Source organism: Rhinolophus sinicus, chromosome 13, assembly GCF_057876585.1.
Source record: "Rhinolophus sinicus isolate RSI-liver-muscle chromosome 13, RSI-T2T, whole genome shotgun sequence".
Classification (NCBI taxonomy): Eukaryota; Metazoa; Chordata; class Mammalia; order Chiroptera; family Rhinolophidae; genus Rhinolophus; species Rhinolophus sinicus.
In genome coordinates, this window is record NC_142513.1 from 5638677 (window position 1) to 5710765 (window position 72089).

Below are 72089 nucleotides of genomic sequence, written 5' to 3' on the forward strand. Positions count from 1 at the left end.
GAATGCCAGAGATCGAAGTGGTTTATAAGGATCACTCACCAATCCTTTTTTTTTTTTTTTTTTTTTTTTGTAAGATCTCAGAAATCAAATTCTAGCTCAGTTGAGTGGTAAGTCCTCAGTCCTCAATGCAGAACTTACAAATACACGCCTGTGTCTCCATCTCTGTGCTCAGCTCCATCCACACTCACTGTCATTATCAGGTCTGGAGCATCCACCAGCTTCTACCACCTGAACACACTGTGGGGTTTCAGCCTTTGCCGCTGGTACCTGGACTTCACGCCTTCCCCTTTCAACTGCTTAAGAAGCTCTCATGCATCACCAAGCCTCCTGAACTATTACCTTCTGCGACACCTTTCCTAATCTCCATCGTTTCTGTCCTGATCCCAGCCTTCCCAAACGCACACTTTTCTGTATGCCTAAACTCACCATATACACTACCATTGAAGCGCGTACCGTCTCAGAGTGGAATTTTCACTAGTGTGGTACTCTTTCTTCACAAAGGATGGACTACCACTGCCTCCAATATTCTCCTCGAAACCTTTTCAGACTGGGCTCTTTCTCGTCATTCAGATCAAGCAACATGTCTTCAGGATGCCTTCTTTGGCCACCACATTAAAAGTGGCACTCCGCAGCACTCCATCCTGTTGCCCGTCTCAGTATCTTGAAGCATTTATTACTTTCTGGAAAGTATTCCCTAACTTATATATCAACCTCCCACAGACTTCATGGGAACAAAAAGTGTGTTTGCGTTGCTCACTGTGTCATCCCCAGGATCAAGAATAATTCCTACCAAATAGTAAAAACTCAGTGATATTCATGAATAATTATATGAATTTTATAATCATCTTTTTATTCATGTCGATAGGATAGAGAAAAATTATTGGTATTTGAATAATTGACTGAAGGGATGGATGAATGGCTAGTGTGAAGATATATTAAAAAAAAGCAACAGGACTCAGAACTAGATAGGATACATTAATAATGGGGATTTCGGGGTCAAAAGTTTGCCTTTGGTGATGATAAAAAAAAAAAAAAAAAAGCCTGGTAAATTAGTCAGGGAGGCATACATCCCATGAATCATGCATTTCCTCTCTCAGGCATTCCTGCAAACCAATGGTCTTTTAAAATCCATTATTGAGCAACTGTCAATGTCTCCAGCATGTGCTTTTAAATCCCTGCGACAGAATTTAGAGTGAATTTGTATCTGGCATCAGAAAATAAAATAGAGTATGCTGTTAAGGAAATTGACATTTCTATCATTGATTTTTTGTTGTTGTTGTTAGATGTGTTTAGTTTAAGGCCCTCTGCAAATTCTATTAAATCTAACAGTTTTATCTTTTCTTAGGTATTTATTTGTTCTCCAACTAAGATTGAGGTAGAATACAAACTGAGCCCCGGTGAGAACAGCGCTGATCTCCCCACGAGACATCAATTTCCCCTCCTTCGTACTTTGGATACAGTTTATTTATTTTTTTTTTGCTATGACATTTATCATACTCTTTTCTGAGATAGAGTCATTGACTTAGCCTTTCTGCCAAAGCACAGTTCTTCATTCTTCGTAGAAAAAAACGGGACACAGATTTTCCCAGCCCTTCCTTCCCTGTGCGACCTGCATCTTGCCTAAATAAGGTGTTCAGAAGTTTCTGAAAGGAAAGTACATGCAGCCACTGACTAGGTCGGGATGACACAACAGTGAAGCTGACCTTGAAAAGACCCTAAGAAGAAAACTCACTGGTTGACTAACAAGTTTAGATTAAAGAGGTTGGATGTAGTTTGTAAATGGAGTGATCCTGAAATAAAATAAATTCAGCAGAAATAATCTCACTGTGGCCTCACTAAATTCATTCATTATAAACAACAACAACTTAATGTCTGCCTTCTTTTTTTTTTTTTTTCTTTTTCTTTTTTCAGCCACTCTAGTAAGCAGTGGGGTCCATCTGAGGAGGGCACTGGGGTGGAATGAAAAAGCAGTCCAGTGAGGTTTCTCCCTGTCCAAGAAGGGAGGAACAGACATAGGAGGAGGAAAAGCTGGAAAGAACTTTTTGTTGTTGGATTGGAATTGGAGGCAATGATGTGACTTCTCCACCCTGAGATGCTACTAAGATCACTAGCACTGCAGTCGCAATGAGCACGACTCCTGTCCAGTCCTTGTTTTCTAAATACCATTTCTCTGTTGAAAGGAACTAGGTCTCATCAGGCAAATGGCAGGTTCCCAGGTCTAAGTCAGAAAAATAATAAGGTAGCTTGGAGAACTTCGTTGTATCAAAAAGTCATAAGATGTGCCAAGGCCATGTGAAAAGGATGCACAAAGAGCTTGAAGAGGCTCCCACTGGCTAAAATCAGGGGTGATTGGAGCCTCAAAGTAGAGAGATAGCAAGAGATTATAAGTCACTAAATTAAACTGGAACCCACAAGTCCATACTAATATAAACAAATAAATGTTTGAATAAATTGGGGGGGGGTTTCTACAAACTAGTAACTGTAAAAGAAATAAAATGCAAACTAGTAACTGTAAAAGAAATGAAATAATGAGGAAATCTCCACTTCGTACTAATCATTATACTAATAATTGATTCAGACAAGACATATGAGTAGTGCTAAAACCAGTGGCAAAACTGAAAGGAAGATGGGGTCGGCCGGGTGGCTCAGGTGGTTAGAGCTCCGTGCTCCTAACTCTGAAGGCTGCCAGTTCGATTCCCACATGGGCCAGTGGGCCCTCAACCACAAGGTTGCCAGTTCAACTCCTCAAGTCCCGCAAGGGATGGTGGGCAGCGCCCCCTGCAACTAAGGTTGAACACGGCACCTTGAGCTGAGCTGCCGCTGAGCTCCCAGATGGCTCAGTTGGTTGGAGCACATCCTCTCAACCACAAGGTTGCCGGTTCGACTCCCGCAAGGGATGGTGGGCTGTGCCCCCTGCAACTAGGAACGGCAACTGGACCTGGAGCTGAGCAGCACCCTCCACAACTAAGACTGAAAGGACAACAACTTGACTTGGAAAAAAGGCCTGGAAGAACACACTGTTCCCCAATAAAGTCCTGTTCCCCTTCCCCAATAAAATCTAAAAAAAAAAAAAAAGGAATAATGGGGTTTTATTGAGTCTTGAATTATCTCTCCACGAGATATTATGAATTACAAGGAGGGTACTTTGTAGGGGCAACAGTACCAGGCAGACTCCATCTTCATCAAGTGGTCAGAGTCAGCACCAGTGATGAAACAAATGTGCATCAGAAGCCACGGGGAAGGATGCAGGCAGAAGAACAAAATCGTCATGTCTGTGATAATCTCGACCCCCCCAAAACCTGGTCTCAGCATGAAGAAATATTGGAGAAATCCCATTCCATAAAATAACTGGCCTGCCAGCTTTGAATGTGAATGTCAAGGGAAGATGAGGGGCCTGTCCAGATTGGAGGAGATCAGAGAGCTGACAACTGGTACCATGACTCATCTGGACTGTGTTCTTTTTCTTCAAAGGATATCAATGGGATGATTAGAGAAACTGGAAAGAGGCCTCTAGACAAAGGATGTATGGGAGCTCTGTACACTCTTCTTTCAACTTATCTGTAAATTTCAAATTGTTTCTGTATCTTTTACAGTTGTATGTATCTATTTTCTCCTGTTGTTCTGATCCATTATACAACAGTTACTGGATATATTATAGTCAACCATTAATATCATAGTTGCAATCTAAATAAACACAAATTTGTTACCATGTTTTAAGGCATACCTTATCTGGACAACCTCCCTTTCTGCCATCTTGTTTTATTAAACTCTATCCATCTTGTCTCATTCCCAGACCACCATTCACTTAACAGGGTCTTCACAAATACTATTCTTTTAGCCTGGAACATTCTTTCCCTGTCTTTTCACATGGCTGTCTCGTCCCCATATTTTGATTCCTTTAGTTCTAAGATCACATGTTACCTTTTATGAGGTCTTCTCTAACTACGTCGTCTATTGGAAATCACTTTCTATCTCATCATCCCATGTAGGACTCACAGAAATTGACTGATTTTGTTTTTCAGTTGATCAGGTGTTAGTTTTCTGTCTCACCATCCCTTAAATGCTATAAAGGTAGTGCTTCTGTCTTCCTTGTTTATCATGCCCTAATTATCAAGCCTAGTATGATGCTTGATAATCAGGAGACGCTCAATAAATATTTGCTAAATTAATCAAGTCTGCACCAGCGTGTTTGAGATACGATGTTCCTTCTTTGCATTTCTTTCATTCAGCTCTACACCTCTAGCACCTAATCTCATGTTCAGTGAATATTTGTTAAATGAATAAATGAATGAATGAACAGAAAAATGAAAGAAACTGGACCTGGAATGAAGAGGCAGTGTTTATGCCAAAGAAATCATTGCCAGTGGTTATAATTTCAAGCAATTAAAAATTCTAGATATTTTGAGAGAAATTTTAGGGCCTGTGCTGCCCCTTATTTTTCTCAAATTATCCCATGTGAGTGATAAACAACTCTCTATGGAAGGAGAAAGGATGCAGAGAAAATGTTCCTCATCTTTCAGTTACCTTCAACTTCCAACAACAAAAATGTCATGACTTTCAAGTTCTGAAAACTTCAATGTTTTCACTTTAAAATGAGGCCAGGATGTCTAAAGTAACTGATTGGAAAGGCTGAGAATGTATTTTTTATTTTGTTCGGTACTTCTACAGTGAAGAATAAATTCCCAGGGCTTAACAGAACATATTTCACCAAAAGAAAGAAAAGCAATTTTGTGAAGTATTAAAAAAAATCTAGATAGACATCTTATCCAGATTTGAAATATTCATGCTCTTTATAAAATATGTCAGAAGACAAGCATAGTAGATTAAACCATCTCTCACTAATTATTCATTGAGAACGTACTAAGTTGAAGACATCATGTAGGCACTTCAGCCACGGTGGAGGCACGTGGGAGAGACATGACAGTATGCGTTTAGTTCCTGGATCCACCCCCTGGGTTTCCCAATTACATGATGTGTATGTGTGTGTGTGTGTGTGTGTGCACGCACACACACACACACACACATTTAGCTTGTTTAAAATGGGTTTCTGTCACTGACTAGTTTGAAGACATCAAGACAGCCTTGGTAATTTTCATGGCTGGCTTGGGGCATCGAGTATCATCCTGCGATAGATAAAATATCCTAACATTTTCCATCAAGTGTTTTCCTAGAAGCTAAGGTTCATGACCACAGGGTGACAGGGTCTTAAGCTCAATATCACAGAGGGAAACTTGGTCACCTGAGCTGGTGTTTGGAGATCTCAGCACCGAGGGTGGGATCATTATACACAGAGCATTACGGCCACCTCTTATCTCTATAGCTCTTTAGCTCTTAATCTTTTGCAATTTTCACAACCTTTATGGAGGGGAGGCAGGATGGAAAGGGACGTCAGAAAGGTCAAGGATGGTACTCAAGTGTGCCCGTTGTGTAAGGGCTATTTCCAGAATTCTGACTCAAGCTGATCAGCGTACATACAGGTTTGGTTCTGATACCACATTGCCCTCTGATTCAGTGACACAATCCAGATAATCTCGGCGTAGTAAAATGCTGACAGTATGGGGATCAACCTTGCTATCATTCTCTGAATGTTGGCCATGACTCTGAGAAGCCAGCCAGGTCCTGGAAGTCAGACAGAAGGTTACACACACTGGGGAGATATAGTGGCATGTGCTCCACTAGCAAAGACAACTGCAATTACTGAATTTAAAAAAAAAAGAAAAAGAAAGAAAAAAGGCAGGTGCTTGGGTCCCATCCTACATCCACACTATACCCACCATAGGTGTGGACTTTCGAAAACTCTACAGCTAATTCCACACCAGCACCTCAGTGTGAGGACATGTGGTTAGAGTTTGCTGCATCGTAAAAATACCTGCTTGCTTAGAAAGGGGAGCACTGGGCTCATTAAAAATGTATAGTCCTGTGATTCTCTCTAGACTTGCTAAATCCAAACTCCTAAGGCCAGACCTGAACCCCTATTTTCATAGGCATTCTCAGGCGATTCTTAGGAGTGGGCAAGTCCTAAGCATTAAATCATCAAAATGAAAAGAGGATGAACTCGGGAGTCAGACCTGGGCTCAGTCAGAATGACAGACAGGATGAGACAGCGCTTCCGGCGGGCCAGGAGGGTTCCAAGCACTTTGCGAGCATTCACTCATTAAATGTACTTCTCATAACAACCCTGTGAGCTCCATTTCAGAGATGAGGGGCCTGAGGTCGGAAGAGATGGAGAACTTGCTCCAAGTCACACAGCCAGTAAAGAGCGGCTCTGGGACCTGATTCCAGACCATTCGGTTACAAATTCCGAGCTTTCACTCATGATCCTGTGTTACTGATCAGAGCTGCGGCTCCAGACAACTCATTACAGAGTTTTGGGCTTTTGTTTCTTTCATTCACACCCACCTTGCAGATGTTTTTGAGTGTTAAAAGTGAAGATGATTAGTACACACAAATGAAAACGGTAGCTAAAATATTGCTTGCAACAGCCAGAAATCTCTTGGCATTCTTATGTATTTCCTCCTTAATACAACTCCATGAAGGAGATGCTACTACACTCTCATTTTAAGCATTAGGGAATGGAGGCTCAGAGAGGTCAGCACGGCCAAGGTTACACAGTTAGAAAGCAGCGGAACTGGGTTGGCAGGTGCCCAGTGACTGTGGAAAGAACTGTATAAATTATTGAAGCAACTTTTTAACATCAAATCCACAGAGTCTAGGGCTCAGGTTCTCACTGTTTGTTGCCAGCTATGTTTTCTAACAACTTGGACAGTGAAGCAGCAGCTCACTTCACTTCCAGGCTGTCCCCGAGTGTACAGACAGGCTGCCCCCACTATTTGTATGGGCCTCTCTTCATCTGCTGTCACGTCTAACTTTCCACACATATTACGTAACCTTCACAAAGTCAAAAGCATAAGCATGGCTCTTGCTAGTGGAAGGTGGTTGGATGAGGTTAACAAGAAGACGCTATGCTTCATTTTGGACTTGGAGGGTTGCCTGAGCCTGCAGGTAGCAGCCACCAGCAACGTCTGCCTGAGATGGCTTCATTTTGGGTGAAATCACTCTCTTCACACCACCAACAGGGATATTCTTGGTGTGTGGATTCTGTGTGTTCAGTCAAGGGGGGAAATGAAGCTGACTTGCAAGGGCGCTGTGCAGTGATCACACAGTGAGGACACATCTCTTTTGTTTCACCCCAAGTTAGAGAGCCTGGTGCTCCTTACTGAGAGGCTGGGGGCGTGGGGTCAGCACTTCGGAGCAGAAGTCAGGGGTCTGGCCCTGCTCACCTGCAGGGACCCTCACAGGTCTCTGTGGCCTAGCTTATGAGTTTCCTCATCTGTAAATGAGTGATTTGGGCTCTTGTTCCCTGAGTCCTATTTGCGGGTGTGGCGAACGTCTCGACTCACCTGTGATCACAAATACACTTATGTGTCCAACTTCGTGTGTGCTTCTAATTTTCATTACAACTGCTGCATTACTATTTTCAAAAATAGATTTCTGAAATTTATGAAGAACTACGTAGTTTTTCACTTATATTAAATTATACACATTTGCAAATACTATATATTAAATTAAATCCACAAATATCATGTAATATATATATATATATATATATATATATATATATATATATTAGAATAGTTTGTGAATTTAATTGTGATTGTTGTTGCAATGATTTTATCAAAGGCGGTTCCGGGAACTTTTGTTTGTACTAGCATTGCCCAGCATCAAGTCACACGTTGCTTTATATATCTTAAAATAAATTGTTTCTACTCCTGAATAGATATAGTATTAATGAGAACTTTACTAGAAATTCACTTCCTTGATGAACGATTTTTACCTTTCTCTTGTGAGTTATTTTTCTACATGTGTTTGTAACATGGTTATGGCCTTTGTTCAATTGGAGGAATTTAATGATTAAGAGTAGCTTTACAAAGTGGAAGGTGAGGTAGTTTTCACCCAGAAAAAGCTCCGGCTTAATATGCAGACTGATAATCTGTTAAGTGATCAACCCATGTCTGTTTTCATTTTAGTTGTTTCCTTCCTTTTCATGCCAACTCCCTGACGAAGACAGTGCCAAAGCAATATGCACATTGATAATTTCCACGCACTGGAGCCTCTGAGATTGAAAACCGTGGACAACCACAAAATCTCTGAACCTAGTTGCCTTGAACTTGTACTAGAAAGTTATTAAAGAGGTAGCCTTCTAAAAATAGGGCGCGATGAAAGCGCCACAGCCACTCTTCTGAGAAGCAGATAAGCTTTAGCTTTTTAGAACTTCAGATTCAAACGTTTTGTCCTGATCCTTTTTATCTAACTAAGGTGGGCAAAGATGGAAACCATACCTTCAAAAGGGGTTGAGGAGGTAGAATTGGGATCACGTTTGTCTGGAGAATGAGCTTTACCTTTGTTAAAATGGTCTTTTCAGATTTGAAGACTTGGGAAACCTTTGCATACATATAGACCCCTTTACAAGACTCGCTGAAAGGTAATACCACCAGGAGTGCCCAGGTAACCACAGTGTGGGCTAACGGCACCTCTGTCTTCAGTCTTTTGGTGCCCAGTGACAGTGTATCAGTCAGGATTCAACCCGAGAAGCTGAACTCTAAGGTGAACATATATATGTGGATTTACCGTGTTTCCCCGAAAGTAAGACCTAGCTGGACCATAGCTCTACTGCATCTTTTAGAGCAAACATTTATACAAGACAGGTATTATATTATATTATATTACATTACATTATATTATACCTGGTCTTATATTATAGTAAAATAAGACTGGGTCTTATATTAATTTTTGCTTCAAAAGATGCATCAGAGCTGATGGTCTAAGCCCGCTAGGTCTTATTTTCGGGGAAACACGTTATTACAGCTGTGGCCTTATGTATTTGTGGAGGCTGGGTATGTAGCCTCTCTAAGGCTGAGGTCTGCATTTCTGATGCTGGAGCTGATAACTTCTGGACAGGAAGTTGGGGTTAGGAGCGGAAGACTGATGTAAAGTGGGAAAGAACAAGCTGGAACTCACGAGGATGGAGGGAAACCCGCGTCAACTCTTCCTGCCTCTGACCATGACGAGTAGGGTATAGTACAGAAGCTGGACCCTCCATTAAGGAGCTGAACACACACCTGGCCCAGGAAACGGAGAAGGTGAGGGGGAATCCAGGGAAAACGGACCATTAGCTGAGCCAGCTACTGCCTCAGGCAAGCGAGGTGAGCCAGTAGATGAGCCACAAAAAAGTGCTGTGGCTTCGCGTCCCCCTCCACGTCTCACACAAGAATCTCTCCAGTGACTCTCCCAGACCACACTCCCCTAGAGAAGGGGATTCTGGGAATTGTAGTTCAGCCCCGGCACATGGGCACATCCAAAGCCAACACGGGCATCCTACTGCCTAAGTTTTGTATCAGAAAATTTCCAAGAAGTTCAAACTTTAAACCAACTTGAGGGAAGTCATAAATGTCCTTGAATATAAGTCAATTTTGTTTCCTCCAATCTCGAGAATAGTACAACTATCTATGCTCAGATCACCCAATGATAATAAAACAACTGAAGTCTTCCTAAATTATATCACTGGGTGGTGTCAGCTGTCTAGATTAAGTTATGCAGTAGGGACATCGTTTACTTACAGACTCAGATTAATGCCTCTGAGCCTCACCTCACTGACTTGGAGAACCGCACTTTGTTTCCTGAGGTCTCATGCCCACGATTTGGCAGCTTTCGCGTGCTAAAGGTGCTCACAGAAAGGAAGGTGAGACCATTCTCCGTGGCCGTGGGGCTGCTACTGCCTCCGTGTCATTGTTCCCCAATCGGAAGGCCAGCAGTCTGGCACAAGATGTAAAACAGATCACACATGGGACGTCTTTTCTCCCAACCACACTCATGGTTCCTGAGTAACAGGGACAGGAAGGGAACAAGCATAATTCACTCCTTACATGTCCTGACATGAAAACTACTGGGTTGGGGTTTTGTCTGGGACTAGCCCTGATTCCTCTTTGCATGATAGTTAGCTCTCTTTAGGAAACTGTGTTTTATCTCCTGCCAGCAGGTCTCAGTCATAGCTTCAGGTCCTTCAGACATGGTTTAAAAACATGGAAACTTAAAGGGAAAGAGTCTGGATTGTTATACTTTCACACCCAGACAGCTCTGGGGCTCCATATGCAAAGTTTTCCACACCACCCCAAACTGTAAGGTGGGAGAAAAATTTCACCCCAAGATAAATGGATGTTACTATCTCTAGAAATGAAACAAGCAAGTAATTTTTAAGTGCAACTTTCCTTATTTAAATACACACATACATATATACCAACAAATTAAAGTTCTACCTCATTGGGCATCGAGCCTCAAATAATACCAGGAAAAGAAAAAAGGCATCACTCGAAAGGTTATTTTGTAAGTAATTTCAGCTGAGAGCTTTGTAGCTAAGGTTTACTGCAAGCAAGAAAGATTGCAGTGGGATGAAAATTACCCACTGCATGCAGGAATTATAAAAGACCTTTCTGTTAGCACATACAGAACATACCCTCACCTATGATTATCGAATCTGGGCACTGCCAGAGGTATCCAAATTTAACATGACAAACAACACATGGAAAGAAACATCACCCCACATAGGCTCTCCTTGTGTGAACCATGATTCATTAAGGGAAAATTAGGGGTCATAAACAATTATTAGCATATTACTAGGCTGTGCTAAAGATCGGAAGGAAGGAAGGAAGGAAGGAAGGAAGGAAGGAAGGAAGGAAGGAAGGAAGGAAGGTTACTAGATCACCAATGTATTGTCATACGAAAGACACAAAGGACTTTTGTAGAATTAGAGTTCAGATGACATGGAGGAGGGTAGATACTGAATAAAGAAAATTGAAATAAGATTTCTCCTTGGAAAATTCTTACTCATTTTGGGGCCTAATTTTAGCACATAAAGGATTAACGTGGCCTCTCAGGGACAGTAGAGAAGAATGGAAAAACTTATTTGTTATTTCAGATCTTTTATTGTTAAGTATGTCCATTCAATGGACAGAAAACCAGGAGGTATGATCAGAAAAGTTACTATATTCTTCCCTTACCACTTATTTTTCCAGGCGGCATGGAGAGTGTAGGGCAATCTTTCTTGCATTTAAATTTTTCCTATTCTTGATCAAATCACATTTTGTAACAGTTTATATCTAATTCTACTCTTTTCATTTTTCTCATTTCAGCAAAAAAATACTTGTAGCAACTTAGTATCTTGGACATACACTCCGACAATGTTACTATAACTCAGAAGTATTTATGGTACTTTTTTAGCAGTTGAATTCACTACCTTGGGAACACTGAAGAAGAATTGTCCCTGGACTTTCCAGTATAATGTAAGACAGTGTTGGGATCACCACTGGCAACTCAAGAAGAAAGAAATGATTCAGGCAAACATTAAACGTCCTTTTATTACATACTAGAGGCATAACCAAATGATTATGACTGTTTTTTACACGTATCTGTGGAAATTTCTTTGAAACTGCAAATGAATTTAAGAGGAATCTAACAAGTTTCTCCTGTTTATTTAAATCAAACCACTATCACTGATAAATCACAGCTCTTCACATTATAGCCCTTCACTAATCTTTGAGTCTTGAGACTGTAATAATCTACATTATAATGGTTATGAGATAACAGTAATTTTATTAAGTTTGGGAAAATCAATCATCAGAATGATTCACCAGCGAGGAGGAGAGAAAAATCAAATTAAAATTATGACTACGGCTCGTTTCCCACTGAGGAGTCCAGGAACATGCAGCATAAAGTAACAAGTTGTTGGAATGAGTAGGGGAGACATCCCCCCTTCACCCCCCAAACCACCAACTTTAGTATTAAGGGATTTTTCACGTGTATTTTCCACTAGAAACTGGATGTGGTAAGGAACATATCTGGCGGTGAACGTGTGCAGTCAACAAAATGCACAGAGTGTGTCCACTTAACAAAGTCAATAAATATTTATTAAGAACTTAACTCTGTACCAGATACTATGTAAAAGAAATAGCAGGAAGACAGCTGCCCTTGTGGTGCTCACACATTTCGTGGTGAAGACTGGCCTGTACACGGTCACAGAGTTCTGTGAAAATGGGTGAGGAGGGATCAACTATGGGATGTCGTAACATCCCTGAGGAAGGGAACCGAACCCAGGCGAGGAGTCCAAGAGATGCTTCCAGGAGGAAGGAATACCTATCCTGAGACACTGAAGAAGAGGGAAGGGAGAAGGGAAGGAAAGTCTGTTCCAGACATAAGGAATTTCCAGAGACAAAAGAAAGTGTGATGCATTGGAAGAACTGAAAGAATTTTATGGCCAGAGCTCACACAGTGAGGGTGGGAAACATTGAAAATTTCAGCAGGGAAGCATTTGTGGTCAGACCACAAGGAAACTGGTAAGCCCTGTGAGGAAGTCTGGGCTTCACTGAGGGGTTTAAGCAATAATGAGAAAAAAATAAGTACAACTAATATTTATATAGTGCTTTTCGTGTGTTAACTCACTTAATCTCATAATAACCCCATGAGGTAGGTATTGTTCTTATTATCCCTGTTTTACGGAAAAATAAATGGATGTATAGAGAGGCTGAGTAACTTTCCCAAGGTCATAAAGGATAGAGCCAGGACCACAGCCAGGCCGTCTGGCTCCACAGTCGGTGCCTAAATCCTACATGAATGGGCATGGCATGCTCGGATTTTCATTTTTGAATGCTCACTACCTTTTACAGCATGAGGTCTGGACTGGAGGAGGGAACAAGAGAAAAACAGAAACCCTTTTGGAAAGTTAGTGGATTGGATCCTGAGAACAGGTGCCAGACACTGTCCTACATTAGGGGCCAAGCAATAGGGAAAAGGATGAAGATTTGAGAAATATATACAATGTGAAGTCAGTGGGTGTGATTAAACGGCTGTATGAAATGAGAAGTAGTTGGAGGTGGTGTTGGGGTGTCTGGTTGGCCACTAGCTGCCTCGTGGTGGCCTTCATTCAAAAGTGGAAAACAGAAAGTGAAACTGGCCCTCCCTCACTCCCTCCCTTCCTCTCTATTTCCTTTCCTTTCCTTTCCTTTCCTTTCCTTTCCTTTCCTTTCCTTTCCTTTCCTTTCCTTTCCTTTCCTTTCCTTCCTCTCTCCATCTTTCCTTATTTCCTTATTTTATTTTCATACTTTCTTCATCAAATGTGTAATATTTATTTTGCATAGAGGTGAATGAGTTCAGCTTTGGATTTGCTGAATTCTAGATGCCAGTGAAATTTCTAAATGAAGAAGAAATAGATGGACTCAAGGATTTGGAGGACAAAGAGGACAAGTGGGCTGGGGAGTGAGACTTGAAAACAAGCATTTTATATATATATGTAATTTAGTCCATGGACAGGAACGACATCACCCAGAGAAAGCAGATCGAGGGAAAATAGAAACTAGACTGGAATCTTGATGTTCAACAATCCAGTGCGAAAAACTAAAGTATAATGTTGAATTCCATTCTTAACAGCTCTATTTTATCGGTGGGATTTTTCAACTCATTGAATGGAAGTTGAGAAGACAAAGCTTTGGAGAAAACCTCACAGGGCTAACGAGACCCAACATCTTGGGCTCTTTGGTGTGCGTTTTACTCTCCTTTCCATGTTTAAGAAAAACATCGTGTGAGGAAGAATAAAAGGTCAACATGTGAATATCCAGTAATTCTTAGGCTTATGGGGGAACAGGAACAAGTGAGTTTTGATGAAATACATCAAATGGCTAAACATGCACACACATAGGTTATGCGGTGAAAATGACTTTCGTTAAAATCCCAGTTTGAGTGACTCTGTGCAGATAATGTCACCTCATTGAGTCAGTTATCTGTGGACTGAGATGGTAATTCCTACTCCCAATACCAATGGATGAAGGAGGTAATGCTTGTAAAACGCTCAGTGATTAACGATTGTTTACCGTCTTCTTTTTCTTCCTTTCTTTTTTGTTTTAGTGCTACCAGTATTTAACGAATTCGGCCTGCTCTGGGATTTCAGAATAAGAATTTCCCTGTCATCATTTGAGGAAAACATAGGGGTCTAGCCTCTCAGGAATGCCATAAGAAGTTGTTTAAGATTGTAATTTGAACCCAGAAAACCAATACACTTGTGATTGCTTGACTTTATAAAAACAACAACACCTCATCTTTATCATTTTAGGTGTTGAATTCAGATGAAACAATGGCTTAAAGGACGGAAGCATGAGGGAAAGGGCCAGTCCATCACTAAGATTATTCACCTAGCAAACAATGACCTTCTCTACCGTTAGACTTAGGTGTTGACATTTAAATGAGGGTAAAAAGCACTAAGGAACTTTTATGTAACATCTTTCAATAATTTGATTTTGAGTATTAAATGTGCTAGTCTATTGAAGGTTCAAGAGGGTGAAACAAAGGAATGTGGCACTGTAGGAAAGTTTTTGTGACAATGATACAGCATTTGTTAAGTTTCTTATTTAGAGAGGAGAAACAAACAGACCCTACTGGATTTATGAAACCTTCTGTTTCTCAGAGTCAAGAACACATCCCTCCTTCATTCCACGCCCACAGGCCTTGGAAAACAGCAATCTATGTATATTTCAAACACTCCTAAATTTGATGAGCTCATTTGGCTTGGAGTAACCACTTAGGTATGTAAGCAGGCTGTGAGAACTAGCTCTAAGCCATGGATTCCCTCCCTCTCCAGCTTAGTGGTTGCGGGCCTCAGTTTGTTCATTTCCAGAATGAGGGGGGGTGGCTCACACTGCAAACCCCTAGGATTAGTGACCAATGAAGTGCTGAAGTTATCACATGGCACTGAGCATGAGTATTATAAATACAATAAACAAAAACACATGTTTTGGCACATGTAAGGGTAAATTTTATGTTATCCTAAAAATTTATTTAGGTGAAAAAATTCACATGTATGTAATCTTGTGAGTAAATATTTACTTAAAATATTTTGTTAAGGTGTATCTATTAATATTTCTAGCAAATCCATCATTGTTATAAATATTTATATTTCGCCTACCATAGAGAACACAGTAATATAGAATAAATGGAATGTACTCCCACAGCAGGTTGCTGTATATTTTCCAGCCAGAGACAAACAGGAATAATAACTAGCCTTGGGTGTAGAGTTTGCCTTTTTAACAGAATACATGAATTCTAAAGACATCTGAAATCCAGGATTAACAATAAAATATAAGCATAATTCTCATCCTCTCTATGGACAAAACACTACTGAATTTCAGAAGTGTCTATAAAATGTTCTATTTGGAATCAAATAATAACATCTTCAGTATATTTTCCCATCCATTTTTAGATGCAAATCTACAGGGTAAAATGCACAAATCTTAAGTGTTAGTTCTAAGGCGTTCTGAACTCAACTGCAATGTGGGGGGTGGGGGTAGGGAGGCTTCCCCTCACCTCCAACAACCCCTTGGACACCCACTGGATGTCCTACAATTCAACGCAATTCTGACACCTTATACCCCGACACAGCATCAGATCGTAGATTAAGGGCTCCGTCTTGTAAGACTGGCCCCACCAGTTTCAAACACCAGTCGCAAGCTCAGGTTGTCACCTGAGCTTCTGACCGACCAGCTGTACATTGGAGGTTCCAACGCCCCCTTACCATTAATTTGCTAGAGCGGCTCACAGCACTCAGAGAAACATTTTACTTACTAGATCTCCAGTTTATTATGAAAGTCTAAAACTCAGGAATGGCCAGATGGAAGAGATGAATAGGACCAGGTAAGGGGAGAGGATTTGGTGTTTCAATGCTTTCTCATGGAGCAGCCCACTCTCCCCAAATCTTTATGTGTTTGCCAACCTGGAATCTCTCCAAACCCTATCCTCTTGGGTTTTTATGGGGGCTTTATTACAGAGTCGTGATTGATGAACTCATGGGCCATTGGTGACTGATTAAAGCTCCAGCCCCTCTCCCTTTCCTGGAGGTCAGGGGGTGGGATTGAAAGTTCCAGCCCTCAAATCACATGGTTGGTTCTATTAAGTGGAGGGGGGGGTATAAGTCTGAGATATGTTACTCATTATTCTGTTACGGTTGATATGGAAATCCCTTATCTACTCTTCTGTGTGGAATATAACGTTTATAACTGAATTGGTGAACACTTAATAATAGAAATAACAACAGGAGAACTAACAAGTAATGTATAATATATGGAACATTTACTATGTGCTTAGACACATTCGCTAATGCAATACTGATAGTAGCCCCACAAGGCAAGGCTTGTTAAATTCTTTGTGGAGATGTGAACCCTGAGACTTCAGTGAGAGAGACTAAATATATTGCTTAAGGAAACGTATCTTGGAAATGGAATAGTCTCAATTGAACTACTGTATTTCCCCGAAAATAAGACCTAGCCAGACAATTAGCTCTAATGTATCTTTTGGAGCAAAAATTAATATAAGACCCAGTCTTATTTTACTATAATATAAGACAGGGTCTTGTAATATAATATAATGTCATTAATATAATATAATATTATACCAGGTCTTATATTAATTTTTGCTCCAAAAGACGCATTAGAGCTGATTGTCCGGCTAGGTCTTATTCTCGGGGAAACACGGTATCTTATCCTCCAAACATACTTGCTTTAACACTATATAATACTATTGTTTATTATCGTTGTCACCGAAGTTCTTTGCATTTCTCTACAGCTAATCTCCATAGTCAGGATTATTCAGCCGACGTTAAGGAATGCCTACTGTGTGTAAGACAGTGTTGACTGACGGCCTTTCTTTCCAAAGATAGCTTTGGATTCTTGCTGTCTCCTTCACTCTGGGTACATTAATTCTCTTCATAGACAGATTTTGTATCAAAATGTCGGCCCAAATTCTGAGTTTGACAGTTCAACCTTCATTTTTCATTTCTAAGCCTTGACTTATAGATAACATGAAATATGTATGGTTCTTTTACTCAGCTCAGCTATGGCTCTGGATAACTAGATGTATTCTACAAAAATATAGTGTTTCACGCAGATGGATACAAAATCTATACATGACAAGCTATAGCCTCCCTTTCACCCTAAGGCTTCTCATTTGTAAAATGTTCAACTGTAATGCAAAAAAAAAAAAAAAGTCATGGATTAATTCAAAGGGCCTTTAAAAGACTGCCATCTAATCGAGAATAAATATGAAAGGGCATTTCACAGATCACTGGAAATCAGCAGGTAAATAAATGGTTCAGCTAAATAATGCATTAAATACTTACTGAGCACCTGTTTTTCCCTCTCCTTAATTTAACAAATATTTATCAATTGCCTACTATGTGCAAAGCACTTGGTCCAGCATTGGGAAAACAGTGATAAAAAGTTCAATACAGTCCCGACGTTCCCCAAATAACTTAGATCTTGCAATTCCTATGTGCAAAGCTCTCTGTCCTGACAGATTCTAATAGGTTGACGATGGTGGTGGTGGTGGTATTACAAAAATTACCACCATGTAATGTGATTATTAGGTTCAAAGTTCTGAGTTAACGGCCTGTCCTAGGAAAGCCTCATATTAGAGACTGGGACAGTAACACTTAAATTTAAGTAACTTGCCCGAGACCATGCTCCTTTGCCTGGCAGAGCTGAGGTTAACAAGGGTCATCAGATTTCCTCATCGGATCCTGTCCTCTTAACCACCCTGCTTTACAACCTCCACAAACGACGCATGTCAGAGCCATGCAGGCAACTGAACTGTTTGAAAATGTTTTATTTATAACAATTTATAAGCTTAAATCTCTGCAGAAAGGAGTCCTCTCCTAGAAAACCTGGTATTTTGTGTGTGTGTGTCTCCTCAGGCTCTCTTCTTCTTTCCTCCACCTTAAAACCATCCAAATGCCTTTCCTTCCACGAAGAGTCAAATTCAACCTCTGTCAAATGACTTCCCAGGTCTTTCATAACCTGACTCCTCACTAACTCTGAATTCATCCTATGCTGCGCTGCCCTGTGCTCTCTGCAGTCACGATGGCCTTCCATCTGTCTTCCTAAGTGCCACAGTCCCTTTCCCTCCTGGCACTCGCTGTTCCCCCTGCCTGGTACCCTTGGCCTCCTGATTGCACATGGCAGGTTCCTCCTCCTCAGGTCTCAGTTCAAAAGTCACCTGTTCAGAGGCTTAGGATGTTAACGTACCTTCTTAGTGGAACACAGCTCAACTCAAGCACACGCATTCCCCAGCCCTATCTTACAAATGAGAAAACAGAATTGGATAGAGTAACTTTTCTAAAAATGTATACCCAGCAAACAGGGGGAGCCTAACTTCCAACCAGGGATATGGTCTGAACAAAACAAACTCCCTGCCGATTTGACTGAAGAGTCTACTTTCCCCCAATGGGGCTCATAACTTGTATAGAAATCATGTGACTTTGGGTAGGGAGTGGAGGGAACACACAGCCAATCCAAAACATCAGAAGACAGATTGTAGAGCCCGGACAGTTCTCATCTGGGGCAGTACCACCCTCTGGAGGGCACTTGGTTCCTTATTATAAGGGCTGGGTGTTACTCGGCATCAGAGGGCAACAGAATAAATGGGTAAAAATCACTGGGGCCCAGTGTTTTCAGGAGGCCTTTTGGCCTGTGTACAATTGCCTTTGCTTAGAATGGGTGCTTCTGTCATTTGGTGCTAGGGGCCAAAGGTACAAAGATCTGTGCTAATGCGTGGAAAGTTCCTACTTGACAAAGAATTGTCCCTCCTGTGATGCCAGGTGCATTTCTATTGGTCCTTACACCTCTGTTCTGGCACCTTCACCTTCGATGCCTTCCACCTGCACTCACCTTTATCTATAGTGTCTGAGTTTCACCCCCTTGGGATGCCCTTTCCCATCCTCCTTTTAACTGAGTCTTACTCTTGCTTGATCATTCAACTCAAATCACAGCTTCTCCAATGGACCACGGCCCTGATACCCCTCCTCCATGAAATCCTAAAGCAGGATTCACCGCTCACTCTTACACATCTCATCATATATGGTTTCATCTTGCGTTGGTGGTATCCTGTGAACAGGCCTCATTTTCCCCATTAGACTTGAAACTTGCAAGAACTAGGATTCTGAACTTTTTTAATAGATCTCCGTGATACCCAGGATAATACTGGGCACACAGATAGTAGTGATTTTTAGAAACACAGGCATTATCTAAAGCAGCTTTCTCAGAGAGTAGTGAATTCCCCTCGGGTCAGAAATCTAGCGTGTTTGGAGCTCCTTGTTATGTAGAATTTAAAATTAGGAGAGGACTTTCTCTGGTGTGTGTGGCCAACTCTGTTCTTTATTATGTCTTCTGCAAACTAAGAACCAAACTTCGCGTAATAGAAATATTAGACATAATAAAGTATAATTAAGTATAAGAAGGAAAGAAAAATAGTCTGCAATCCTGCCACCTAGTACAGCTACAATTTTTGCATATATTTCAAGATATATATTTTTTCATACCACAGAACGGGAATAAATTAGACATACTTTTTGTAATTGGCGTTTAACTTAATATTTCATGAGCATCTAACCATATTAATAGATACAATAAACATATGAAAATTCTCACTTTTGAACAGCTGAATGTTCTATTTTATGAATGGAGCATCATTTGGGTTGGACGTGTCGATTATTTATTCATCCCACAAATATTTACCAATTACTTGCTATATGGCAGGCACTGTTCTACGTGCCAGGAATGTGGTCTGAACAAAAGAGACAAACTCCCTGCCACCAGATGCTATGTCCTAGTGAGGAAGCGCTTTCGGTCCATGTTTCTTCTGAATGCTACTTGAGTGATTCTCAACTGTGGTGATTTGCAAATACACTCACCATATAGTCTCCCTGTGCAGGTCTCTATATGCTTAGTCACTTTGCTAAGAACTCTGATTCCCATTAGAGCCTTTGTCAGCCATTTGGAGTCCAGAGGCTGTCACTCAGAACCTACACTTTAAACGAAAACAAGGCTATTAAATTATAAAATTGGAGGCACCAAAGGATACCTGAGGGAAGGGGCGTGGGCAGAGAGATGTGAGAAGACTCCAGTTCCCTTAGTATCCATTGTTTGGTTTAGTAGCCTGCACTTGATTCTGAGCATGGAGACTTTCCTGGAAGATTATGGTGGGCCAAGCATAGTTTCATTGCAGGAAACCTAACTCAAATCTTCTTTCTCCATACTGCTGTGACTTTTTAAAAATTTTCTTCAGAAAAAAGCAACTATTGACCTGAATGTAAAAAATCAATGATTTAACTTTATATTTTATGAAGAAAAGTATGTTCTTTCCTACATACTTTGAAAATATATTTTGTTTGACCTAGAAAGGGGATGGATAATTTACAGAGGACATGGTGAAAATTGCACAAGTGCCCATCTAACTGCCCATCTATCTTATGAACACAGATTTGGTACCAGAAGTAATACTATGTGACCATGTTAATGTATGGCTTGGTAGACATTTGCACTCAAGCTCCACCCTAAAAATCCATTTTTTTTGAGGGAAAAGGAGGAAGGGTAGGAAGAAAACAGTGATAAAACCAAAACAAATTTAGTACAATTTCAAATTTTAAGCCTTCAAGAAACTAATCATTTTTGTTTATTTTGCTGTTACAACTCATAATTTCTTCAACTGGCTTTTGACTTAAAAACATTTTATCACACACAAGTTAGATGTATGTGAGGTGTTAAAGGTGATTGTTATGAACATAGAAAGTCACCATCAAAATTTAATAATAGGCTATGTTTGGGGATGGGAGGAGTGGCTATATTATGTTCTTTTGTGTCAAATAAAACACAGGTTTTTAAATGATAAATGACCCCACCTAATTATAGGCTTGAATACATAGGTTTCATAAAATTACATGAATATAGCCAATTTGAATATTTCATAGGGTGAAATAGGCAAGTAATATTCTTTATTTTCCTCCTGACTTTGTGCAGTGAGATCACTATGATGGAGTTTTTATAGGCAACAAACAACAACACAGTCTTTCTGACTCTTTATGCCCCAAAAATTCAATGTGTGCAATGGAAATTTCTAATATTCAGCTATAATACATCAATTCTTCTATTTCCTAGAAAAATAGAAACATTTATAGAGTGCATTTATAGCTAATGAAACAGCACATGCGTATCCTCCACAATTGAGGATATTTTTTAATATTTGCACTCGATATGTTGCTTGGTATTATGGAGTATGATCTTGGCAAGTTATTTATATTCTCCGAGACTCATTTTTCCCCAAATGTGCAAGAAAAGAAAATAGGAAAGATAATATCAGTTCCTCAAGTTTACTGTAAGTTTATATAAACTAAATAAAATAAAAATGGCTTAGCACAGTGACTAGTATATAGACTGGGGTACAGAAATATTCATAATAATTTTTGAAGAAGTCATAGATTGTTTTAACTAAAGCTACATATATTGACATTAATAAAACAATTTGTCAAGTCATAAGAAGGACATGGGCAGGGAGAGGGTATGATTAGAGAGGAAAACCCAAGAGGGCTTTATTCACCTGGGGGATGACGTGAGACAGTAGGGTCCATAAATACTTGTATTGTTCTTTATACTTGGTTGCATGCCTTTATTAAAAAATATAATTGAGCGTAAAATTGAGCCTACTCCCTATTTAGTGATCATCAGAAAACATGGTCACTATTGACCATTTCTGGTGTCTTTGTTTCCATCCACAACACCTCTCACTTCATCTACAGGTCAGGGAGCAAAATTTTCGCTCACTATATGCATTTCTGTGGAACAGTGGATAAAGCTCAGAATATTCTTCATATGTTGCTCCTTGTGTGTATTTACTGAGTGATTCTTACACCCCAAAATATTTATTTTTTTATGTTGATTGCCATTGTAAGGATTTCCCCCTGCACTAATCTCTGTATACAGGTGCTTATCTATCTGTTTACCTTTGGTAGCTCCACAAAAACTCATATCAAACAGAAGAAATATTGTGTATTTTTAAAATAGCTGGAGAGAACAGTGAGATTTATTGTCAGTCACCCAACAATTGATGAGATGATTCTGGCATTCGAAGTTCAGAAGTTATCATTATCTCCAATTTACATATGCTTGAAAGCTTTACTAGACCTTGTTCATGATTTTCAGAAAGGTATGTTTTGGGTTTGCCACATTACTCGTCAAAAAAAGCAAGATTTTTGCATGATCCAAGTATAATGCTCATAAGAAAAGCTTGACATCAAATTAGTATCTCTAATCTCTTTTTTTTTTTTTCTAAACAGAATCTTAAATAAACATTTCACTGACTGACAGTTAGTAGGTGTTACCTTCTAATTGGAAAATTAATTTTAATTTAACCTTCACATTGTTGAAGAAAAGTATTACTATTCACTCAATAATTAGACTTAATTAGTCTAAGGATTTAAATGCTGCCTTGACACCAAACACTTCAAACTGTGTATATTTCACAATTTTAAATGAACTCCTTATATGACAACTACCAATATATTTTATCAGCTTATGGTACACTTATGTAATTAAGAATACTTTAAAGCACAATTGCTGATATTTGAAAATAAAATTCAAACCTAAATTAACATAATATGTTTTCTATTCTGATTTCTGGACTGCATATGATATTGATATTTTTCATATCAGAGACTATCTACATTGTTTTATTTATCTTTTAATCAGCATCATCATTTAATATCTACCAATAATTATGACACCAAAAGCACAAGCAACAAAAGCAAAATTAGATGAGTGGGACCACATCAAAGTAAAAAACTTGTGCATTGCACAGGAGAAACACCTGACAGAGTGAAAAGGCATCCTACAGAATGAGAGAAAATATTTGCAAACCATATACCTGGTAAAGAATTAATATTAAAAATATGTGAGGCACTCCTACACCTCAAGAGCAAAACCTCAAGTAGCCATTAAAAAATGGGCAAAGGGGTTGAATAGACATTTCTCCAAAGAAGGCACACAAATGGCCAACAGGTACAAGAAATGAGGCTCAATATCACTCTTCATCAGAGAAGCATAAATCAGAATCACAATGAAATATCACCCTCACCTGTCAGAATGGCTATTTGCAAAGCAAAGCAAAGCAGAACAGAATATAACACGTGTTGGTGAGAATGAGGAGAAACTGGAACTTTTGTACACGGTTGGTGGAAACGTAAATGATATAGCCAGAATGGAAAACAATATGGAGGCTCCTCAAACAATTAAAAATAGAGCTACCATATGACCCAGTAATCCTGCTTCTGGGTATATATTCAAAACAACTGAAATTTGGATCTCGAAGACATAACTGTACTCCCATGATCATTGCAACATTATTCACAGTAGGCAAGACACGGAAACAACCTAAGTGGCCATTGATAAAGAAAATGTATATAATACAATGGAATGTCGTTCAGCCTTTTAAAAAAGAAGGAAATCTTGCAGTATACAGCAGCATGGATAAAACCCAGAGGATATTATGCAAAGTGAACTAAGCCAGACACTGATGGAAAATATGGTATTATTTCACTTATATGGTATTTAAAATAATGAAACTTACAGAAACAGAGAGTAGAACGGTGGCGACCAAGACCGGGAGGAGGCGTCAAGAGGGAGCTGCTGTTCACAAGGTCTCAAGCCTTAGTGCTGCAAGATGAATTAAGTTCATGGAGCTGCTGTACAACCTTGTACCCACAGGAAACAATACTGCATTGTGTACCTAAAAACTTATTAAGAGGGAGGATCTCATGTTAAGTATTCTCACCACAGTATAAACATTTTAAAAATCTACCACTCATAACATCTACCACGTATCAAGCATCTCCCATGTTTCAAATATTCTGTCAGCCTCTTTCCATGCACTAAAAATAAGCCTCACAATCATATTTTATGAAAGAAATGATCATTTCTATTTTCAAAAGAAGGAAGCAAATTCCCAGTGTGATAATTGTTGCTTTTGTCTAATACACTTTGGCCCGTTCCAAGTTTTATACTTGGAATGGAGACATGGCCTATATTCGAATCATTGCAATATTCACCGGAAGTGATTTTATGATGTTCAAACACATGATCAAACTTGGGCCAATGAAGTGAATTCTCTTGGAGTGTTTTGACCAAGAAAGGAACATTTCTATTAGACCACAGACCAGATATAAGGGCATCTGATGTGGACAGCAGCCAAAATTCCTATTATGCAGATGAAGATAAAACCAAGCCTTGACAGAAGAAAGGGGAGAGGAATACCAAAGAATTCCTAATGACTCTGAGTGTAGGGAGCCGGAGCATTAAGGGTTAAGAAAATGTAACTTCAAGCAGAGTTTGGGAGGATCACTAAGGGGAACTCCGATAAGCATAAAGAACAAACAGACACCTGCTACCCTGGGAATGGGAAAATATCTGAAGGTCTAAGAACAGTCAGGGCCAAACTTTGAGAAAACATAACTAATCTGTACTTGCTGCCTCAGCCGCTTTATGTAACCTTCTTGTTTTTGTGTGTATAAAAGAAAGCTGAAAAATAAAGTAGGCGCTGCAGTCTAATTAGAACTGTTCGCCCTCCCGATCCCATCTTTGTCTCTTGTCTATTTTTTTCTCAATCCTCACTCCCCACTTCAGGAACCGTTCGTCTCGTCGGCAGGCTCCGACAAGTGGCGCCCGAACAGGGACCTGAATACTGGGGAATCAGTGAAGGACACCGCTTGCAAATGAGACGCGTCGAATAAGGTTGGTGAAAGCGGTGAGATACCATAGTCGGGAGTAAAATAAAATGGGACAGGGGAACAGTAAAAGGCTGTTTACCCACATATTAAGGAGCATGCTAAAAACTAGAGGAATTAAAACCAGTGAAGCACAGTTGCTTCGATTCTTAGAGTTTGTAATACAAATATGTCCCTGGTTCCCAGAAGAAGGGACTTTAAACTTAGAAACTTGGGAAAAGGTAAGAGAGCATTTGCATGGGTATTATGATGCTCATGGACCCTCTGAAGTACCGGTAGACACTTTTTCCTTATGGAATTTGGTTAGGGATGTGATCGATCCTAGACACGAGAGAATCAGATACTCTAAAAATGACCAACCCAAACTGGATCCCCCTTGGAAGCAGAAGTGCAAAGATTACAAGCCGCACTCACTTCCCTCTCTGTTCAAATGCAATTAGTTCAGGCTCAACAGAAGGGGCCTTTATTAGAATCTCAATCAGAATAGAAGCCTAGGTTACAATGAAGTTCTCCTCCAAGTGATTGCAGGGCTGGATCCATAGCCTGAGGCCCCTGTTGTAGCCCCTGTGACAATCAGACAATTACCAGGCGTAATAGATCAGAAGTCCCCCCTACAAAAGATTTTACAAGCTGCTAGTACAGGAGCAACTTAAAAAGGGACACATTGCTTCCTCCAATTCTCCCTGGAATTCTCCCATTTTTGTTATTAAGAAAAAATTTGGTAGATAGAGATTATGACAAGATTTACAAAAAGTTAATAAAACCATGAAATTAATGGGAGCTTTACAGACAGGCTTGCCCTGTCCTGCAGCCACACCAAAAAACACATATAAAATAGTTTTGGACTGAAAAGATTGTTTTTATACTATACCTTTAAATCCTGATGACTGCCCTAGATTTGCTTTCAGTGTTCCTTCTGTTAATTTACAAATACCTTTTAAGGGATATCATTGGCTAGTGCTACCTCAGAGAATGGCTAGTAGCCCTACATGATGTCAAAAATTTGTATCAGCTGCTATAGAACCTACCCGAAGGGCATTTTCAGATATTTACATCATCCACTACATGGATGACATACTTCTTGCCCACTCTTGTGAACCAAAGTTGCTTGCTGCTTTTGCTCATTTACAAAAAAAGCTCCACAATTATGGGCTAGTTATAGCCCCAGAAAAAGTTCAACAAGTGCCTCCTTACTCTTATCTGGGATATTGTTTAATGCCTCAGGCCATTGTGCCTCAAAAAATACAAATCCGGCGAGATTGTTTAAAAACATTAAATGATTTCCAAAAGCTACTGGGAGACATTAATTGGATTAGACCTCAGTTGCGGTTGACAACCGGTAAATTACAACCTTTGTTTAAAATATTACGTGGGAAAGCTGATCCTACTTCTCCCCGCGAGATAACACGGGGAAGAGGCTTTGCTTATATTTCTCCAGGTCCGGAAGAAAAACCTTTGTGAATTCCTGGTCGGTGTTAAACCATACCATGAGCGACAGCCCACAGAAGAAGAGACATCTATAGATACCCATCCACGCCCCTAGGGTGTGGGAAAGCTCACTTTCCGCAGCTGCAGAAGGACTTTCCACTTCAGACCCTGTTAAATGGATAAAGACTTTGGGTAGAGGGTTTGCTGGGGATATTGCTATTCTGTTTATTGTTCTGTTTGTTTTACATAGTCCTCAGATGTGGACAAATAGCCCTCCAACGGGCTGTAAATGAAATAACTACACGTTCTGTGTTTCTCATACTTCAAAAACAAAAAAGGGGGAGATGTAGTCACACAACAGCCTAGCCGACTGTCCCCCCATGTCTTTCCTTAAGGAAAGAAGAGTCTGTAAGACTGTGCCTTTCTGGGACTCTGTTCCATCCTTGTGTTTACACCTTATGTCTCTCTGTCTGGTCCCCCAAAAGATGGTTTGCAGCCAAAGACGGGTAAGATATCTCACGGGAGATACAACCTAAGCCAGGCGGAACCGAGTGGGGACCCCCAATGAGCTGCCTTAGAAGACCCAAAAAGGAGCCTTTCCTCCCCTTCCCCCTGCCTGGCAAAGGCCATTGCTGTCTCTGGCTTTCCTCTCACCTGATTGTGAGAGAAGTCATGAGGGCAATGAAGATCAGTTCTCTCCACTTATCTCAACAGAACTGTTACAATATGAGCGACTTGACCCTGAGAAGGTAAGACATCATGGGACTTTATGCTTCGGCTGTTAACAGACAAAGGGTGATTGGAATAAACATTTTTCTGCTATGAGGTATGAGTCTCACAGACTGTGTAAGAAAAAATGTTACTGTTGACCTTATCCAGTTTCATAAAGAGGTCTTGACACTACAAGAGACCTCTCCCTTAAACACTGATATAGCTGATACTCTCAACAAACTTGTCTCTAGCTTTCACAATGTATTTCCATCATACTCTTCAATGCTTCAATTTATGGCCCCCCTTGTAATTCCACTTGTTGTGATCCTCCTGATACTATGTTTCTTCCCCTGCATCACAAAAGCTGTGATGGGGATAGTCACAGATATTTATGGAGAAATTCACAAAATAAGGCTCCACATGGCTAATAAACCAAAAGCCACTGCCCCTGTCCAACCCCAAAGGAGATCGGTAGCCAATGACGGGTAATGATCAGTAAGCGTTTTTACAACCTAAGACAGGAGTCGATCGCTTTGATGATCGATATCCAATGACGGGTAAGTGAGAATGTCTGTACTGACTACCTAAGCCAGACACGATCTCAAAAAAATAAAATAAAAAAGGGGGATATGTAGGGAGCCGGAGCATTAAGGGTTAAGAAAATGTAACTTCAAGCAGAGTTTGGGAGGATCACTAAGGGGAACTCCGATAAGCATAAAGAACAAACAGACACCTGCTACCCTGGGAATGGGAAAATATCTGAAGGTCTAAGAACAGTCAGGGCCAAACTTTGAGAAAACATAACTAATCTGTACTTGCTGCCTCAGCCGCTTTATGTAACCTTCTTGTTTTTGTGTGTATAAAAGAAAGCTGAAAAATAAAGTAGGCGCTGCAGTCTAATTAGAACTGTTCGCCCTCCCGATCCCATCTTTGTCTCTTGTCTGTTTTTTCCTCAATCCTCACTCCCCACTTCAGGAACCGTTCGTCTCGTCGGCAGGCTCCGACATCTGAGTATTTGGATCTAGTTATAACCAGAGCTTCTCAATGTGGGCACGACAGATATGCTGTGCCCAATGTGTCCTCACGGGGTGGACCTGCTCTGTGTGATCTCTATCTGGAGTTAGGTGTCAGTAGTTGTGACCACAAAAATGTCTGCAGACATTGTCAAATTTATCCTTGAAGGGGGCAGGGTGGGGGGCGGTGTAAGACAGGGAGAAGCCAGAATCACGCTCTACAGAGAACCACCGAGTTTTAACCAAGAATATCATCCACCATGGTATTTGCCAAATATTCAAGCTATGAAATCTACTCCATTGTCTTAAACTAATCTGAATTTGGTTTTTGTAAATTATAACCAAATGAATCTTGTGTAATATGGAAATGATCAGTAGCTTGCCCCGGGTCACAGAGATAGCAAATGTCAGAGCACTGTTCTAAGAGTGGTGAGTGTGTGCCATAATACAACAGAAGAATTCTCATAATATATGTATGCAGGGTGCAAAAAGAAGGGCCATCATGCAAAAGAGCTTTAAAAGCGAATTTTCCAGATTGCTGGCCCATGAAACACTAACTGAGGTGCGCTTCAAAAAAATAAAATGTATTCTGAGGTCAGCTATGTTTGGGAAATGATTGGTTAAACAAGCAAAACTGCTTTATTTTTTAGAATAGGATGTCTTAGAAACCGTGGTATGATAGTGGGCTTTAATAATCCCTAAGAATTTTTCAAATTGCTTTGACCAGTTTTTTTAAAGGGCACTAGTGAACATTTCCTGACTAGTGTTCTACAAAACCCAACATTGTAAATGTAATGACTAAGGCAGGGTAGACAGAGTGAAGGGTAGAGAGTAACGTGTCCCCTGTACATGCAGATGTAGAAGACACCTGACCACATTCAAGCTTGTAGGTCCCAGGTTGAGCAGGTGAATCTACATTTGGAGATAAGTGGGGACTTACGGCAGATGCTCTAGTCCATAACAGAGAGTTTGAACATTTCCCTTCCACCTCCCAAGACAACAAAAGAGCATTCATGAGAAGAATAACCTGACCTGCTGTGACCTTGGGAAACGTCTCCACCATGTGGAGAGTGGAGTAGAGTGGGGTAAGACAGTGGGCAAGGGAACCAGTTAGTATCCACTGAGATGGACCACAACAGAAGAGGTAAGGGTTTCAACTAAACTAGTGGCAATAAACATGGATGAAAAGTGATTTGAGAAAGGTTAATGCAAAAGATGGCACGTGGCGAAGCTTTCATTTGGCATTGCCATTTTAATTTCAAAGACCGCATCCTTTTTTTTTTCCACAGCAGTGAGACAAGTTCCACCATGTTTCCCTGAATATAAGACCTAACCAGAAAATCAGCCTCAGCATGATTTTTCAGGATGTCACCCCCTGAACATAAGCCCTAATGCGTCTTTTGGAGCAAAAATTAATATAAGACCTGGTTTTATTTTTCAGGGAAACACAGTATGGGAAGGTCATGCCAATATAGGTTGTGGCTTGCTTAGAATCTGGCTTCACTAGAAGAAGAACTTTTCTTTCAGAAATGTTTCTAGAAGTCAATTCTACAAGCTGTCGTATAGACTCCATTTGTATCCATAGAACAGAAAAATACTAGAGCATTTCAACACACAGGCACCACATCTGTGTTGAGTCTGAGCAGTTTTCTCAGTAACTTTGCAAGTGGAAAGCATCAGGCTGCCCCCTTGCCCCTCCCCGTGTTAAAACCATTGGGGTTGTCATGGGCAACCCTGGATCCGATACCTTCTGGCTCCTGGCTGTCTGTTGCCTGCGTCCTGGAAGATAAGGATTTGGCCCAGCAGCCAGGCCTCGCACTGGGGAGCGCACAAGGTCTCTCTCGCGCCTGGCAGCATGTAAACACTGGGCGTCATTATGCAAGTGATTATCCGTCAGCAAGCAGCTGCTCTGGATGCTCAGCCTTCCTCCAGGAGAGCGCTGGACCCAGGGCCCCTCAGACACGAGAACTACCCACAATCACTGCCCGCTGCTCGGGACCCTCTGAACAATGTTCCAGGCTGGTGAGGGGAGCTCACCTGGCAGACCTGGCAGAGCTTAGAGGAAGGTGTGCAGACTAGCGTCCCTTGGCTCAACGCTGAGCGCTTTCTGTGAAAGAACTGCGGGGAGGCCGCAGAGGGAGAAGCTGCGGATAAACCTACCAAGACATTTCCTAACAGAATAGAGCAGATGATGTAGACACAGGGGCCTATGAGATCAGCCTAAAACAAAATGCAGAAATCGACCAACGAAAACCGTTTGGATCTTGATGGAGCGGCAGTGAGGCTGGCCGGCTGTCTTAGAGGAAGAGGGAGAAAAAACACTGATTCCATAACCAACCACTAAATACATATTAAGCACATAGTATGCGCCCAACCACCTGTGGGGAACTAGGACCCAAGAGCCCGAGGAATTTGCAATTTTCTTGGGCAAACAATACAAATCCTTGGGAACAAGGTGAATGGAAACAGTACGTGAAGTTCAGTCCAAACCTGAACCTCACTTTATGGAACCCCAAGACAGGTGGGAACAGGGTGTTCTAACTCTGTGACTTTCCACAAGCGAAGACTGTTAGGCCTCTCAGCAGATGTAGGTGCAGGACACCCCTAGTCTAAAAGGGAGGGGTCTCAGTGAGTCTAAATAAACAGGAAATGCCCTGGGGTGTAGGGTACCTGCACCAGAATCTCCCAGGAGCTCGCAAAGACTTCACTGAACAGAATCGCACTTGTTAAAAGGCAGAGTCCTGGACCCAACACGAGAGCAGCTTTTTATAGGTCTGAGATGCAGCCCCAGGAAGCGGCATGTTAAGCAAATGTCTCAGGTTTTTCTAACAGGGGTGGTTGGCTCACAGAAGTTATGCCCTAAAGGTGGAAGTGAACAAAGGGAATTCAGAGTAAAGTTTTCTTAGATTGTTAACCTGCGTCTGCTGTAGGGTCTTTTGTGATCTCCTTGGAATTGCATTGAAAAATCTGTGTTTGCTTATGGGCATTACTTTATTGAGGGAGAAAGTCTACAATTTTCATGACATTGTTCAAAGGGTCTGTCCACAATGTCACCCCCAGAGCTAATTAGCTCTGAAGATATTTCCGTTTGTTTGTTATGAAAACCACTTGTTTAACCCCTCCATCCCCAACCTAGTCCTGGAAATCTCATTCTACTTAACTTTTACGGTTCCCACCTTTGTCGAATCCTCTCCAAAACGACTGAGCGCAACATATCACTCCAACATCTGGGCTTCGCAGCCCTTGACGTTTGCCTGTATTGTAGGACTCATCACATTCCACCATGTGTTTGTTTCCCCAGTCAAAATATGAGGTACCTGACAGCAGGGACCATTCCAGTGAATTACTCTACATACCGGCATGCCCATCAGCTAACATGCCTGGTACACACAGAGAGGTTAATTCATGACTTCTAATAACTGAGTGTATGAATACATGTGTATATGCGGAATGTTGAGAAAGAGAAATACACAGCAGAGGAAATTCATTCCTGTTTCTTCCTACTCGAAGCCGTAATTCAAGACCAGTTTGGTATTGAAGACAATCCAGGATAAAGAGATTTCAGTAACCAAACCAAGGTGCTTATGTCCTTGGATATTCAACCAGAACCCTGGTACCTCCAGTTCCAATGGTTTGTGGTCTAGTTGTTCAAAGTGTCTGGTAAAACAGGACCCTTACATCACGTATAATACAATTATCCATGAGAGCCAAACCCAACCTAGAGAGTTCGTTCCCGCAATGGCGTAACCAATCCTATCTCATATTGAGAAACAGCTACATGTTAGATTTCCCAGCTCTGGTTGTCATCAGACAAGGGCCTCCCTGGTTTGAGGAATGACTGTTACTTGTGCCCCCACCCACCCCATGCTTTCAGCAGGTCTGCCAGCCATGCCCCCACCACAAGGTCTGCCTAGATTTCCCTCCAAATGCATTTATTTTCAGCCGTGGAAGAAATTTACTTTCCTTCAAACAGAGAGCTGTTTCTCGCCAGAGGCTTTTAGTGGATGAGCAAGAGCTATAAACCACTCTTCATCCCCTTCTGCCTGTGATCTGCAACTTTTAATCAGTCGACCTCGGCATTCTAAGACTTCAGGTTGGCAGGAGCAGCGACTTCAAACCATGTTTGCAGTCACCAAATAATAAGGCTGTTTGTGAGCCTGACAAGAGAACACTTTGTTGGCACTGCTTCTTTTGTGTGTCTGAGATTGCGTTCATGTCTCTGGAAAGGAAAAAAGACACCATCTTGGAAGTGTTGGGGGCCCCTTGGGAGAAGACAGCTGTTCTTCCTACTGTGGGGAGACAAATGGCTGTAATTGCTGCTCTGTGTGTCACAGATATTTCTAGTGGAAGCCTGTGGTGATAGAATTCTGGGGAGAGCATTATTCTGGATGGAAGAAACAGTGAAATGGATCTCCTGAGAAAATCTCGCGGTAGCTGAAAGAGGCGAAGATGGCCCCCAGTCCAGGAAACACCTGGGTCTTGCAACAGGAAGAGCAAACAGTAATTAACTCAGATAAAATCAGTAGTTATTGATCTTTTGTGTTTGTTAGTTCTGCGTATTCATTTGCAGTAGAGTTAGCTAAAATACTTTCAATTGTTTGTTTTTTCTTTTAATTTTTGTTGGACTAGTTTTATTGTTTGTTGTTGTTTATCAGCCAAAAAGTGACTCAGGAGAAATTCTCTCAGAGTTAAGGATCCGGCAATGCTCACTGATGGCAGGTTACTGTTTTTTTATTAATTATTTTATTTTCAAAACCCAACATATATTTTTTGAGTACCTACTTATTATGGGGCCTTTTCTAGATACCGAGGATTATACGTAGGAATGAGATGGTTATGACCTCACCTCCAAAGCATGTTCTAGTCAGCAAGGACAACAAATACAAATTATTATTGTAATCACCAGGAAGAAAATAAATCAGGATAGGTGACAGTGGCTCGAGTTGGGAGGGCGCTTTAGACTGGGTAGTCAGTGAAGGTGTTTCTTAAGAGCTAAGATCTGAAAGCTAAGGAGGCAGCCATGTAATGACAAAAGGGGAAAAGTGTAAAATCAGTGGAAATCATAGCAAATTCGAAGTCTGTAAGACAGTTATGAACTTGAAAAACTCAAGAAAGAGTAAGACACCCTGGTATGGTCAGAGTGAAACGCTCTAAAGAGTAAATGGGATGGGATGAGGTTGAGAACTAAGCAGGAGAAAGATCACATAGGTCATGATCAGGGGCTTGGCTTGTCTGGCAAGTGCAATGAAAAACTGCGACAATGTGGTGGATCTTGAGATTATTATGATAAACAAAATAAGACAGAAAAAGTCAAGAACCATAGGATTTCACTGATACGTGGGATATAAAACTTAAAGCAACAGAGGAACAAGACAAACAAAGAAACAAAAACTGATAGACACAGACAATAGTTTAGTGGTTACCAGAGGGTCGGGGGGTTGGCGGGGTGGTAGATGAGGTTACATGGGGTCAAATATATGGTGATGGAAGGAGAACTGACTCTGGGTGATGAACACACAATGTGATTTATAGATGATGTAATACAGAATTGTACACTTGAAACCTATGTAACTTTACTAACCATTGTCACCTCAATGAACTTTAATAAAAATATTAAAAAAAAAAAACCAGTGGAGGATTTTAAGCCAGTATACTATATAATAAAATTGAAATTACACTAAGACAATTCTTACAACTTTGTAGAAAAGGACTGTAAAGGGATAGAGCAGGAAAGCAGGTGGGTCACTGAGGACACAGCTGTAGTTGTCCACGATGGAGATGAAGGTGGCTCGAATGACAATCGTGGTGGTGTAGATGCAGAGAAGAAGGTGGATTATTCAGAACATAGTTGAGGGCGTATCTGAGAGGACTTGCTAATGGATTTGATGTTGAATGAGAGAGAAGAATCACAGATTAATCTTAGATTGCGACGCTTTCAGATTTAGCAAGCTGGTGTACTGCAAATTTACTTTTTCCTTGGTCAATCTATCTAGGATACTCTTCAAGTATGTTTAGGGTGATTCTGGTCATCAGAACTCTTTCAAACATGCACAACTTATTGATGTAAAGGAAAGGAGTGGCCTAAGCAGATGGATAACTTGTGCATGTAGAGTTGGCAGGAAATTATGTAAATCAAAAGGTAGGTAGATGTAGGGATTGAGAGAAAATGGATTCTACACAGTCCCTATGGAGACAGTGCTCCAAAATACAACGTTTCTGTGTGCATTCACTGAAAGCCATGAACTAGTGACTCTAAGGTCTCCTTCACATCGAATAGTTCATGATTTCATGAAAACTGAGAAGAGTGTATACGGTAGCGTCATGCAGGACAAAAGTATATAAGTTCATTCGGGTACGTTCAGCTGCACATTGAAAATTCAAAATACCAGTGGCTTAAACAGGAAACTCTTTCTCCCACATATAACCATACAGGAGAAAGCAATCAAAAGATGACATGATATTTCCTGTCAGGGCACCAGTTGCCTTCTATCTTAGGGTTTTCCTCTCACGCACATAACCCACAGTGACGCATTATGGTGTTTACATTCAGTGCCTTCAGAAGGCATGGCCTATGGGTTACATGCATCATTTTGGCTCATATTTTCATTATCAGAACTTAGTCACTTGCACACACACACCTAAATGAAAGTGAGACTGGAGCTGGTGTGTGTATTTGCATTTGTTTATTCTACTTGAGCCTTTTGCTTAGCCAAAAAAAAGTGTTCTCTAGAAGGAATCAAGTGGATGATTATAGGGTTTAAGCAGGGCTATATCTTTAGAGATAAGATAGTAGAAACTTCCTTTCCTAGGGGCCCTGACCACGCTATTTATTATTTACTTATTAATGTGTCTTTCTCCCCATTAGAACGTAAGGTCATGCGAGCAAAGCTTTTTTCTGTATCCCCATCCCTTTGGGCAGTGTGTGTTCATAATACACAGTCAATAAAACATTTTATTAAAAATACGGATGATGGATGAATGAATATTATTTGATCTATGAAAGATCAGAATAAGAGTGGAAAATAGCTGAGGATTTATTTGTTCATACATTCTGTCTTCTCTCTCTCTCTTTCTCTGTCTACCCGCCCCCCGCAAAAAAGAAAGAGCCCAATGCTCAGGATAGATGAAGGAAGGTGAAGGACACATACTCCTATGTATAGACTCTCTGGGAGTCAAGAAAATGTATTGTTCCTTAAGGAGAGGGGGAGGCAATGGTCATAGTATATAGTAGGTACTCAAAATATATTTGTTGAATATTTAAGGGAGAAATACATATGAAAAGCAAATGAAAAACAGAAGGGGCCTCCTGGCCTCATAGAATGAGGCAGAGGTAGAAAACCCTCCTCCTCAGCTGGGGTATCTCTACTCAGGACATTTCCTCTTTCTGTCCTTGGTTTCAAAGTATGTCTTCATCCAATTGTCTATCTCTTTTCTTGAAGTTAGAGTTCTGTGGGGCTCAGGAGCCCGGGATTCTCCTGTGTGACATAAAAGTCAGTATTTGCAGCAGCAGTTGGGCTTCAGACTCTTCCATCTCAGGCACCTTAAGGCAAAGGAAATCCAGGAGAAATTGCGTCTTATGATGAAGCACTGTGAAGTCAAAATTTTGCCAGAAGAATTTCCATAGAAGAGTATTCACAATAAAGCATCTCTGGGAAGATGCAGCCATCACTGTCTGCATAGCTGCTATGTGTAGACTCCGTAGGAAAACAGCAAGGGCCTGGCACCAGAATGCCAGTCAACAGCTATGGCTCAGGCCAGGTCATAGTCCCACCACTTTTCACCAATATGTGTCCTGCCTTCATCTTGGTGGATGATGAGTTGCCATAAAGAATATCTAAGTGTCTTAGAAACCATGTGTCACGTCCTTAACTGTCTATAGACTAGTGGAGATGAGTTGTATTGATATAGGGTGAAGCCTTAGTCCAAGTTCTCAAACTCAAGGATCATCATGGTCTTCTGGTGGTTCTGGCCATGGCATATACACCCATGAGTTAAATGACACAGGGTAGTTCAGAATCACCTGGCCACCATGTGGTGCTGGCGGGACACCCCTTGCTTCCCCTCTCTCCCTGGCAACACACACACATACTCACTCAATGGCTACACTGCAGCACCTCTGAGAGCCATGACATTTATGCATTGGGTTCCCCAGGGGCCAATCAATTGTGTTGTCATGCAGGCGACTGGACGGTGGACCTGATCAGAGACATTGGATACGGACTAAAGCATCCTCCTTCCTCTGCCCCTTCTTTCTTTGAATATTTGCTTTACCTTCTTCATGCTGGACACTGTCCTAAACAGCATGACTACTGAGATAAACACGTCCGTACTTTCAAAGGATACATAGTCTAACGGGCAGAGAGGAACCCAGAAATAGGTGCTCATAGTAGTTGGTCGAGTAAATAATAGAAGGCAATCAGATTTCCACCAGACTTGATGACAATATTCTCTGGGACCTGAGTCTGAGGAGCTTGGCTAGCTCTCAATACAAATGGAAAGAAGACAAGGTTATGAAAAGGAAACAGTGCAAGCATCCACGTGCCAGACTTCATTTGTATCAGGAGGAGAAATCTGTACTCAGGAAAAGTTCTTAGTCCAACGCTGGTATGCATGAAGGTGCATCACGGATTTCTTCAAACGTGTGCTAACCATCTGCCTTCCGGTGGAACGTCTTCACCAGCCCTTGTCTCCGCTTGCTTTAAATAATTGGTGCTCTCCAGGACTTGTTTTCTCCTCCCCTTCCCTATCATTGCCTACTGGAGCCATTTCCCGCACACACACAGTAAATCTTCAATGATAAATGACAAACTGCTCGTGCTTAGAATAAGAAAGAACTCTGCTTGCTCTCTTGCTCCAGTCCTGCGACCAGCCATCAGATGGGTGGTCTGGGTACGTGCAGAATCAGGCCCTTGATCGTCACAGCCAGGTCTCATGCTGTCAGTTGTGTCACAGCACAAGGCTCACACCTTTTCATGTAGTGGGTTCTTCCCAATACTTTTCGTTGACTGTTATCTGATGATTCTCTACCTCTAAAGATGCAAGATGTGACTTTTCAGCTCTTGAGGAAAATGCTCCCCTCCCTGAAGCTGCTTCCATACCCCATACGGCTATAGGCAACGTTAACACATGGGCTCTTTCCTTCTTCCTCCCTTTTAAAGACAAGGAGATGACACCCCACCTGTGTGGTTCCCTGTCATTATTATTGCAATCATTAGTAATACTAGGTTGGTGTTGTAAGGTGTCTTTATTAACAGCTTGAAGGTTTACTATTAATTCAGTTACTCTCCCAACTTATTATCTTTGACTGAAAAGATATCTAATGGAGGGGTGGGTAGTGGAGAGGAGGGGAGATGCATAAATAGGTTCCTTGAAATTTTGAAATTACATTATTTACAATAAAATCCATTCTTCCCTCTGCATTGCCACTCCATGGCCAATTTTCTATCTCAGTCAGATTCTATTCATTTCTGTACACATCACATTTGAAGAACTGTTAGTGTAAAATGTAAGTATGGAACTAAAGATCCCTGTCTTAGTGCATCGTGCCTGTTTTCTTGCCACTTCCATGTAAGTGGGGATTATCTTCTTTGTGCTTAATAGTACCAATTTTAGAAATGCTTCCTGTGGGTTCACTGTGCATCTAAAATGATTCTTTTCACTTATCCTCGTTGCCTTAGGGGATCCCACAGAGATCTTATTAAGAACGTTTTAACCTTTATCCTGGTCTTCACTACGAATGCTTTTCCTAGTTTTCTTAAGGTTCATAGTCACCAGGACTTTATCCATCTGTAATTTACCCTCATCAATCTCAATATCCTTAGGCTTTCCATGTATTCAATATCGTTTCCTAGTCAAGCTGGACCAGATACCAATTCCTAGAACTGCTGCACCATTCTGTATCTGCACAACTTGCTGTCTTTTCCCCTTACCAAGCTATTCTCTGTCCCCCCATAAATAAATCTAACTTGTTGATTCATCTTTGAATAAAATCCACCCCCTTTCTTAATTACTTCTGAGCAGCTACAGTAATGAAGAACATCATCCTTCTATGAACTTCCATGTCACTTCATTTGTAGTTGTCACATAACAAACCACACTTAGTGACATCCACTTATATTTTTGCTGTATACGTAACTACGCTGGCGTTAACGCACCCGCAGGATGGGGAAATACTCTTGGTCACTGCTGTACTTCACACATAAGGAGGACCAACTGTTGAGTGTATTCATACCGAGCGCATTTTACATGTTCAATGAATACATGCTGAATCTGAGATGGGTGAATGGTTTAGTGAAGAAAGGTCTCAGAATGAAATGTTGTTCAGAAATGTGTTAGTTGACAAGAGAATGACACGCTGGAGAGCAGTCACTGCACCTTATCGCCCCCAACTCGTGTTTCTGAAGTTTCATCGTCTCTTTGCCTGTATGCCGGCTCATGGCGTCACTCACTATGCCAGTCCAATATTCCCTTCGGTTCAAGACCAGGTGGGGGCACGTCATCAACTTTTTATCAGAGCTTCCATTATGATGAAAAAATATATGGTTAATTCTTTTATGGATCGTAAGAATTTCTATTTTTAGAACAGTTTTAAGTTCACAGCAAAATTGAGAGGAAGGTACAGAGATTCCCCTTATATCCCCTGCCCCCACATAGGCGTAGCCTCCCCTGGGATTAATATCACCCACCAGAACGGATATTTGTTACAATTGATGAAGCTACATTGACACATCATTATCACCCAAAGTCCACAGTTTACATGAGGGCTCAGTCTTGGTGTTACACATTCTGAGGGTTTGGAAAACGTACAATAACATGGATCCACCATTAAAGTATCATAAAGATCGTTTCAATGCCCTCAAAATCCTCTGTGCTCTCCCTGTACATCCCTTCTTACCCCCTAATGCCTGGGGATTGATTGCTTGTCTGCATAATTTTGCCTTTTCCAGAATGTCCTTTAGTTAGAATTACACAGTATGTAGCCTTTTCAAATTGGCTTCTTTCACTTAATAAGATGCATTTAAGTTTTCTCTGTGTCTACTCATGGTTTGGTAGCTCAATTCCTTTTAGCATTGACCAATATTCTATTGTCTAGATGGACCACAGTTTATTTATCCATTCACCTACCGAAGGATGTCCTGGATGCTTTGAAATTTTGGCAACTATGAATAGAGCTGCTATAAACATGCATGTACAGGTTTTGGGGTGGACATAAGTTTTCAGCTTCTTTGGCTAAATACTAAGGAGCGCTATTACAGGATCGTATAGTAAGAGTATGTTTAGTTTTGTAAGAAACCATCTAACTCCTCCAAAGTAGCTGCGCCATCTTGCATTCCCCCGGCAATGAGTGAGAGTCTTGTTGTTCCACATCCTCTCCAGCATTTGGTGTTGTCAGTGTTCAGGTTTGGGCCACTCCAATAGGTTTGTAGTTGTCTCTCATTGCTGCTTTAATTTGCATTTCCCTGATGATATGGAACATCTTTTTACATGTGTATCTGCCATCTATGTACCTTTTTTGGTGAGTTGTCTGTTAAGGTCTTTGGCCCATTTTTTAATGTTTTTTTTTTTTTCTTTGCTGTTGAGTTTTAAGGATTTTTCATATATTTTGTCCCTTAGCAGATACATCTTTTGCAAGTACTCTCTCCTAGCCTGTGGCTTATTTTTTTATTCTCTTGATATTGTCCTTTGAAGAGCTGAAGTTTTAAATTTTCATCTAAGTCGAGATTTCAATGATATATTTCATGGCTTATGCCTTGAGTAATGTATCTAAAAGGACATTGCCACCCCTAAAGCCATCCAGATTTTCTCCTAGGTTTATCTTCTAGGAGTTTTCTAGTTTTGCATTTGACATCTAGGTCTGTGATCCATTTTGAGTTAATTTTTGTGAAGGGTGTAAGCTCTGTCTCTATATTCATTGCCTAGTTAGTTATTCCAGCACCAGTTGTGGAAAAGACTAATTTCTGTGAATTGTATTGCCTTTGCTCCTTTATCAAAGCTCAGCTGACTATATTTATGCCGTCTATTTCTTGCCTCTCTGGTCTATTCCATTGCTCTATTTGCCTATTCTTTCTTCCTTCTCAATCAGTGTACCTTTTATGTCCTTCCTTGTCCTATTGCACTAGCTAAGACTTCCAGTACAATGTTGAATGTAAGTGGTGAGAGGGGACATTTCTTGACTTGTTCCTGAGCTAAGTGGGAAAGCTCCTAGTCTCTCACCATTAATTATGATGAACCTGTAGTTTTTTAGTGGATATTCTTTATCAAGTTGAGGAAATTTCCCTTTATTCCTAATTTACTGAGCGTTTTGATCTTGAATAGGTATTAGATTTTGTCAAATGTTTTCTCTATATCTGTTTGATATGATTATGTGGGTTTTCTTCTTTACCCTGTTGATGTGATGGATTATATCAATTGATTTCAAATGTTAATCCAGGCTTGAATACCTGGGATACATCTCATTTGGTCATGATGTATAATTCTTTTTGTACATGGTTGAATTTGATTGGTTAACATTTTGCTGAGGACTTTTGCATCTATGTTCATGAGAGCTATTGCTCTGTAGTTTCTTTTTTCTTTTTCTTAAAATGTCTTTGCCTTATTTTGGCATGAGGGGAATGCTGGCCTCATAGACTGAGTTGGAAAGTATTCCCTCTGTTTCTATCCTCTGAAAGAGACTGTAGATAATTTGTAAACTTTCTTCCTTCAATGTTTACTAGAATTCACCAGTGAACGCATTTGGGCCTGGTGCTTTCTGTTTTGGAAGGTTATTTATTATTGATTTAAATGTTTCATAGCTATAGGCCTGTTCAGATAGTTTATATCTTCTTGTAGGAGTTTTGGCAGAATATGTCTTTCAAGGAATCGGTCCTTTTCACTTAGGTTATCAAATCTGTGTGTCTGGTGCTGTTCACAGTATTCCTTTATTGTCCTTAAGTCCATGGGATCGACAGTGATCTCCCTCTTTCATTCCTGATATTAATCATTTGTGTCCTCTCTCATTTTTCTCTTAGTTAGCGTGGCTAGAGGCTTGTGGATTTTATTGAATATTTTTCAGGAACCAGTTTTTGGATTTATTGATTTTCCCTATTGATTTCCTGTTTTCAATTTCATTGATTTCTATTATAACGGTTTATCTTCTTAAAGTTCTTAGTCACAGAATCCTGTCTGCCTTCCTAGCTACACCCCTAAGGACATTGCCTGCTATCCCTTGGGAGTATGTCTCAAAGTGGAAACTAAAGGGAAAACTAAGCAGCACTAAGGGGAAAAAGAACTGAAGAAAAGGGGGCTTGACTTTTCAGTTTCACTGTCTACGCTGAGGACCAGAGCTTCCCTCCCTTGGAGCCCGGTAATGGGAATTGTTCCCTCTCTGCAGGGAAGGTATCATCTCCTACTCACCGGGGCGTCCAGGCCTTTTATTCTGGGGAAGATGAGAACATAACATATTCTCCATAGAAAAAGACGGTTATACGTAGGAATGGAAACTTATCCCATTACTAATTGAATTATACTTGGATTATAATCATTCCATTATTCAACGGAGATGCTCAGTAAATATTAGTTGATCAGAGGAATGGAGAGAGGGTTGAGATTTTAGGCAGTTTCCCTATCCCTTACCTTTTTTGTCTTTAATTTGTAACTGAACCTCTTTCTCAGAGAAATGCTACCTCTTGTCATTTTCCGTGGCCCATTCACACATTTTGGTTCTACCTTCACCAGGTACTTAAGTATTGTAACAACCGTCTCCATCAGCTCCTTTCCTCTTGCTTCTCCTAACAGCGTTTATGGTCTACGCTCTCAAAGAGAAGGAAATGCTATATTCACACAAACAATGGGAAGTTTCCGGAATAAAAACAGTGACGATACTGGTCTACAAAGAACGACGTCTAACCTCCAGTTCCATATTTCTTTCTACCACAGATAAATTATGTGGTCTTTCTTGTCCCTAATGCTACAGTTTCAGCGGTGAAAGTCCCCACAGCTGGGGTATTCATGGTAGGTTAAGAACCAAGGCGACCAGAGGAAGGCTTAGCAAGTGAATAAACCCAGTCTGGTAGTCACCAGCAGAGTTTCCCAAATGCCCCCAGTGTCACCAGGTCATCCTAGATGGCTGAGGCCTGCTATGAAGAAAGGCGGAAATACGGAGACCCAAGGGAGAGAGAAAGAGTTGAAATAAATGCGTGGGGGAGGTACAACACACACAGAGGAATGAAAAGGGGTTGGGGGTGAATAATGATCTAGAAATTGACAACTACTGCAGGCTCACCGTGGTCTGTAATGATTAGGACGTCCCTGGAAGAAAGGCTTTTGGCCTCCCCTGGACCTAGGTCTCGTATTCTTTCCACTTTCTTCTATTTCCTATTACGTATTTTGTTGCCATTTCTAGAATATGGACCCTCTTGAAAATGGCTTCTTCAAGGCAAGGCTATAATGGTTGTTGAATGGTTCACTTCTGAAGGAATTAATGAATAAGTATCATACACAGATATTTGTATTTACATACCATATATATATATATATATATATATATATATATATATATATATATATATATGTATTTTCTGTAGAAAATTTATCCAGAAGATTATTTGGTGCTTAAGTTTTCCGAATTTTATTTATTGAAAGCAAATGCCTTCATTTCCTAAATGAACATACTGCCTTGTTTTTAAGGGGAAATTCCTCATATTCCTGTATTAGTCTTTTAAACCTGAGGGTATCCAAAAGTGAAAAGTAAATGTTTATGTATAAAAACTTCAAAACTAATAAAAGGAAGTTAAATTACACAGTTTTCAAAATGAATAGACATTGTCAAGCCAGTCCTAAATCTATCCATGGAAAGTAAGATGGCCCTTATATAACAATAGATTTATATTTTTAAACCATAAAAATGTTAGATGCAAAATATTTTTAAAAGCCAACTAAGACCTCACCTGTAGTTGTCTCTCCCTGCTCCCTAGGGCACAGCCCATGAGACAGACATACCAACCTCCCCAGTGTTTGTAATGGAAGCATATGTTCCCACACCTCCCCTTTCCTTCCCCCAAATAATAGCTCAGCCAACTCGCAATCATCATTCAATATACATCTCAGGTACAGCCCCACAGCGACTCCAGAAATGTTCTAAGGGCTATGTACAAGCACATCCCTCATCTTAAGATTCAATAAAAGGATTCTAGCATGAACTATATGGTACATTAAGGGGGAAGAAAGAAGAACCCATGCAATTTCTAGTTTGCAAATACTTCTCTTAGAGGCAAGCACAGAAAAGCATAATAAAAGTGACACACAGACTATAGAAACAATTTTATATGTTTATGGTAAGTAAACTTGTAAGGAAATGTTTATCCTTTCAGGTTGCTAAAGAAATAAAAAATGAAAAGAATAGTGAGGTTCCATTTTCAACTATCAAACAGGAAAGAACAATTTCTGCTCAGTATTGGCTACAGTTTAGGGTACAGAACACCCCAACACTACTTGGTAAAAATTAGTTGGAAAAAGCCTTTCTAGAGGGCCATTTTGTAAATGTGTAATTTGTCTTAAAATATGTGGGCATAAGACATGGAAACAACCAAAATGTCCTTCGATAGATGAATGGATAAAGAAGTTGTGGTATATATACACAATGGAATACTATTCGGCGGTAAGAAAAGATGATATAGGAACATTTGTGACAACATGGATGGATCTTGAGAGAGTAATGCTGAGCGAAATAAGTCAGACAGAAAAAGCAGAGAACCATGGGACTTCACTGATATGTGGTATATAAACCAAAAACAACAAAAGAACAAGACAAACAAATGAGAAACAGAAACTTATAGACACAGATAATAGTTTAGTGGTTGCCAGAGGGTAAGGGGGGTGGGGGGTGGGGGGTGGGAGACGAGGGTAAGGGAGATCGAATATATGGTGATGGAAGGAGAACTGACTCTGGGTGATGAACACACAATGGGATTTATAGATGATGTAATACAGAATTGTACACCTGAAATCTATGTAATTTTACTAACAATTGTCACCCCAATAAATTTAATAAAAAATAAAAATAAAAAAAACTCAAAAAAGAAAAAAAAATATGTGGGCATATTAAGTCAGTAAATCTTCTTCCACCAAGGTACACTAAGGAAATAATCAAACATATAACTACATAGGTTTTATGTATTCTATGTATGTAATCATTAATTACACATGTGAAAAAATTAGAAAACATATACACTGAATGATAAAATGGCAGAACATATGTCAAAATATGATATAGAAACATCATATTAATGGATACTGCCTACCCCTTATTATCATATTAAAAAAGAATTTTAATGACTTAGGAAACGCTCATATACACTCATCAATTTAATAAAAATATACTGACTATAGCACAATCCAAACTTGAGACATGGGAGCTCCATCAGAGGTACAGAGAATGTCTGGAATGCTACAAACCATGTTTAACAGTCAGGGGTCATATATTTTTCATTACCTTAATTATTTCTTCCCTCATTCACACATTTCTTTAATTAAGCAACAAATACCTATTAAGCCCCTGCTTTGTCTCATAGCATGCACCAGACACAGGCAAACATCATCAGGGAACAAGAGAGTTATCAGCCAATGGCTGTACTCCTGGGTATTTCATAAGCCTTCCCCAGGGCATGCCCACCCTGCAGAGAACTTGTGAGGAGTCCTATGTATGTGAATTTGTGGGTATTGTTTGTGCGATTCACAATCACATTCACATCATTTAAAAATGGTTTAAATGTATTTATTCATTCCTTCAACAAAGTTACGGTGCTTCTTACATATCAGACCCTGTTCTAGGCCAGTGAAAGGAATCCAGTCCTGCATGTGAAGAGCTTATGTTTAGAACAATAGATGCAAACACTTATCCTTCTATAACATTTTATCTGCAAAATGGAAAAAGTAAGAATAAATTCATATTGTCGAAAAGCTAGATACATATTAATGTTTGGTGCTAAAATATTTTTTGTTACCATGTGCAGTCACTCCCAAAAGAATAAAAGAACATTAGATATAAACCTAACAAACGTGCACAGGACCTCTATGCTGAAAACTACAAAGTGCTAATGAAAGAAATCGATGAAGACCTAAATAAATGGAGACATCCTGTGTTCACAGAGTAGAAGACGCGATACAGTGAAGATGTCACTTCTCCCCAAATTGATCTCCAGATTTAACACAATCACTATCAAAATCCCAGGAGGATTCCTTGTCGGTGTAAGTCTAAAATTTATATGGACAGGTGAAGGAATTAGAACAGCAGCAATCATTTCGAAATAGAATAAAGTTGTAGGAATCACAATACTGATTTATAAGACTTACTGTATTACTACAGTAATCAAGACAGCATGGTATTAGCAAGAGATTAGACACATAGATTGATGAAACAGAAGCAGAAATAGTCTCAACAAAAGTATAATTTTTGACAAATGTGCATAAACAATTCAATGGAGGGAGCATAGTCTTTTCAACAAAGGGTGCTTGAAAAAGTAGACATTATCAGGCCATAAATAAATAAATAAATAAATAAATAAATAAATAAATAAATAAATAAATAGCTTGGAACTAAAAGTCCTACCAAATAAATAAATAAATAAATAACCCAAACGAACAAACAAAAAATTTGAGTGGATCATAGATCTAAATATAAAAGGTAAAACTAACAAAATTCCAGAGGAAATACCAGAATAAAATCTTTATGATCTAGAACTAGGCAAAGAATTCTTAGAAATGACACCAGTGTCCTGATCTATAAAAGAGAAAATTAATAAATTGGACCTCATCACAATTCAAGACTTCTTCTATTCAAATGACTTTGTTACAAGGATGAAAAGGAAGGCCACAGACTGGGAGAAACTATTTGCAAGTCACACGTCCAGAATATATAAACTCTCTAGACTAAACAGTAAGAAAAGAAAAAAAAAATCCAGTTAGAAAATGGGCAGCAGACTTGAACACACACTTCACCAAAGATGATATATGAATAGCAAATATGCTTATCGGAAAAGGAAAATATATACAGGTACATACATATTCAACATTTGTGTTTCTTAATTTCATGTGTCAACTTCACTGGATTAAGGGATTCCCAGAGAGCTGATAAAATGTTATTTCCGGGTGTGTCTAAAGTATAAAAATACTTTAGATATTTTAAATAAAATGTATTGTAATACTAAAAAAAAAAACTTTTAGTGAAAAGAGGCATCTTTTTCTTAATTTTTTACTTTCTCCTTCTTAGTTGTTTTTCTTTTCTAAAAAGCTCACTCCACAATTGTTGTAAGAAGGACACAATTTGAAAATTTGATCAGAAATTCTCCCATTTTCTCCGGCACCTCCATGGTGTTTAAAAGGTATTGGGACCTCTAACATGCCCCCCTTCGTGCACAGACTGTAATTAACTAATTGAGAGCATTAAGAACGTCTCAAAGTAATTGAAGTTGTAGACACTCTGCTGTTACTGTACCATATTTCTAATACATGTCCACAGGGATTTATATTAACATAAAAAAGAGCCAATTACAGATCGGCAGAGCTTAGGGGGTGTCACGCTGCTTTTTCTGATTAGGAATCAATCTGAAATTACTAGAGCTGTAGATAAAACAGGGCCAACAGGCCTCAAAGATGGGAAAAGGAAATAAAAAGTGAGAGGTGTGGGTTCTTAAGGTTTCAGGGCTGGGCCGTTTGAAGATGCATTTCAGGGTGGGTGGGATGGAGAGAGGAGGGGAGTCTGACACTGTACACTGCTGAGCAGGAGATGGGCCCCAACTGCTCCACCATTTGCCACCCAACTCTGCACTGCTCATCTGCTGCACTGTAGCTTCTCTGTTCAAGACAGATTTATAGATTCATAAATACTGACATCATTTCTATGCACACTTGTCATCCCAGGCTCCTTTATAGGAGTCAGATGGCTGCTATGGTAGTGGCCCAATGTAAGGAAATCAAATGCACAAGAACTGGAGCACAGGAAACACAAATTGGGAGGGAAACCTACAAGAGAAAACTTAACCAGAGCGGTCCGTCAAAAAGATATCTCTAAAAACAGGGCCTGTGAATTCCTGCATGACAATTACTTTTCACAGAGTAAGACTTTGGGCCTCCTCCCAAAGATATGGAACCAGAATCAACCAAAACTAGGTTTGCACATGGCTACATCCCCAGTGTGTAGAGAGAGCTTAGCAAATGCTATTCATTTAAAAAACAACCTTCATTTAATCTCAAAGCAACCTTGAAAGTTGAGTAATGGTCTACCCCTTTAATAAAGAAAGAAGCTGAGATTGGGAAACTCGAAACAACTTTCAAATATTACACGGCCCACAAGTGACAGTGTCACGTTCCCTCCCAGGTTTACCTGCCCCTCTGAAGTTGTTCCGAATATAAGATACTATGGGCTAAAGAAGCTGTACAAAAAGTAAGTGGGGGAAATGTCCTATAAAGAACTTGAAATAAGAAAGCAAAAACTGGGTTCTAACTACAATCCAGTCTGTGTTGGACGATTCCTTTAACACATTGGTTTCTGTTCACTCATACGTCAAATGGGCTAAGAATATTATGATTATTTGACACAAGTTCCTGGGAGGAATGAAAGAGAAAGGATTATGAGAAACAGAATATATACATAATCGCAAAAAAAAACAAAAACAAAAAAAAACTCTCCTCCAAATAACTTCCTAATTACAAACAGAAAGAAAAACAACTTTATAGTGGAGACACCTGGAGTACAGTACCTTAACCGTGATACCGTTTTAATCAACGCTCAGGTAGTGATCAACATTGCCATCCAAACTGGGACAAGCCAATGTCACGGGCCTCTTAACATGATGCAGTAAAAAAGACAAAAGAAAATGCACAAAAAGTGCATAATCTGAATCTAATCATGCACCAAAAAAAAAAAAAAAAAAAAAAAAAATTGAAAACACCTAAATTGAAGGATATGCCCCAAAGTAACTCGTTTAGAGTCTTCAAAAATGTCAAGGTCAGACATGACAAAGAAACACAACGTAACTATTCAGCGATAAAGAAGTCCCAAAGGAACAGACAACTACATTCAGTGCATGATACTGGGTATAACCTGAGAAAATAATTTAAAAATAGCATAATTGAAGCAATTTTTTTAAAAATTAAGCAAACTGTTGATTACACAATATCATTGTTTCAATGTTCAATTTCTTTGGACAGCTAGGTAAGAAATGTCCTTCTCTTTAGGACATACACACTGTAGACTCTGCAGAAAGGGGTACAATGTCTTCATCTTCCCCTACAAAGAAAGAATAGAGCTAGTGGGGCAAAACGTAAACAACTGATTAATTTGGTAAAAGGACAAAGGGAAGTTACTGGCCCTATTCTTGTGACTTTATTTAAGTCTGAGATTATAATAAAAACCCAAAGAAAACGGTCATGTTTCAGAAACTCATTTTGAACTTGTGTCAGTGTCAAAAGGGAAAATTCTTTCAACTGACAAGTGTCACCGATGTAGTGGGCAAACTTCCGGGAAGAAAGGCAAGACTCTGACAATATGGAAAACCATGAAGTATATTCTGCTGTCCATGTGGACTTTAAAGAGGAAAAACCTGTTAAAATGCTTGGAAATTATTGAGAAGTTCTCAGAAGTGGCTACGTGAGCACTTACTGTAATCGATACCTAGGCTGAGATTTCTGACGCTTTGCCTAATTAAATCAAGATCTAGTCATTCTTAATGGACTGTTACCTAACGCAAAAACAAATAAAGACAGTTCAGTTAAACACGATGCCAATGAAAGGAAATGGTCCTTGTGAAAATGCGGTGGCAGGAATCAGAACTGAGTCAGATGGACAAAATGTAGCAACAGTCGCCCAGAACTTGGGCATATGGCGAGAAGTGTGCAGATGACCCTGTTCGAATGACAGCCTTCTGGGTAGGTGTCCCATTACAACTGGAATGCATTACTGAGCAATTAACTGTATACGTCACAGCGTGTCCTTGTATATCCAATTCCCCTGAGTCTAATTTCATACTCAGTGTCCTACTGGTTTTAATTATCTTCCCATGTAGCTGTATACAAAGAACTGGTCCCTGTAGCTCACATTTTCTAGTCAACAAAAAAGTTACATTTCTTGGGGACAACTACTAAGCCCGAATGCTAGTTTATGTATCGGTCAGTTCCTATGAGGTGGGTGGGCGAAAGCCTTCCTCCCAGGGAACAAATGTCTCCTGCCACAAGAACAAATAAGGGTTTGAGATCCACAAACCTAAAGCTCAGACTCTGGGCCACAGTGACTTTTTCTAGGGCAAAGTCCTCATGAGGCTCTAATCAGGTAGCAAGACAAACTCTTCCTGTTTGTGTCACGCGGTGGAAAACTGGGGGTATTTTTGGTTCTATTTTCTGGTAACAACCACCAGGTTTTCCTTTGGGAAACGCCTCACCTTCCATCTTTATTTTGCAGCTGAGGTGGGGGTGATATACAACCTGATTTCAACCCTAGCCAATGCCATTATCCGCTTGAATCGGTTAAATGAATGAACAATGCCCCCAGTGCAGTCCAGTAAGCACAGTCTCTCTGATGTTCATTATAATCGCTAGGACACAGATGGCCTCTTTCCCCTGGGGCGGCCTAGAGCACTGGTGGCTGTCTTGCAACAACTTGACAACAGCTTGTTTGAGAAAGCAGCCTGTAAATGGAAAACAGGACTCGAAGAAGGTAAGGCCCCAATTCATGACAATGTCATTTATGTACCTGGATCCAGCCATGCCGAGATTGTTCAAGTATGTGAACCGATAAAACCCCTTTGTTGGCCAAGGTTTATAAGGACTTTGGGTTGTGGAAGTTGTGATTACGGCTGGAGTTTACACAGATCGGATTTATCCTAAGATGAAGTCAGTAGACGCTGCCACTGGTGAGACCTGCTGGGATCTAAATGAGTTAGACCTGAGTGATCTCATGGGGCACCATAGGTACTTAGCTATGGATGCAAACCAACGGGCCATTCCAGAAGTAGAAGTAGATATCTTAGCCAATTCCAAGGAAGGATCGTAAACAGATTTCCTTTCTCAGGTCATTCTGATGGAATAATTTGGCTGCCTGGACCCGTACACTGAGAATGGGTCAAAGGTCATGCTAAAGTTCAGTGAGACTGCACGCTGTGCTGTGGCCAAAGTCTGCCACGGACAGAGGGGAAGGGAATAGAGGCATCCTGCTCCACACCTGCCGTAGCTGTTACAGGGGACCCTGGGCTGGTTGCAGAAGCAGTTCTGCCCTGCAGGGTTCCCAGGGGACAGGTGGGACCATCGGGTACAGAAAGGGTTGAAAACATCTTCAGAAAACACGAGCAGAGGCTTGAATGAGCCCCCTGACTGCATAACTTGAGAGACGAGATGCAGCATGGGCCTCAGATGGAGCATTTATGACATCTTTGTGCCTGTGTGAAAACACCACCCTAAAGGGAGGCGTGTCTGAGTCCCCCCAGAGATTATATATATATATGAGTATTGTTCCTCTAGGAAGGCGTCTTTTCTGTTTTCTTTAGCTGCGTATGTTCAGCATCTATATATCTCTACCAATAAATATAGGAATATTGGCCAATGAATATACTTGAGCAAATAAATGACTGAGCAAATTAAGAATGGCAGGGAACTCATATGACCACGGGGAGTGTGACATCGAATTCTACCTGCACAGATCATTACCTTGAGAATAAAAGATCGATGGCAGGAGTGATAGCACGTAATTAAGTATATTGATGAAAACCTCTAGAGGATCTTGTATGAGTCCTGGAGAGCTTGTGACTGCCCCTGATTAGGAAGGAAGGATTTAGCACCTGCCTGCATGGGGCCAGCAGAAAGCCAGGTGTGTCCCCTTGCCCAAGCCACTGCTGACTGCGGCTCTCGGGCACATAGTATTCAAAAAATAGACTGTTCTCTTTGTGGCTGAACCCACCTCCTCCTCCCCATTCTTTCTTGATCAAAAAATGTAGCTGGAATTGTAGTTTCTGGATGAGGTGGTGTTTTCTCATCTCTTGTAACGGGGCTGAGAAAACCGTCCCTTTCAAATTGAACCAACGAATCAGAAGGCCTTCGCTTGCTACTGTCTGATGTGGCAGGTAGACAGAGTGCCTGCACGTTTGTTCCTGTTTTGATTATGTATCTGTTGGCCAGGCTTTCTAAGTGTGGTTTATTGGACTGGAGCAGCAGTGTCTGATTTGGAAATAAGGATATGCAAACCTTCATTTGCTTTACTTTGATATAGAATCTTTAGCACCAACAGGCAGATATTGCAAAAGAAAGAGCATCTGTGGCTACAGTCTCCAAACCCTGGGAAGGCCAGACAGTGCCATGTGGATCCCACGCATGTGAAGCTATTTCTGCGAGTAAAGAGCGTGACCCACCTCGGACAGTTTCAGGGATGGATGTGCTTCTACGCACACCCAATGCAGTGGTTTGAAGCTGTACATGAAAACACTGCCGTACCTTTCAGTAGCTGATGCTTTCTTTGCCCCCTTTCAAACGAGACGTTAGGCAGCTGTTCAAAAGAAAATTCCCAGAGGAAGGATTCACTGTCTACACAAAGTGGAAATCATGAAAATCAGGTGGATGTCTACACAAACTGGAGCTCTCCTAAATATATCAGCGGTGAGTGTGCTACAAGTCACAAAGGGAGACGTAGCTCAGGTATTTTCATGAGCAAGATTTGCAACACTCGGGAGTTATAGCCGCCAACTGCCAAGGAGGGTCAATGAGAATAACTCAATGGCACTTTTTTTGAAAGCACAGTTATGTGTCTACTGCTCCCCTTCGCAACCTTCACAATACTGTGGGAATGAGTGGGGCAGATGTTATCCCCAATAAACTGAAAATAGACTCAAGAAGTGAGTTAAACTCACGGAAGTATTTCAAGTAGAGTCTGTACTTGAAAATACTCATCTTAACTCAGTGCCTTGCTCTACTAACTGCCAAAAGACATCATATAGTGCGGTAAAATAGAAGATTAAAAGTCGATTAATTAAAATATAGACGCTTTCACTCGTAATGACAAAAATAAACACAGAAGTTATCATTTATAAGAAAATGCTGAATGGTCTGTCTGGAGGAACTGAGCATGTTCATTCAGGAGCCCAGAGATGGATTTAATGAGGTAAAGAGCAGTCCCATGTTCATACATGTGTTAGAACATTGCTGCTCAAACTGTGGTCCATGGACCATCAGGAAGCGTCATCACAGAGGAGCTTGTGAGAAATGTGGACACAAGGCCCCACTCTGTAATTACTAAATCAGATTCCGCATTTTAGCAAGATACCCAGGTGATGCACCTGTCCATTAGGACTTCAGAAGCACTGGGTTAGAAGATGTATAACGCTTGCTATCCCAAGAGAAGATATGAGGTGTGAGCAAAACATGGTGAATGCTGCTACCAAGTGCCATCCAATGGAAAGGCAGGGATCTTCAATATGGGAAGCGGTGCATTGAACCTTAGTAACAGTGTGTGACAAGTTTCAACATGTTCGGTGAAGTCAATTGAGTATGAGCTACGGTTGAGAGAAGGTGTGTTTTAAAATGTGCCATAAATCATGGATCATGAACAACGCATTAACATGAAATGGGCAAATGGTTTCATCCTCCATCATGACAACGCTCTATGTCACACATCACTTCTGGTATACAGCCATTTCTGTCAAATAAAAACATTACGGCGTGTCCTCGTCCACCTTATTCACTGGATCTGGCACTATGAGACATCTGGCTCCTCCCCAAAGTCAAAATGACCATGAAAGGAAAATGTTTTGAATCAACTAAGGCCATTGAAGTAGCCACAACAGCGCAACTAAAGACACTCACAAAAGAGGACTTCCAGAACTGCTTCAGAAAGTGGCAAGAATTCTGGGGTAAGTGTGTTCAAAGCAAGGGAGGGTATTTTGAGGGGGATTAATGACAATGTGTCTTTCACTGTAACAATTATTTTTTAAATTTAAACATTCACTGTATATTTTGATCACACCTTGTATAATTCCAATGTGTGTGTGGGAGGGATGCTGAGAAGTGTGCTAGGTTACTAAAAATTAGTTTACTAATCCATCATTTATTATGCTTTGAGCAAAAATCAGAATGCTTTACAAAGGATTATTATAACAATCAATTAATCAGTTAATCCTGGTTAAATGGTAAATTGGTAAAAGTGAATTTACTGCTTTTTTGAGGATGCTTCATTTTCTTGGTCCTAGGAGACTTTCAGCAAACAAAATTTCATATTTCCTAATACCATAGCTCTTCATAATATATACTTTTCTAACTCAAGTATATATGAAACTCATAATCCCTAAAATGAAATCTGATAATTAGAGTAGCTATTAGAAGCCAGTTAGTTATTTCAATAACCATAGTCAAGGATTTTCCACTAGGGCCTACATCTGAAGTGGTTTGCAAAATACGTGGAGTCTGTATTTGCTGTCACAATGGCTGGGAGGTGACGGTGGTATTTAGTGGGTGGACCCAGGGCTGCTAAACATCCTATAACTCTCACTTCTGTCTTATATGCCGAAATAGTATGCAACTCAAATTGCTAATAGTACCTCTTGAGAACAGTGGGACCTGCCTCATCTCATCTCTACATTTTGGCTTTTCTAGCCTTGACCACCGCAAGGCTTGATGGTATATACCTCTTTCTTCTCCACTTACATTATCTAGACGACTCAATCTCACGGTTTAAATACTATCTGTATGTTGATGATTCTCAGTTGTATCTCCAGTGTTGAAAGCTGTCCCTTAAAAACTGACTCTCTAGAATTCAGCTGCTTCTTTGACATCCCCCCGTTAGTGTCTAAGAGGCATTTCAAACTTACTACGTCCAAATTTAACTCCAAATTCCTCAACACCCACACTTGCTACTTCCAGAATGTTCACCAACCTAATAACTGACACCTTTGATCAAGTTAGCATGCCAAAGGTTTAAAGTCATTTTGGAATCTTGTTTTTCTCCCACAACCCACAACCAATTAATCAGTAAATTCTACTGACTTCTCACTTCCAGAAACGTGTGCTGAATCTAACCACTTCTCACCTCCACCACGCCTACCACCTTGGTACAAGCCTCCATCATCACACACCTCAACAACTACATAACCCTGTGACTGGCATCCTTGCTTCCCACAAATGTGATCACATCACGTCCCTGCTCCAAACCCTTCAAGGACTTTTCATCATCCATAGAGTAAACCCCCATCTCATTACAGCAGTCTGCAGGGTCCTGGCTAGCTGGTCCCCGCATGCCGCTGTGACCTCATCTTTCACCGCCCCCTTGCTTGTCCCTGCCTTCCCAGCCACACTGGCCTTCCTGCTCTTCTGTGAACTTTCTGGAAACCCATTCCTGCTTCAGAGCATTGGGAAAGTTCTCTGCGTCTGGATTGCTCTTTTTGTCCTGTTCTCATCTCAAAGACGTTCATTATCATTGTATTTAAAACAGCATCATCCACTTCCCTCCACCAGACACACACTCTCCCGCCTCACTCTTTTATTTCCTTTAGTATAGCACTTTTCACGATTTGACATGTTATTTGTTTAGTTTTTTAATTTTACTTGTTTATCTGTTTGTTTGTTTGTTTGTTTTCTATCTATGAGAATGAAAGTTTATGAGAGCAACAGCCTTAGGAGGGAAAGGAGCATAGTTTTGGTACCTGATATTCTTTGGTACCTGGTATTTGTTGAGTCAGCAAATAAATAAATAAGTGTGGCTGTATCGCCCAATGTGTTCTATCAGAATTCATTAGGAAGACGTAAAATACAGATTCCTGGACCTAAAGCCCAGGAGAGCTGACCTCAGTCTGTCTGTTGGGCCTGATAGTTAGGCAACGTTTAAAAACACTAAAATAGTATAATACCCTACTTGCCACTGCAGCCATCTCTGTAGTACTCAGATAAATGTCCCTACAGTATATCTACCATATTTCTGTCCTCCTATAACTATGTTACTTTGTTCATCGTGTGTGATAACCAGGGATTTTAATACTTGACTACGAGAAATAATTGATTGTACTATTTAGGTTTTGTTAACACATTGTCTTTCGATAGTTTCCTACTCTTAGATAATTCATCATATGAACACTGAGTTATGGTGGAAGCATCTCCCTACCTGATGCTGCTGAATTGGATTCCTCCACCTTCTCACACTCACTTCCTACTCTGAGAAAGGTTCAGGAAAGGGATAGTCAGAGAAGAGAAGAGGAGAGGAGACTCTTTCTCCATCTGAAATCCTCTCTTTCAAGCCAAAAGGGCATTGTTTCCTCCAGGGTTGGAAATGCAGCCTTTATTAAAGGGGGATTTATTAACGTGCTGCACATCTGGCCTATTTTTAACCCTCTTGGAAGGAATATAGCAGAAAAAGGGGTCTGGCTCAGTCTTCTCCCAGGCTGTACCGCACAGAGCTCTGGGGAATTGTTTATTAGTAAATACACAAAATTTTTCAAATAGTTAAAGCAGGCTGGGCTGCTCTGAGACACTCAAATTAAATGTTCAATATTTTATGAAAGCTTTGAGTGGTAATGTTTACTTGATCTGATATGTTCTTATTGAAAAGAAAAATGAGAGGGTTGGAAAGATGAGAACAGTGCAGCAATGGCTTGTGGGACTTTCAACTTGGCGTTTCATTATTTAGATGCGATTCATAGGACAGACGAGACCTTCCATCTATGAGATCATTGTTGAGGTGAAATCAGCCACAACCTGGCTGTCACGAGATTACTAGCCCCAGAAAACCTCCAGGTAGGTGCAGTCAGATCTCGCAAATAAAAAGATTCAATGCATGATTTAATTTGAATTTCAGACAAACACCAAATAAATTTTTTAGTGTAATCATGTCCTGTGCAATATTTGGGACATATTTATACTAAAAAGAATATTTGTTGTTTATCTGCAAGTCAAATGTAATTGGGCATTCTGTATTTTCACCAGGCAACCCTGCTTCTAAAGCAAGAAAAAGTAAGTTGATTCTATTGTAGGATGGTATTTTAAGCTCCCAAAGAACCTTAGTAAAGACACAGGCAGGGTCAGACTAAGGGGAAGCAAATGAGGCACCCAGGGCACACGATTTAAGAAGGCACTGACTCGCCGGATCACCCAGTTGCAGAATCTCCACTTGCGCGGCCCTGAGAGTAAGTGCTTCCTTAAATTCTGCACCCTGGGCACCCTTGCCTCACTTGGGTCCAGTTCCGGACACAGGTTTTAATTCTTTTTTTATTAGGAATAAATCATTCTGTTTCACAGTCAAAGACTGAGATAAGGCAGAGTGGAGAATAACCGTATTCCAATTCTTACCAGGAAAGTTCTAATTTTATTCTATTGTTCACACATGGGTGCAAACTACCTCATCCCTTATCATTGTGGGAATGAGAAAGAGGGAACATACCTTTAATTCTGCAGTAAAAGAGTTTTGAGAACTCACTATGTACTACCCATTCAGCTGAGAGAATACAGCAACCAATGAATCACACAAGATCTCTGCCTTCTTGTAGCTTATATTCTAATGGAGAGAGAAGTGAACCAATGAAATTTCAAAGGCTAAAGCGTGATGCAGTTGACCATTGGGGTGGGAGATGATATTTGACCTATGTCATAAAAATCTCAAGAAAGAGAGGTTTCGGTCCCAAAATAAAAGTAAGAATATAGGCAGTGAGAAGGAGAAAATCTCAGTGATTTTAAGGAAGTGAGGACATTTGGGCAGCTGCAGCAAATCCACAAGGGGACAGGGATATGAGATGAGATTAGACAGAAGTATCTGATCAAGATGTCATTTATGCACTTTTGGGTTTTACTTAAAATGGAAGTGCAGCCACTGTAGGGTTTATCAGGGGAGGTGGGGGGTGGAGGGACTTAGTTATTTTTCCTCCCACTTCCAATTCAAACTAACGTTCCCTATATAGTCAGTCTTTGAGGTGAGGTTTGAAGTTTTGTTGGAGATAACACTTCAAAGAGAAATTTCTTCATGGTAAATGCTTCAATTCTGGGTTATGCTATTTAACTTTGGGATTCAATTTCTCACGGCTATGTATCATTCATTGACAAAACAACAACAACAAAATCCCACCCAAACACGAGCAAACTAAAATGCCAAACTGAGACTTGATATAAAAAAGAAATTTCTCTACGTCCACATGGTGTTCTCTTATCCCAGACCATCATCTCAGATGGCTGCTGTCAACCCAAGTTCAGGCTGTAAGAGACAGAAATGGCTGCGAGGCACTGGGTGAAGACAGGGTTTTTGTTTCAGTTTTGAGGTGAATGATGACCCCAGATTGGACGATTTCTGATCTCTTTCCTTGATTAAATATTTCAGAAGAGGCTTCGGGAAGAGCTTATCTTTATCATGATCACGAAAGCGCAGCTTTATCAGTCTCCAAACTGCTCTCAGGTACACATCAGAAAGGTACAGTTTCACTGGAAAATTAATATAGGGAAATGAACACCTGGACAAAGAATAACAGAAAATAAAAACCGAGCCCCTAATGAGAGATTGGAGAGATAACTGAAGGGGAGAAAAGAAAAATGAAATGAAAAATTGGCCAGTTATAAACGAAAATACAGCTCTTTGAAAAGATATCATTCGTTGAGATTGTCAGTCTAGCACCCCACACGGAGCCAATAAAGAACAAGTGAAATGGAATATATTAGCATGAGAATAATAGTTTATAAGTAAGCGTATGTTTATGTCCATAGCATGATAATGAACATTTGCATTTTGGGGGGAATTCCCTTTAAAAGAGAAAGATAATGATATGGACAGATATCAGAATTTGGAAGATTTTGTGTATGATATGGATTGAATTGTGTCCCTAAAAAAGAGTTGCTGACCTTTTAACCCCTGGGGTCAGAATGTTACCTTATTCGGAAACAGGGTGATTGCCGATGTCATTAGTTAAGATGAGGCCATAGAGGAGTAGGACAGATACTAATCCAATGAGACCAGTGGCTATAAGAAAAGGAGAAGCAACACAGACAGATGCAGAGAGAATGACGTATGATGACAAAAACTGTAGTCATGCAGCTGCCGACCCAGGGTCACTAGAGATAGAGAGGGCACAATCCTGCCCCCGTGATGATTTTAGACTTCTGTTCTCTGAACTACAAGAAAATAGATTTCTATTGTATGAAGCCACCCCATGTGTGGTTCTTTGTTACAGCAGCCACAATAATCTAATACGACATGCTTATTTGAATTTCTCTGGCCATGAAGCCAAACCTGAAGACTTTTCATACTTATTTGATAGCAGTGAATAAAGACGGAAGAAGGGCCAATGATGTTTGCACATCTGTGATCACCAGAGTAAGTTCTATCAATGGCACAGGTAGAGTCTGGCCGAGAGAATCAGTGTCCACCAGCTCTGGTCACTGAGCCCTCTCCTGAGGTTAAAGATACCAAAATGAGAAGGACGATGTAACTATGAAATAAAAACCAATCAACAGCAAAACGTGAGCTGGTCAGTTCCATTTTGGCAAAAGGCCTGGAATGAATATGGCAAGAGTTTATTCCATAGACTAATGATGCAACAGCAAGAGTAGGGAGTTAATAGGAAAAGAAATAAATTTCACTGAGCCTGTCTGCTTACGAGATTCCTGAGAACCGTCCATGGCTCATCTATATCAGAATAAGTAAATGTGTATTTTACAACTCACAATGACAGACTCATTTGCCTGGGGAGTCTCACCTGGCAGACAGCTTTCCTTCCGTGTATAACCAATGTGAATTAGCTGGGAATACTGGCTATTTTATAAGATGAATGCTGAATTTGTTCCCTCCGGCTTTGCCACAGTCAAGGATTTTGAGCCTATCTCAAGGCGTTAAAGAAACAGAATAAAATAAAAAGCAGTGAAAGATTGCATTCTAGGCATCAACTATTTTCATTGCTATTAATTCTAGTGATATGTAATATTTGAGGCACTGGGTTATTAACCATCAACTAGCAAGTGCTGTTAATAAAGTGCTTTGTAAATAACTTAATGTCTTATAAGTAGATGTTGGCGGTTCCCCTGATATCAATTTCATGTATTTGGGGCATGTGTACTAACTTTTTAAACATGCAGTAACATTCTACTTCAAGATTTTTATGGGATTTTTTTTTTCACTAGAATAACACATTTGGTTTAAGATGTTTAGGAGTTTCAGAATCCTGAAGCCATTATGAAAATGTTATGTCTGTATCAAATGGCTGGTATTGAATGGTATCGGAAGCTTGAACTACTTAGATGGTAACTACTTAGATAATTATATAGTTATTAGTATTCAACAGGCTATAGAAACTCAAAGTAAAAAAGAATAAAAACTTGTTATAATTAAGTTAAAATGTAAGATGCATCATCATTCACGTCTCTCTCCGGTCAAATGTCTGATCTATTTCTAAATACACGGGGTAACAAGGCCAGGACTTGACTTTCTGCTAGAAAACTAGACAAAATATAGGAAATCACTGTTTAAAGACACTGGGCAATGGGTAGTGCAGGACTGTGATCCATGAGAGAAAGACAACAAAGGAGTGAGCTTTATGATTGTCTTGACTTTCTTTATAGAGGAAATTTCCTGACCACCGATATTGAATGGGGGAGAACCAAACAGAAATGTACAAGAGATACTTTTAAATATAAAGACATCAATAGGATATAAGTAAAAGGATTTAAAAAAAGACATAACAAGTGTAGACTAATCAAAGGGAAAAGAACAGCTATATTAATATCAGACAATGGAGACTTCAGAACTTGGAATAGTATCAGAGACAAAAAAAAAAAAAAGTATTATTTCAGTGATAAAAGACAACGTGTACTATGTGTCATGGTAAACACTTTCCATAACTGACAGCTCTGAATTCACAGACACTTTATTGAAGAAGCATTATTTTTATTCCCATTTTGCAGATAAGAAAAACAAGGTTCTAAAGAGTTAATAAGCAAATTGACCAAAGGGATTTAGAGTGGAGATGAACAAACTGAAACTCAACTCTCTGTCATCTGTCACCCGGCCTACTGCTGTAGCCACCAAATTGTTCTTCGCATCTTCCAATGTATTGTTCACCAAGTAGTGAGAGAACTTTTAACATGCAAGTCTGATCTTTTCCTTTCCCTGTTGAAAAGCTTTCAGGGCTCCCTGTGCTCTCACGATCTCTCTTTGGGCCCCCCTCGCCAAATTCATCTCAGTCCACTCTTTCTTCATGCCCTGACTTTAGCCATTCTGCCTTTTTTTTTCAGGCCCTGCCGTCTCTGGCATCAGCATCTCTGTACGTGTCGTTCCCTCTGTCTAGGATGCTTTTCTATCTCCGTTCGCACATAAAGTGTCCCACTTGCCTCCTTCGTACTTCAGGTCTCAGCATAAATCCCACTTCCTCAAACAGACCTGCTGGTTCCCTAGGCTATGTTAGGTAATCCAAATTATACTTTCACACCTAACTGTACCTTTTTGGTTGTTATTATATATGCGCATGTGTGTCCATTTGACTAATTAATGTCCTTCTCTTTCCAACTGGACTATAAGCTCATGGGCACATATTGATCTGTTGCTCACTATTTTCAATGCCCAGAATAGTGTCTTACACATAAATATTCGTTAAATGACTAAACAAGTAAGGAAAGGAGAAAACACAATGGAGAGAGAAGGATAAGAAAGGAGAACCCATGAAATATATGAAAGAAAAGAACATCAGTCAAATAAGTATTTGTAAGCTAATTCAATTAGAGGATAATAATTTGATTTATACGAATATTTTTATTTTTAATCAGCAGTGCCTCTAGCATATGTTAAATAGACTCTGATTTATGTAGCTCTTTCAAGACACCAATGTGACACACAAAATGATTTCGTATGCACATTTAAGGTCACCAAAATATAGCAATTATTTTCAGTTTTAAATCTCTGAATTTTGAAAGCAGCAAAATCTCACCAACCAGTTGTTTCTGTTAAAAGAATGTCTGGCCTTAGGACTGAACAAATAGAGTGCTGAGATCAGACTTCTGAAATGATATATTTAATTGTGATGTGTCTTTGCTTTTCTAAGCCCTGGAATGCGACTAGTACAGAATCTTTTCAGCTCGCTTCGCTCTGGACCAGCTTCACTTATTTCTCTCTGCCAAGGTCATGTGTACATAATGCCATCACTGGCGTTTATGCACTCAGCTGCAAGTGATAGTGGGAAACTGGGAATGGTAGCCACTCCCTGTTGCCAGAATTTAGTAATCTATTATCCAAGGAGTTTGATAATTAGAAAGCTTCTGACATATATTAGTATGCACCCCCCCCACCCAAGGTAATCTTAAATAAATATTATTATATGTTTAACACAATAGTTCTGAGGATATTATCTCTGGAATGTAAACAGTATGAAAACTATTTAAACAATTTTAGCCCAATAGTTGACTTGCCTAATTTTTGTTACAAATATGGCTCTTGTAAGACTCAAAGGGGCAAAAACTGTAGGGAGGCTGGGGCTTTAGAGGAGCTGGTTAGCGTCCTTTCCTTTGGTAAACACCCATTCCATTATTCCATGGGGATCCAAGGAATTTCCAATGTTTGGACCCATACTCCCTTGTCATAAGGGTGGACAAAGATTCCAAACAAGGCCCACAGGACATTTGTATATTTCTGGGAAAGGATGGAGAGTTGGTGGTAGCACTGAAAAAAAAAAAGGACATGATCCCATTACGAGGGTCCCCTGAGTTTACTGATGCTTTTTTCTCAGTATGCCTGCTTTTTCAGCACTTCAATTCTGTGAGCTATCCAGTAGCTTTCTAATAAATGCATTTATGCGGCTCCCTTTGCAGGAAGGTTAAATCACTCAGCGGGATTCTGAGGCTTGCCAAAACAGCCCGACTGAAACACAGACCCTGAATTGAAGCCAGGCAGACCTGCATCAAACCTGGATCTGCCATTTCCTAGAGGTGTACCCTGTTGGGGATCTCATTCCTTAATTTCTAAACTAGGGTTTAAAATACTTTCTCTCTTTTCCCTTTTTAAACAGCTTTGTTCAGACATGACGTACATACCACAAAACTCACCTATTCAATGTGTATAATTCAACGCTTCTTAGCATATTAACAGAGTTGAATAACCATCACCATAACCTAATTTTAGAACATTTTTGTTACCCTAAAGAAACTTTGTACCCACTAGTAGTCACGTCCTGTTTTCCCTTTATCCCCCAATCTCCTCCCAGCCTTAGGAAACTACTAATTTACTTTCTATTATAGATTCGCCTCATCTGGACATCACATAAGTGGAATCATGCTATATGTGGCTTTTTTTCACTTAATGATGCTTTTGAGATTTATCTATGTTATAGCATATGTGATATGTACCGTGTTTTTTTTGTGTGTGTGTTTTTTTGTAGTGTTCAATTGCATGGCAATGCTCCATATGTTTATCCATTTATCAGTCAATGGGCATTTGTGCTTCTTCCACATTTTGTTGTTATGGATAATTCTGCTCTGACCATCCGTATACAAGTTATTGCCTGAGCATACAGTTTTGTTTCTCTTGGTTAGACACCTAGGAGTGGAATTCCTGGGTCATATGGTAACTCTATGTTTAACCTTTTGAAGAACTGTCAACTGTTTTCCAAAAAGACTGTACCACGTTATGTTCCCACCGGGAAGGTTCCCATCTCTGTACATCCTCACCGACACTTTTTATTCTCTTTTTGAAGATAACCATTGTAATAGGAGTGAAGTGGTGTCTCCTTGTGGTTTTGACTGGCATTTCCCTAATGACTGATAACATTGAGCATCTTTTCACGTGCATATAACCGTGAGAGTTTTTTTCTGTACTCTCAGTTCTCCTTCATTGATCTATAGGTCTATCTTGTGCCAGCACCACACTTCCTGTATTACAGTAGCTTAGTCGTGAGTTTTTGAAATTGAGAAATGAAAGTCCTCTGACTTTGTTCTTTTTATCAAGATTGATTTGGTTATTCTGGGTCGCCTCCATTTCCATATTAATTTTTAAGTCAATTTGTTATATTATGCAAACAAGGCATCTGGGATTGTGTTGCATCTATCGATAATGAGGAGTCTGCTATCTTAATATTAAGGCTTCCGATATTTATATTAAGTGTCTTTCATTTATTTACATTTTATTTCTTCAGCAATACTTTGTAGTTTTCAGTATACAAGTCCTGAACTTGTTTTGCTCAACTTATTTCTAAGTATTTTATTCATTTTGATGTTATTGTAAATGAGCTTATTTTCTTAATTTTATTTCTGGATTATTCATTACTAGTGTATGGAACTAAAATTGATTGTTGTATGTCAATCTTATATTCTAGAACCTTGCTGAACCCATTAGTTCTAGTAATTTTTAGTGAACTTCTTAGGATTTTCTGTATAAAAGCTCCTATTATCTGTGAGTAGAAATAATTTTAACTCTTACTTTCCCACATGCACGTATGTCTTTTCCATGCTTATTACCCTGGCTGGAACCTCCAGGAAAATGCTGAATGGAAGTGGTGACAGCAGCTACCCTCACTGTGGTCCTCACTTGGGGAGGGGGGAGATCCAGTCTTTCACCATTAAGTATAACGTTTGCTGTAATACCTCTCACTTTAGGTTTCCAAAAAGCATAAATGACATAACACATATAAATTGCCTATTAGGTGGTGTTTTTTGTTTTGTTTTTTTTCATATACAACATGGATAAGTCACTGAAATCCAAGTTATTAAGACTGGCATCCAACAGCCCTTCCCATATAAGCTAATGTTTCAATAAAAGATGACTGAATTATGCCCATTGCACATTTCTCCACACCTTCATCAAACTTCTCTAATTTAAACGACTGCTGCACAATTATAAGTTCAGCAGCATTGCTGCCAAAGACAACTATGTTTATCTCCATGTCGCAGTTTGTTCTTGTGATTGATAAGCTTCTATTTCCCAGTCTGTAAAACTGGAATTTTCAATGCACCTCCCGGTGATTTCTTTTTCATTATTGTGGAAGGTAGTATTTGAGATCAGATGTTGCAAGTATTTGCCATATAACATGCAATCAGTAATTGTTAGCTTCTATTTTTATCATTCCACTGTGTTTTTCTAATTGTTCTAGGACATGAGGGTATGAAATATGGAAGAGACAGAGTAAAAGTTCTCTGTAAATGTGCAGCTAATTGAATAACGGGAATTTTATCCTATCAACAATGTTTTTGGTTCCCCCTCATTTTGTGGTAAACCCACTGAGGGAAGAGGACAATTTATGTATGAAGGTTGGACAAGTAAGTTCACGAACTTTCCACCATGAGCTTACATGGTGGAAAGTTCACAAACTTAATTGTCCGACCGCCTTCCTGTGTATTTCCAGTGCCTAAAACAGTGTCACAGTATATATGTCTATTGTATCAATAAATGAATGGAATGAGTGGGTAAATAACTCAGTTTTGAGTGATACGCATGCCAGGAACTGAGCTAGATTTTTAAAGAATATTATTTGACATGATCTAATAACAAACTTGGGAGCCCCATTTCACAGAGGGGAAAACATAGCCTTCGGTGATCCAAGATCAAGCTACCTGCTCATGGTGGGGAAAGCCAGACCTCACCCTCCCCACACCCTTCCTATGAATCCAAAGCCCAAACTTGGCTAGAACAATTGAATTATATGCTTCTCAAAGGTGATGATCGTATTTTAAACTTTTTTTTTCTTCAACCACAGCTTCCAACAATCTAAGTATGTGCTACAGAATTACTTACTTACTTACTTACTGGCTCAGCTTGCATTGACATACGTACAAATGGAAGAAAGTGTGAGTTGACTGTACCGGAATTAGTTGAATAAAGGTTGACTAACATCAGTAAATGAAAACTTTAGACTTCAGCATTAGAAATAGTAATTTTTAAATAAACACGCTATAAAAATAGCTTAGTGCGCTGCTGTTATTCAACTTCAAGCCTAAGGGGAAAAAATGACTAATATTTCTCACTGTGTTGAATACATTTAAACATGTTTTTACACCTAAATCCACTGTATTTTCTTCTAAATAATAGATGGCCAGTGACTTTTAAAAGCACCAATATGTCAGTGTAATTATCTAAAATACAACAAAAACTGTATTCTTTGTAGACTAGAAGGGCATATTTTAAATGCAAATGGAATATTTTTAGGTCCTGTACATCATCTTACCCTTTGAAAAAGTTCCTATATTTCCTATTCTTCTCTGTTGAAAACCCCCAGCTCCTCTTTCCCTGTCACCTCGGGGATAAAAGAATTCTCTCTCTGTGAACTGGTTTTTCTTGAAGAATCCATTAAAGTTTAAACGTGTGCATTGCATCAAGCAAGTAACATGTTCATTTCCCTAGAGCAGATCACAACTCTTTTGTGTCAATACAAGGGGGGAAAAGGGGAAAGAAAGGAAGGAACAAAATGGTGTGTGCAGTGAGAATCTGCTCATAAAGGGATTGGCAGTCAGATTTCATAACTGCCTGAAGGATGTTAGGTAAAGATAATAAGCAGGCATTATGTTCACTATTGGGGAAACAGGACTCCTAAATTCCAAGAAATAATCCATAGGAAATAGAAATGCAGAGAAAAATCAGAGAGAAATATTCATGACCCCTCTAACAAATACATCAGCTACTTTTTGGAAGTACATTTTGGAGGTTATCCTGGAACCAAGGCACATACTCTGTGCTAAATCTTTCAATCACTCTTTTGGTATGTGTTTGTTTAAAAAAAAAAAAAAAAAAAGTCAGACTTCTCGATGGAAATATCCCAAAGGTTTACTTTGGGGATGTGACTCCTGATTTGAATAGTATTGATATTCAAAGCATTGCACACCAGTAAAGGGTGAGTGCCTCTGATGAGGGAAGGCTACTTGGCTGTCAAGAATGATGAATTCAGTTTAGTCCCGGGTCTGTCTCTCAGCCATCCAAGTTCAGATACCTGCTCTCGCCACTGTCCTGGAGCTGCTCTGACTTGGGGATACTGAATCATTCTAATAAAGCTCAAAGAGACTGATGGGCTTCACCAGGAAGGTAACTATTGAATTTAAATGAGAACTAAAATTATCAAGTAAGCAGGATATTAGCATCAGCTCCGACTGCACATTTGTTCCCTGTAGGCAAGCAGTGCCACAAGCAAAATGATCAGAGGGTTACTCAGTTTTGTAGCATCAGAATAAGGGGAGTTGACAGTATCTATTTGAATGTTTAATGGCTCCAGCAGCCGGATGACTCACCTCTCCACTGTGAAGACAGGGCTTCTCGCTGACAGAAGGACCCACCCACCCCTCCCTGGGACGGATGTCTCTGTCATCCTCTGTGACGTCCTTATTTTGTTAATCTCCTGGTTGTCCCTTTCTCGTTTCCATTGACTCATTCTTTCTGTGTACATATTACTGCCTGTAATCATGTTTTATCTGATCTAGGTGTCATTTTACTTTTTAAAAATTATAAGGAAAATAGCTCAGTGTAAAGTGCAAGCAGGAGATTCATAACTTTGAATAATGACCCTCCACTATTGATTTTCCCTGATACCTTAGTGAGAGGAGCTTCTACACCTTCCATATTGTTCTTTCTGTAACTCCATCTTGTTCAACTTTCTGTCAGAAATTTTGGTAAACATACAGAAGGCAGTTCGCACCTCTGTGGACCTCATACACAGTGAATAGTGGTATAATATGCAATAAGGAGTAACATGTTGAGACGTGCATTCATTTATTCAACAATGTTTCTTGAATGCCTACTGTGTGCTACACACTATTCTAGGCACGAGAGATCCAGCAGTGAACAAAATCAAATCCGTGACCTCACATCATACACATTTTAACAGGAAAAACAATGACATACAAATAAACCAAAATGAATACAACAAAATCAGTAAGGAAATGAGCAGTACTATGAAAAAAACTAAAACAAAGTAAGGAACAGAAAGTGATGGGGGGAATGTTCGACCAGATAGGATGACCAAAGAGGCGACCGAAGGGTAGAATTAAGGCAGATTTGGCCTCCACATTGAAAGCACTCATTAACAATTCCAGCAAGAGCCACAGATCACTTAGCATTGTCAAACAGGGAGCTTGACTCGGCGCAGAGCTCTGGAGTAGAGGACTAGTCAAGACTAGCATCTATGTTAAAGAATGTTCTAAATAGATAGAATGTGACAAGCAGTCATGTCAGCCTCTTCCAAAATTATACTGAAGTATTGATGAAACTTGAGGAATAAATATAAACTCATAACTGCAACCAAAGCTAAAATCTTACCACAGCTACTAACCAGGATTTTAAATTAACTTTCATTAATTAAACACATTTGGAACAGAAATGTATTACATAATAAGCTTCTAACATACACTTAGCCATTGGATAAAGAGAAAACTTGCCACCATGAATGTTGCTTTCCCTCTCTCCGGCTATCTTCTTTCTGGTTTAGAAATACATGGTATGGAGAAAAGGAGGGGGAGGGGGGAGGGGGAGGGGGGAGGGGGAGGAGGGGGGAGGGGGAGGGGAGGGGGGAGGGGGGAGGGGGGAGGGGGGAGGGGGGAGGGGAGGGGGGAGGGGGGAGGGGAGGGGGGAGGGGAGGGGGGAGGGGGAGGGGGGAGGGGGGGGAGGGGGAGGGGGGGGAGGAGGGGGAAGGGGAGGGGGAGGGGGAGGGGGAAGGGGAGGGGGAGGAGGAGGGGAGGGGAGGGGGAGGGGAGAGGAAGAGGGAAGGGGAGAGGGGAAGGAGGAGGAGGAGGAAAAGGAGAAGAAGACAAAGAAGGAGCGTCCTTTCTCTACCTTCTAAAAAGATACTGTTTCTTCACTGCCAGGTATTATTTCATTTCTTTCCCACCCATACATGTTATTCATCATTAGATAGGACTACTAATCTTGAATTGACCTCATATTGTGGTAATTCAATGAAATATGTATGCAGTATTTACACAGGCCTAATGCACAGTAAGTTACAGTAGAATGATTAGGTAAATGGCCTCCGTTCACTACCCTTCTCTGTGTCTACACCCTTTGCAGTGTGACTCTGGAGCCCCGCCATCAAGTGGAGGCCATCTGTCCACGCTGTGAATCTGGCATGGCCTTTCAACTTGCTCTGGTCAACAGAATGTGGCAGGACTAACAGTCTACTAGTTCCAAGCCTAGGCCTCAAGAGGTCCTGAATGCTTTTGTTTTCACCTAGAACCATGCCTCCACCATGAAAATAAGCGTGATCTATCCAGAGAGACCACACAGCAGAGATCGCAGCCATGGCTTCAATTAGCGTACAGTTAGCTTACCTTGAATGATGACACACACACACACGAAAGAGCAAGCCAGCCCGCTTAAGTCAGCCAAGTGCAACCTCGGTCTGTAGAACTTCCTAACCAACCTAAGGACTCATGTCCTTGATCCAACTCTTGTATTTAATTCAGTAAATATTGATGTGCTCAGTTGTACAGCGCAGTTAATTGAACCACACGTATTCAATACATGGTATCTCTCATCACCATCACCATCATCATCATCATCACCCAGCCAAAAATGCAATAAAGATACTGGAGGTGATGCACTGTGTTGTAAGATACAGCATCTCAAGAAATGAAACACTTGGGATATAAAACATGTGACCAAGATGATTGTTTGTTAACATAAAGTACTGGTTTATGGTGAGAATTGGAAAAGATGAACCCACACGTGAGATATTAGGTGACTATCTATAGGATTCTGGACATGGTCAAACAACTGTGCACATTTTTGTAAACATTTTCATAAACATTTTTTTCAGGTTATACGAGTCCAGGTTTGTCCAACCACCATCCTTTGTAGAGACTCCCGTTCTGCTCCCTCTTCATAAAAGCATCATGTGCTCCTTGGACTATATGCCACTTCCATACAATTATACAGGTCTTATTCCCAAGCATGCTTTGGTTTAAAAAAAAGGGGTGGGGGGAGCAACCCTGTCCAAATTGTCAGTGGGGAGACCTGGGTAGACCCAAGAGAAATTGAAACAGACTCTTGGTTGTTAAATATAATGTTGTAACAGATCTCTCCTTCTCAAAGATAATTAGAAAAGAAACTTAACCACAAGAAGCCAATTAAAAACAGAATCAGGGAAAGACAACATGAATGGTAATACCTTAAAGAGAGTAGTTCTAGAAAGTCTAGAATGAAATCATCAATATAATCCTATTAAATATCATGAATAGGGTTCGATAAGATATCTATAAAAAACAGAAAAAGAAACCCACAGGAATCCTAAAATAAGAAAAGGAAACCCGCAAAGAGATGAACTAAGCCAACGAATGGGACTCTGCAGTAGGATGGCTACTGACACTAGCCCCACCTCTGCTCTCAGATCCCATGGAAACATCCAATGGAACACTGACAAATGGGCATTCACACCAGAAACAAGGCACAGGACTACGCACTTATCAGAAACTGGTGCACACAAAATGGGACTGAAAAGAAGTCTCCATTTTTCCTGAACATGAACAAATATATTCCACCAAGGGAAGTAAAGAAAAAAACCATCTAGAATTTAGAGAGGACAGGCAGGCATGGAAGGCCTGCACGCACACCTCTGCCATGAGCACCGGGTGTCAGCGGCCATCGTGAAAATAGAGCCAAAACCACGCCTCGCTTCTTACCTTCAGCAGGTCTGGTTGGATTGGGCTGCCACCAAGATGGACTCCGGGCTGCTGCAACAGATAAAAGAAGAAAAACGCTTTGTTGCAAAGGCAAACTCAGTCTGTCCACTGCTTGACTCCTTCCAAAATCTCCTAGGTATTTGAATTGAGAAAATTAACTCTCAATTCAGTCTCCACTTTTCCCTTATCTCTTCATCTGTGCAGAATCCCACACAATCCTTGAGAGATTTAGTAATTTGCTCAAGGTCACATAGCTTTGACATTAATTCCAAGAATGAAAGATTAATTCATTCACAATAAGATCCCTTGACAAACGGTCAAGACTAGCTTACATATCTTCAAGTTACGCATTAAAAAACTATCTCAAATCAACAGCCAACATCATGCTTACTAGACGCTAATGGCATTATAATTAAAGTGAGAGAAGCCAAATGTTAACTCTATTATTTCAAGTTTTGCCAGTGATGAAAGAAATAGATACAAAATTACATTACGTTTTTGCCAAGCAAATATACAATTACTTAAAAATAGCCATGCACGGTTTTGGTGAAGATATGGAAATGACAGGATATCCAGCCGATGATGAGAATGGTTCAACCCTTTAGGATGGTAATCTGGGTGTGTGTATAAAAAGCTCTAAAAATCATTTTCTCTATTAACCTAGCAATTCTAGTGCTAGATATTTACCTAAAGGGATCAATCAGAGATGCGTGTGTGCGCACGGGGTTTTCAGAACAGAACTGATCATAACATTGAAAAATTGGAAGCAAACTAAAGGTCCAGCAGTAAAGAACTGGGTTGGTAAATGTATGTGTATACGCGTATCAATCAGTTTTTGTGCTACTGCCATTTGGGACCAGTCAATTGTCTGTCGTGGGATGATGTCCTGTGCCTTGTGGAATGTTCCGCGGCCTCCCTATGCTCTACTCACTGATGTCGGTGGCAACCCCCAAGTTGTGACAACCAAAAATGACTCCAGTTACTGTCAAATGACCCGAGGGCAAAATCACCCCCAGTCGAGAACCATTGATCTGTAGCTCCCGCTCCATACACAGCAGTATACACTTTTTATCTGTTAATGACACTTCAATAAAGCTAGAAACAAATATTGAGTATCAGTTGAAATCAGGGTTTCACAATAAATCCCACCACCTTTTCCCCCTCTGCAAAAAAGGAAAGAAAAAAAGAAAGAAAAAAAAGAGCAATCCTGTTAGGGAATGTTTTTGAAATGGGAAAATGTGGATTCTATACTGTTGAGCAAAAAAGCAGGCAGCAGACTAATAGATACATGATCTTATTTTGTATATAAAAATAGAATGAGAAGGATATAACCCAAATGGTAAAATATGTTGTCTCTGGATGTTGAGATTACAGAAGTTATTTTAAAGTAAACATCTACCGATACTTTAGCAGTCAGGCTGAGGGGGAAGCTGTAGAAACCACCACTTGGTGACTTAAGTAGACAGGATGGATTGGTTGGCTACTGGCTGGCTTACAAAGGTGCCGGGGAGTCTGGGAACAGGGCTTGGGAAGAGCAGGAGCCAAGAAGCAGCAGCGTCCGTGGCCCAGGCCAAGCTGCAGAAGTCGCCTCATCAAGTTGCTGCTGGGCGCCATGTCACCACTGTAGTGGGGCACTGGCCATTGGACTTTCTTTGACTGTCACCTCCTGAAAATCACTGCTCTGAATGAATTCCAAAGGTCTCGTCACATTTACATCACATGTTCCAAATTCATTATTCCAAGAAGGGGCCCCGAATTCATGAGTCTAACTCACAGCCCAGAGCTTAGCATCTATCTATCTATCTATCTATCTATCTATCTATCTATCTATCTATCTATCTATCTATCTATACTAGAGAGAGCCCAAAAACATATACACATTTTAAGAAAGGAAAAATCTGTATTAAAATTGTAATACTCAGTATATACTGGTAACAAAAGACTAATACAAGTCATGTGTATACATTTTTTGGCACCCCTGGTATATGCTCTTTATGCCTGAGGAAGGAGGTACGACCTTTCTCCCACTGAAGTCGTCAAAGGATGAGGTTCTAGAAAATGGGGTGGGGGTTGTGTAGTGGTAACCAAGAGGGAAAAAAAGCAGGTGCATTTTTAAAGGTGCTGTTTTCATTTTGTCTATCGGTTCTAAATTTTATGCCATAACAAAGCATTTCATAAAAAGAAAATGTAACCAAGATGATTCTTTGATTTTATAATCTAAAGTAGCATCTATCTACACAAAATAATGCATATAATCTAATGCACGGCATCTGTCACTCTCAGGTATATTTCTAAGAACTAGTTAACTCTGAATATCAGAATGTGTTTAAACACTAATTTCGTTCGAATCCCAGTGGTCATCCTGACATTCTAGGGAGAGAATGGCTTTTCACTGTGGACCAAAAAAATGCCTGATGCTGGCTGGTGCAGAGCTTCTTATCAGCAGAGGCAGCTAGAGGCATCACCGTTCTTTTGTTTCTCTCTTTCTGAAAGGAGCTAAGCTAAATCACTGAGTAAAGAATTTCAAGTGACCCCCTGTAAAAAGCAGTCTTCCTATGTCGGGGAGATATGTAAAATCCCCTGAAGCCCTGCCTCCAGATGTCAGTAATAGGACTTATTTCCAGATGAAAATACACACCACCGAAAGGAAAGAAGTTGTGGGATTTTTTTTTTTTTCCAAGTGGATTAGGTTTGTGTCAGCACTTTTCACATTTGCCATCCTTGTCTTTAGGGACTTCATTTCTGTGAGAAGT